This window comes from Brachyhypopomus gauderio, unplaced genomic scaffold (genome assembly GCF_052324685.1).
Source record: "Brachyhypopomus gauderio isolate BG-103 unplaced genomic scaffold, BGAUD_0.2 sc127, whole genome shotgun sequence".
In the NCBI taxonomy this organism is placed as follows: domain Eukaryota; kingdom Metazoa; phylum Chordata; class Actinopteri; order Gymnotiformes; family Hypopomidae; genus Brachyhypopomus; species Brachyhypopomus gauderio.
In genome coordinates this window covers 66791-127738 of record NW_027506948.1, presented here as the reverse complement: position 1 = coordinate 127738, position 60948 = coordinate 66791, and the positions used below count along the sequence as shown (strand labels likewise).

General features: G+C 45.8%; 3 protein-coding genes and 1 long non-coding RNA gene across 5 annotated transcripts; all 4 read right to left on the bottom strand.

Annotated features, from left to right (window-relative positions):
* Window positions 1–2623: 2623 nt before the first annotated feature.
* LOC143498955 (E3 ubiquitin-protein ligase TRIM39-like) lies at window positions 2624–10126 on the bottom strand. Of its 2 annotated transcripts, XM_076993864.1 has the most exons (7): window positions 9814–10126; window positions 9193–9684; window positions 8733–8828; window positions 8397–8627; window positions 7989–8011; window positions 7530–7648; window positions 2624–3739 (listed from the first exon to the last, which is right to left on the bottom strand). In XM_076993864.1, the coding sequence occupies exons 2-7, from the start codon at window positions 9595–9597 to the stop codon at window positions 3195–3197; spliced, it is 1419 nt and encodes a 472-aa protein (XP_076849979.1). In that variant the 5' UTR covers window positions 9598–9684; window positions 9814–10126; the 3' UTR covers window positions 2624–3194. The 2 variants fall into 2 exon arrangements, with proteins under 2 accessions (XP_076849979.1, XP_076849978.1); XM_076993863.1 differs by having other exon boundaries at window positions 9193–10126.
* A 3723-nt stretch (window positions 10127–13849) lies between these two features.
* On the bottom strand, window positions 13850–29251 carry LOC143498957 (zinc-binding protein A33-like). Its single transcript, XM_076993868.1, has 4 exons — window positions 29147–29251; window positions 28856–28878; window positions 17127–17245; window positions 13850–15449 (listed from the first exon to the last, which is right to left on the bottom strand). The coding sequence occupies exons 1-4, from the start codon at window positions 29249–29251 to the stop codon at window positions 14911–14913; spliced, it is 786 nt and encodes a 261-aa protein (XP_076849983.1). The 3' UTR covers window positions 13850–14910.
* Window positions 29252–29298: 47 nt separating this feature from the next.
* On the bottom strand, window positions 29299–30045 carry LOC143498958 (uncharacterized). The gene is made up of 3 exons (XR_013126024.1): window positions 29952–30045; window positions 29488–29583; window positions 29299–29377 (listed from the first exon to the last, which is right to left on the bottom strand). It is a non-coding gene; the product is annotated as an uncharacterized LOC143498958 (long non-coding RNA).
* Window positions 30046–41326: 11281 nt separating this feature from the next.
* Window positions 41327–59713, bottom strand: LOC143498960 (E3 ubiquitin-protein ligase TRIM35-like). Its single transcript, XM_076993870.1, has 7 exons — window positions 59651–59713; window positions 56448–56678; window positions 55257–55279; window positions 54487–54605; window positions 47389–47799; window positions 41406–41542; window positions 41327–41362 (listed from the first exon to the last, which is right to left on the bottom strand). The coding sequence occupies exons 1-7, from the start codon at window positions 59711–59713 to the stop codon at window positions 41327–41329; spliced, it is 1020 nt and encodes a 339-aa protein (XP_076849985.1).
* Window positions 59714–60948: the final 1235 nt, after the last annotated feature.

Here is a 60948-nt window from a genome sequence, read left to right as displayed (position 1 = left end):
CAACCAGTTAACAGAGTGCTCTTACCCTCTGCACTCTCCCTGACTTGGGTCACAGTATAGCACACATGCATAATATGAACTAAACACAAGTACATGATTACACTGAAACACACTTCATTATTGTCTAATCAAATGACATGTACTAAATCATAAAGTTCATAATGATCTCTTATAATAACTAAACATGATCTAATCAATAATTTCTGTCACACTGACATTACTTCTTGACAGAGCCCAAGAGGGGCCAATACTCAGGAACAGAAACACCAGATCTTAACACTAACACTAGTGCATGTTTGTTACAGCTCGACAGTGCAGTACTGAGAAGAGAGGAAGGATTTGAAAACACCAGGAGGTCCTTAGACTCCATTGAAATGATATTACACCATTTGCAAACAATGATAGCAGAGCTTTGCAGTGGAGAAGAATGGAACGGTCAAGTGAAGGAGCCCTCACTAAAAGAGTGATGGAGACGTCTGCACAGTGTCACACTGAGAGGAAGATACACTCCACAACAGAAAAAGAATGATCACTCTCACTTAGGAGAACAGAGGAAGAGAGAAAGGTGGACCTGACCTGGGAGAAGAATGAAATGGAACGAGATCTCCAGAAAATAAAGGACAGAGTGACCTATTTGGAGAGATTCATAATGCAAGAAAGAGAAGAGAAGAAAGAGATGGAGGATGTGATGACCAGAGAGATTACACTCAAGGAACACACTGAAGGAGATGTATAGACTGAGAGATGGAGAGAGAGAGATGTAGAGAGTGAGAGAGATGGAGGCATAGAGAGGATAAAACAGAACAAGAAAAAAAAATCTGAAGAAACACAAAGATGATTGGCATCAAATATATTTGGAGATGCGTGGTGAGAAAGAAAAAGAAACAATGATTGATAGATTGAAGGAAAATATTAAGGAAAAAGAGACTTTATGAATTATGAAAACTTTAAGATGATGTGTTCAGTAGAGAGAAAGCTACGTGTAAATCCATCCAAGGAAGGTCAGAAAACGAAAGAAAAGACCTGAATGTGAAAAGAAGCTACAGATGGAGAGGAGATGGACAGAAAGTGAGAGAAGGAGAGAAAGGAGAGAAAGTGAGAGAAGGAGAGAAGAGGGCCTGTATGGGAGCATGAATACAGAAAGGTGGAAGAGTTCAAGGAGGAACAACGTCAAATAAAAAGGGAGAAAAGGATGAAGACAAAAAAAGAAGAGACAGAAGGACGAAAAGCTGAAGGAATCAGAGAAAAATGTGCTGAGAAAAACAGTAATGTTCAGCTTGAGAGGAATGAGAAAGAAAGAAAAAGAAAGAAGAGAGGGAGCATAGAAAGAGGAGAAACAAAGTCCTCTGCCTGACGGACTGAGAGGAGTTAAAGTGTGCTGGACATGAGGACACACTGGGATCACACTGACCCCACTATAATGATATTCAGTTAATGATGTAATTTAATTGTAACACTAGATGTCACTAGTGAGATAATGATACTTAAGCAGAACATGAATAGAGGGAGTAGGAAGAACACACGTTGAGCGAGTGGGAAATAAAACAAGACAAGTTTCTTAAAGTGTCTATCTTTATAGTATTAAGAACGAATACAATAACGTTACATGGTACCAGGAGTAAATCATAAAGCCCTCTCAACGGGGACGCGACCAGTCTTTCTGGCAGCCCCCGTGGGGCGCGACGCAGGACGGCCCCTCGCCAAGGACCCCAGCATGGAACTCCACCTCCCCCTGGTGATCGCTCCCCTGATCTGGCCTCCTGAGTGGTGCTCTCTTCCTCCATTTCCTCTTCTTCACCGTCTGAACACCAGATCATTGTCTCCACCGGGGTTTCGCCACGGGACCAGTCCATAGTGCTCCCCTCAGAGGGATAGGGACAGACTTCCTCCTTGCACCCTCTCTTCCCCCTCACGGTTTCCCCGGAGAATTCAGAGGGGGGCGGACTCAAGTCCTCCTCCTCCGTTCACGGGTCACTGTCTTCTTCCTCTGTGTACGGCTCACCGTTCTCGTCCTCCGTGTACGGCTCACCATCCGAGTACTCGGACGGAGGAGGGCGTTCTTCTTCCTCCCCCTCACCATAATACTCGGTGGGGGACGAGTATACGGACGGAGGAGGGCTTTCCTCCTTTTCGGAGTACTCCTCGGACTCTACTCCCTCAAACTCGCTCTCGGGGGTCTTCTCTGCTGAGCAGAGCTCTAGGGAGCCAAGCGCCAGAGGCGAGCAGTCTCTAGTGGGAGAGCCGTGTCGCTCCTTCCACATCCTCACCCCGGCTTCACCATCGAAGCCACCTTGGTGTCCCGAGCCTGACGCAGCAGGTGCGCGCACAACGGGTCCTGCTGCATCTCCTCGCTGGTCACTGGGGCTTCGCGGTGCTGTGCAGGGGAAGAGGCATGGTGGTGCCTGCTGGGCCTCTTCCCCTTCTTGGCACGGGTCGTGTATCCTGGCGTTCGATTGGTCGGCTCGTCTTTCTGTGATGCTCGGTGGAGGGTGAAGGACGAGGCATAGAATCCTTGCTTGATGAACGCCACGTTTATTAACATATAAGTTTTAGCGCGGATAGCGCACACACAACTATGGACACATTATCGTGTATGACTTAGACAAAGACGAGCACGGGACACTGCGCGAACGCACATTAAATAGACAAACCACATAAGCCCAGAGTGATCACGAGACGAGCCACAGGTGAGACGAATTAACACATTCCGACACATCCACACCCACGAAGATCCACAGACGCAGACGACTAGACGTAGACGACATAAATACACGCCCAAAGGGGAGGGGTCAGGGGCTGTAACGTGACAGAGATCAGGAAAACACAGATCAAACACTTAATCAGGAACAATACAGCAGAATGATCATCACCCTTATACATTTGGACTGCTGAATATTATTTATTATGGCATCATTATGGTAAGAGATTCCAGTCAGGACATCAGATCCATATTTCTCACATGTAATACATTCACATTCAGTGGACTCAATCTTTCTGATGATTCAGGTTATAAAAATGTAATGACAAAGAGAAATTAAAAAATTATACTTTCTAAGTCAATAGTTAATAATCAAAGTCATGATTCTAATATTTTGAGGAAAAACATGTATTGAATTTTCTAAGATATAGTCAAAATATATATTTATAAATATAATGTTCATTATTACATGTATGCAGATTAATTCAAGGCAACGTTAACTTTGCTGTTCCACAGTTACTGATATCTTTGCTGGTAAGATCCTCATAGGAGAGGAACTGTAATTATAGAATAAAGGGAAAACAGTGTCAGTAAAAGTGTGTGTTATAGTGTGCAGGCGTGAACTGGTTAGAAGATCAGTGAATGTCACTTTCCCCCTGTCCCAGTCCAGCTGAACTCTGACCCTCTGCACTTTCTCTGTACGTGTGAAGTCGTGAGGTGTCTGTCCTGGGCAGCGTGTGCAGTATTTACCAGTGATTTTACTGTAGCCCAGACGCCACATTGAACCCCAGACCCTCCATCCCCTTCTCCTTTCAGACTCTCTAATTACACCCAGTGCCCAGTATTCACACTCTCCAACATCAACATCCCAGCAGTGTGTCCCTGAGTTAAAGCCCTCAGAGCCCAGGACACACTCACACACATCAAATCTCTCTGGATTATCAGGAAGCAGTGAGTCCTGTGGTCTCAGGTCTACAGTAGTGAGATCATCAGACAGGTGGAGGTTTGGATGTGCAGTGTTGGGGTCCAGAGTAACAGGGTCTGAGGAGAGAGAACAGAATGAATCATCATGTTCTTCATGTGTTTATGTGACGAGGTCACATCTACAGACTGCAGGCCCTTTACTCTGAGTGAAATGCTGCAGTAGGTTGATAAGAGGGAAGTGATGGTGATGTTGTGTGTTCACCACACACCCCTGCAGTACTTGTGTGCTTGTTGTTTTGACACTTGAAATTGTGTCTATTTTATTCATTAATATATTTCTACATATCTTGGATTCATTATTTGAGTATCACATGTGACACTTAACTAGTGCAGTGTTACTGTTACACTGAGTGTCACACTGCATGTGTGTATTATTAGTGTCTGTGTACTGAAGTGTGTGTGTGTCCTCATTAGTGGGTAGATACCGTTAGTTCCCCTACTAAAGGGCGCTACTCCCAGAGTGACTAACACCGGTGGTGTAGGAGACAAAACATAAGGACCTTCTTTGCATTGTATGTAAATGTATTTAGTTAATTTACTTTTTTATGAAGAGGTGCATATGTGTATATATTGCTGTTTAATATAGTATTAAGATGCCAGAGGTGATACTGGTACTGATTATGTAAATATAAATGTCTACAGGACCATTTGTTTATGTGAAGAAATTAGGTCATTGTCTCTTTAAGAGCTAAGTGGCGACGGGGCGTGAAGCTCATGTTGGTTTAGGGGGAGAAGCGAGTAGTTGAGAACAGTGTTGCCAACTTAGCGACTTTGTCGCTATATTTAGCGACTTTTCAGACTCTGTAGAGACTTTTTGTAGTAAAAAGCGACTAGTGACAAATCTAGCAACTTTTTGTGGTGTTATTGGAGACTTTTGGAGACTCTGAACACACACGCTCTTCAGTTGCTGTCCTCTGGGGCGGGTGCTGCCGTGAGCCCCGCCCACAACACTCAGTGCAGTCTCACACTCAGAGCAGACCCTCACCGCTCCACGTCCACACTGCACATGAACTGCGCATGCCCAAAACTGCCGCTGACGCCCGAAAGACAGAAACAAAGATGGTGGCAGGGACAGATACAAAGACTTCCTATAGACCCCTAGTATCTTCATTATTTACAGGATGGGGGAGCAGGTGGAGGTGTGGATGTCCCAGGGAGAGTGGGTGATGTGTAGAGGGGGAGAGTGGGTGGTGTAGAGGGGAGAGTGGGTGGTGTGTAGAGGTAGAGAGTGGGTGGTGTGTAGAGGTGGAGAGTGGGTGGTGTGTAGAGGTGGAGAGTGGGTGGTGTCTAGAGGTGGAGAGTGGGTGGTGTGTAGAGGTGGAGATTGGGTGGTGTGTAGAGGGGGAGAGTGGGTGGTGTGTAGAGGTGGAGAGTGGGTGGTGTGTAGAGGTGGAGAGTGGGTGGTGTGTAGAGGTGGAGAGTGGGTGGTGTAGAGGTGGAGAGTGGGTGGTGTGAAGAGGGGGAGAGTGGGTGGTGTGTAGAGGTGGAGAGTGGGTGATGTGTAGAGGTGGAGAGTGGGTGGTGTGTAGAGGTGGAGAGTGGGTGGTGTGTAGGAGGGGAGAGTGGGTGGTGTGTAGAGGTGGAGAGTGGGTGGTGTGTAGAGGGGAGAGTGGGTGGTGTTTAGAGGGGGAGAGTGGGTGGTGTGTAGAGGTGGAGAGTGGGTGGTGTGTAGAGGTGGAGAGTGGGTGGTGTGTAGAGGGGAGAGTGGGTGGTGTTTAGAGGGGGAGAGTGGGTGGTGTGTAGAGGTGGAGAGTGGGTGGTGTGTAGAGGGAGAGAGTGGGTGGTGTGTAGAGGGGAGAGTGGGTGGTGTGTAGAGGGAGAGAGTGGGTGGTGTGTAGAGGGTGAGAGTGGGTGGTGTGTAGAGGTGGAGAGTGGGTGGTGTGTAGAGGTGGAGAGTGGGTGGTGTGTAGAGGTGGAGAGTGGGTGGTGTGTAGAGGGGAGAGTGGGTGGTGTGTAGAGGTGGAGAGTGGGTGGTGCGTAGAGGTGGAGAGTGGGTGGTGTGTAGAGGTGGAGAGTGGGTGGTGTGTAGAGGTGGAGAGTGGGTGGTGCGTAGAGGTGGAGAGTGGGTGGTGTGTAGAGGTGGAGAGTGGGTGGTTTGTAGAGGTGGAGAGTGGGTGGTGTGTAGAGGGGAGAGTGGGTGGTGTAGAGGGGGAGAGTGGGTGGTGTGTAGAGGGGGGGAGTGGGTGGTGTGTAGAGGGGGAGAGTGGGTGGTGTGTAGAGGGGAGAGTGGGTGGTGTGTAGAGGTGGAGAGTGGGTGGTGTGTAGAGATGGAGAGTGGGTGGTGTGTAGAGGGGAGAGTGGGTGGTGTGTAGAGGTGGAGAGTGGGTGGTGTGTAGAGGGGAGAGTGAGTGGTGTAGAGGGGGAGAGTGGGTGGTGTGTAGAGGTGGAGAGTGGGTGGTGTAGAGGGGGAGAGTGGGTGGTGTGTAGAGGGAGAGAGTGGGTGGTGTGTAGAGGGGAGAGTGGGTGGTGTGTAGAGGTGGAGAGTGGGTGGTGTGTAGAGGGGAGAGTGAGTGGTGTAGAGGGGGAGAGTGGGTGGTGTGTAGAGGTGGAGAGTGGGTGGTGTGTAGAGGTGGAGAGTGGGTGGTTTGTAGAGGTGGAGAGTGGGTGGTGTGTAGAGGGGAGAGTGGGTGGTGTAGAGGGGGAGAGTGGGTGGTGTGTAGAGGGGGGGAGTGGGTGGTGTGTAGAGGGGGAGAGTGGGTGGTGTGTAGAGGGGAGAGTGGGTGGTGTGTAGAGGTGGAGAGTGGGTGGTGTGTAGAGATGGAGAGTGGGTGGTGTGTAGAGGGGAGAGTGGGTGGTGTGTAGAGGTGGAGAGTGGGTGGTGTGTAGAGGGGAGAGTGAGTGGTGTAGAGGGGGAGAGTGGGTGGTGTGTAGAGGTGGAGAGTGGGTGGTGTAGAGGGGGAGAGTGGGTGGTGTGTAGAGGGAGAGAGTGGGTGGTGTGTAGAGGGGAGAGTGGGTGGTGTGTAGAGGTGGAGAGTGGGTGGTGTGTAGAGGGGAGAGTGAGTGGTGTAGAGGGGGAGAGTGGGTGGTGTGTAGAGGTGGAGAGTGGGTGGTGTGTAGAGGTGGAGAGTGGGTGGTGTGTAGAGGGAGAGAGTGGGTGGTGTGTAGAGGGGGAGAGTGGGTGGTGTGTAGAGGTGGAGAGTGGGTGGTGTGTAGAGGTGGAGAGTGGGTGGTGTGTAGAGGTGGAGAGTGGGTGGTGTGTAGAGGGAGAGAGTGGGTGGTGTGTAGAGGGGGAGAGTGGGTGGTGTGTAGAGGTGGAGAGTGGGTGGTGTGTAGAGGTGGAGAGAGGGTGGTGTGGTGTAGAGGTGGAGAGTGGGTGGTGTGTAGAGGGGGGAGTGGGTGGTGTGTAGAGGGGGAGAGTGGGTGGTGTGGAGGTGGAGAGTGGGTGGTGTGTAGAGGTGGAGAGTGGGTGGTGTAGAGGTGGAGAGAGTGGGTGGTGTGTAGAGGTGGAGAGTGGGTGGTGTAGAGGTGGAGAGTGGGTGGTGTGTAGAGGTGGAGAGTGGGTGGTGTGTAGAGGTGGAGAGTGGGTGGTGTGGTGTAGAGGTGGAGAGTGGGTGGTGTGTAGAGGGGGGAGTGGGTGGTGTGTAGAGGGGGAGAGTGGGTGGTGTGGAGGTGGAGAGTGGGTGGTGTGTAGAGTGGGAGAGTGGGTGTAGATCTCCTCATGGACTGACTGTCTCTCCTCAGACCAGCAGTCAACTGGTCGTCCCCCTCACTGTTTATACTAATACAGCCTTTAATAATGGAATAGTTCATGTACCAAACACACAATGTTAATGTTTCTCTCTCTATAGAGTTCTAATTGTGAGGAGAACAGAATTACTCTAATTAATCAAAGAACACCAAAACTCACAGTACTGGAGAATCTTCTGCATTCTCTCCCAGACTCTGAACTTCAGGTTGGAAAGATGTTTTGCTACATTGATCAGAGCTCCTGACACCTTCTCATGTTCCTTTGGCGTGTGATGAACTCTGGAATAATATATTATTATATGTTGTATTCAAATTATTTAACATTTAAATTAACATGTGAAAAATATTTCACTGGAAATGTATAAAGCTGTTTTATTATCTTTCATTAAACATATCAGTGTATCTAACCACTTTTTGCACATCATCAGTATCAATGTATTTTTATTTTCTTAAATCATTTTAAGAAAATTTTCTTAAATTATTTTCTTAAACCATCTTCATATATCTTGTTTCTGAAATAACAGAGACCACATACTGAAGATCTGAATGTATCAGAATAATTTCACAAACACAATGTGTAACACAATATGGAGATCAAACAGAAATAATAATCACGTACTGTTTCAATGTGGACGACACATTCTGAGAAGGAAACAGAGGGACAAACACAAAAAATAAAATTAAATTTTAGTCATTTTGTTTATATGAGGGTCAAACATGCATCTTCCTTATATGATGATAACATCACACACACACACACGCGTACAAAAATAAATGTCAAAACATTTTACTTGTGCATTTGTGTGTGTGTGTGTGTGTGTGTGTGTGTGTGTGTGTGTGTGTATGTGTGTGTGTGTGTGTGTGTGTGTGTGAGGTAGATGGCTAGTGAGTGATTCTTTTTCTTCTACATTGGTGTATTTCACATGTTTTGAGCGTATGTCTAAGTGAGAGAGAGAGAGAGAGAGAGAGAGAGAGAGAGAGAGAGAGAGAGAGAGGGCGAGAGAGATACAGACTGAGTGATTCTTACTAGTAAGAACGGGATGTTCTCAGCTTCCATCTCCTTCTCTGTGTTTCTGATTTGATCTGAAAGAGATGCTATTTCTCCACTCATCTCCTCAATCTTCCTCCTCATCACGAGACTCTTCTGCTCCTCTTCCTCCTTCAGTGCAGCTATTCTTGCTGCTTCTTCATCTCTTAGAAACTGGTGGATCTTCTCAAACTCCTCCTTTATCTGCCTCTCTGTGTGCTGGGCCTGATACTGGAATGGGAGATGATGAGTGTACGTATGAGATGATGAGTGTTTCATTATGGTGTACGTGGACAGTGATCACAGCACCATTCAGAACTCAGAGTGACCTTTCACCTTAATGTGTGCTGCTGTTTTCTCACAGACTTCTTTATGTTCCTCTAAAAATTTCAGATGCTGCTGTAGAGACTCCAGTGAGGTCTTGAGTTTGTCCTGTAAAATATGGGTTTAGTAGAGGACAGTGTGAGTCTTACAGGACTCATCACTGTATCTGTATAGATGTGCTGGAGATTACAGAGATTATAACGACTAAACACAATGGCGTGATTACTATGATTCCTTTTCATCCTTTTACTATCAAATTGAGATGTATGATATATTGTAGCAGATTGTATATCAATAATTTTATTTATATTAAGTTTCACGGTGAATGAAGGTCAGATTTAGCTGTCTGAAATTTCATCATCTGATAAATTTATATCAGATGATGTTTATATATATATATCTCTAACATATATTTCAAGATAATTGTAAACTGGAAAACATTACAGTAAAAAAATTAGTATATATTTCATACCTTAAATTCACACACAGCTTCCTCTACTGGACAGCAGTCATGAGTTTTATGTGCCTTTGAAATCTGACACACCACACACACAGGCTGTTGGTCCTCCAGACAGAAGACTTTGAGTTTCTCATTGTGCAGACTGCAGAGAACCTCAGACCCTGCTGAAGATCTCTGACTCCTGCTCGCTAGAAAAGCCTCACACAAGTTCTTTAGGACAAGATTACAGGGAGGAACAGATTTAGAAGATCTTCTCCTACAAACTGGACATTCTTGAGATCCCTTGGTTTCCCAGAACTGCTGCAGACAGGTTTTACACACACTGTGGCTACATGACAGTACAACAGGATCCCTGAAGATGTCACAGCACACAGGACATGAAAACTCTTCTTCTGACAGAGTGTTTGTAGCAGCCATTTCCTCCAACAGCTGCTGTGCTGTTTCTCTGTAATGTCTCCTTCTGTACAAACTTCACTTTCACTTTTAGATCTTCTGTAATAATCACTGTAGCACAGGAGAGAATCAGTCACTGTAGTCCTTTATCCAGCTGAGGGAGTTTAGACTCCTTTCAGAAATAAGGCAGAAAGAAGTAAATACCAGATTTAAGAGGTTTTTATGATATTTATAACTCACTTTAACGTATAATTAACAAAGACCACTGTGGCGCTCCAAGATTTACTTCCTCAAACACGTAGCCGTGTACAGGGAGGAGGGGCTTCGGTATAAATGTTATACATGATTTCTCCACCAGATGGCGACAGAGCACTACAACTAAGTGAATCAGGCGACTCTCAGCTGACTGTCTTGGTCTCTGGTCTTGGCAGAGTGTAGAGTACTGCAGCTGTAGAACAGATCATTGTTAAGATGTGTTAAGTGGTCAAGTATGATTAAACTCAGTAGGTCAACAGATTAATCAGATCTAATTTCAAAATCTTAATATTTATAATTTGAAGATGTTAAATTACATTAAACGCATGTTATCATGAATATGTCATAAAAAGCTAAGACACCTGACACTGGGTCCTGGAGTAACTGTTCACAGAATGATCACAGTGTGTAAGAAGGGCAGAAACCAGGAGAGCAGAGAGTGGAGGAAGAGTTGCAATCACGGTAACCTCAGCCAAATTGATTATACTTTTAAACACCGGATAAGATGTTGAAATATCCTATGCCACTCCCATACCCCTCACAAGGCCCTACCGCCCATCTTCTCTCCAACAACCATAACAGTGCATGTTATTAACCAACCAACCACTATTAGAACACTGCAACATCTACAAACTGATACTGGCTCGGCAAGGATCCAGAAGCACAGCGTACTATGTTGGTCCATTGCCTCAACTGCCAAGTACTCAGATCACCACATCAACTTGGACTGACCTTCAAACAAAGCAACAACGACACATCCTAAACACACACCAGTTGCTTGAGCAGAACACAACAACAGCTACAATCTGATACTGGCTCGGCAAGGATCCAGAATCACAGCGTACTATGTTCATGGTCACTTGCCTCAACTGCCAAGTACTCAGACCACAACACAACCCTGGACAGACCTTCAAGCAAAGTAACAACGACGCCCACAACCACTTGCAAGCTCTTCACTGGGGTCATCAGGTGGGCACCTCCCTTCGTTGGTGTTTCATTGATTTGAGCCCACAACATCTCCAGGAGGCTCAACGGTGAGGGCTGGCGTCCCAGCCTCACCCCCCTCAAAGCTTGCTGTTCAACCACCTTTTATGTTACCCATTTCACCTTCCCAACGTCTCACTCATAAGACCGGTCAAGCCACCTTTATGGGACATGACCCCACGTAGTCTGTGCCCTCTTAATCCACAGCCATTGGCTAGCTCTTTCAGCTACCACCGACAGCTCCTTCACAGCTGATCTTAACTTTCTCCCTCTAAGGCAGAAATAAATAATAAAGTGGTAATTGAAGAATGAGTAAACTCAGTAGGTCAAAAGATGAATCAGATCTCATTTCAAAACGTTAATATTTTTTACATGAAATAAATGAAATGACATTAAACACACGTTGCCATGAATACATATATTGTTAAAAGCTAAGACTCCTGACACTGGACCAGCAAAATCAAAGTTGTTGATTTCAAAAAAGTGGCAGGCCGCCAAATGCATGCTGAATTATTGTGCAAATCTGTCTTTTGTCTTGTCACTAGTTCACAGGTCGGTGTAAGAGGCCTTGCCTAAGCCACGGGAACGTCTGCAACACAACCTGAAACCAGGGGACTGGGTTTTTTCAGAAACTCAGTAGCAGGTTTAATCACTTTATCTGCGTGACATCTATGTACATAGGCAAAGCATTTCTTCATTGCAAAGCATTCTGTCATTATCAACAGTATCATCATGTGTCGGCGAAATCATTTCTTCATTGAAAAGCATGGGAACAGTTTACCTTACCAGACCCTTCCCGATCGTCACCAGTCGAACCCCTCCGACCGTCAGTCCCCGCCTTGACTTTGCCGAACTTGCTTCATTGCAAAGCATTCTATCATTATCAACAGTATCAGCATGTGTTAGCAAAAGCATCTCTTCATTGCAAAGAATGGGAACTTTTCTGAAAATAGATGAGGACTCAGACGTGGTTAAAATGATTAATTTATTAAAATAAATAAATATATAAAATGAACAAAGACAAACACAAGACAGAGACAGACATGAGAGTCTCATTCAAGCATGACAACTCTGAGAACAAGGGGGCAGTCCCCCTGCTTATATACAATCTTAAACACAATTCAGCAGTTCTAACAGCAGGTTATCTTTAGCACAGCATGTTCCAAAACATAGGCGCCCAGCAGGCTACTTTGTCTCACGTGTGTATCTCCTAATATGGACTTCCCTAGAGTTAGCGGAAGAAACTGATGTATCAGTTGAACACAGAGAAAGCTAACTAATGACAACCAGAGTGCTCTTACCCTCTGCACTCTCCCTGACCTGGGTCACAGTATAGCACACATGCATAATATGAACTAAACACAAGTACATGATTACACTGAAACACACCATTATTGTCTAATCAATAATGACATGTACTAAATCATAAAGTTCATAATGATCTCTTATAATAACTAAACATGATCTAATCAATAATTTCTGTCACACTGACATTACTTCTTGACAGAACCCAAGAGGGGCCAATCCTCAGTAGATCAGGAACAGAAACACCAGATCTTAACACTAACACTAGTGCATGTTTGTTACAGCTCGACAGTGCAGTACTGAGAACAGAGGAAGAATTTGAAAACACCAGGAGGTCCTTAGACTCCATTGTAATGATATTACACCATTTGCAAACAATGATAGCAGAGAAGAGCAGTGGAGAAGAATGAAACGGTCAAGTGAAGGAGCCCTCACTAAAAAGAGTGATGGAGACGTCTGCAGTGTCACACTGAGAGGAAGATACACTCCACAACAGAAATAGAATGATCACTCTCACTTAGGAGAACAGAGGAAGAGAGAAAGGTGGACCTGACCTGGGAGAAGAATGAAATGAAGGAGATCTCCAGAAAATAAAGGACAGAGTGACCTATTTGGAGAGATTCATAATGCAAGAAAAAGAAGAGAAGAGAGAGAGATGGAGGATGTGATGACCAGAGAGATTACACTGAAGGAACACACTGAAGGAGATGTATAGACTGAGAGATGGAGAGAGAGAGAGATGTAGAGAGTGAGAGAGATGGAGGCATAGAGAGGATCAAACAATACAAACAAAAAAGAAAAAAAATCTGAAGAAACACGAAGATGATTGGCATCAAATATATTTGGAGATGCGTGGTGAGAAAGAAAAAGAAACAATGATTGATTGAAGGAAAATATTAAGGAAAAAGAGACAAATTATGAAAACTTCAGTAGAGAGAAGGCCACATGTAAATCCATCCAAGGAAGGTCAGAAAACGAAAGAAAAGACCTGAATGTGAAAAGAAGCTACAGATGGAGGAGATGGACAGAAAGTGAGAGAAGAAAAAAAGAGGAGTTAAAGTGTGCTGGACATGAGGACACACTGGGATCACACTGACCCCACTATAATGATATTCAGTTAATGATGTAATTTAATTGTAACACTAGATGTCACTAGTGAGATAACGATAGTTAAGCAGAACATGAATAGAGGGAGTAGGAAGAACACACGTTGAGCGAGTGGGAAATTAAACAAGACAAGTTTCTTAAAGTGTCTATCTTTATTGTATTAAGAACGAATACAATAACGTTACATGGTACCAGGAGTAAATCATAAAGCCCTCTCAACGGGGACGCGACCAGTCTTTCTGGCAGCCCCCGTGGGGCGCGACGCAGGACGGCCCCTCGCCAAGGACCCCAGCATGAAACTCCACCTCCCCCTGGTGATCGCTCCCCTGATCTGGCCTCCTGAGTGGTGCTCTCTTCCTCCATTTCCTCTTCTTCACCGCCTGAACACCAGATCATTGACTCCACCGGGGTTTCGCCACAGGACCAGTCCATAGTGCTCCCCTCAGAGGGATAGGGACAGACTTCCTCCTTGCACCCTCTCTTCCCCCTCACGGTTTCCCCGGAGAACTCCGAGGGGGGCGGACTCAAGTCCTCCTCCTCCGTTCACGGGTCACTGTCTTTCTCCTCCGTGTACGCTCACCGTCCGAGTACGCGGACGGAGGAGGGCTTTCCTCCTTTTCGGAGTACTCCTCCGACTCTACTCCCTCGAACTCGCTCTCGGGGGTCTTCTCTGCTGAGCAGAGCTCTAGGGAGCCAAGCGCCAGAGGCGAGCAGTCTCTAGTGGGAGAGCCGTGTCGCTCCTTCCACATCCTCACCGCGGCTTCGCCATCGAAGCCACCTTGGTGTCCCGAGCCTGACGCAGCAGGTGCGCGCACAACGGGTCCTGCTGCATCTCCTCGCTGGTCACTGGGGCTTCGCGGTGCTGTGCAGGGGAAGAGGCATGGTGGTGCCTGCTGGGCCTCTTCCCCTTCTTGGCACGGGTCGTGTATCCTGGCATTCGATTGGTCGGCTCGTCTTTCTGTGATGCTCGGTGGAGGGCGAAGGACGAGGCACAGAATCCTTGCTTGATGAACGCCACGTTTATTAACATAAAAGTTTTAGCGCGGATAGCGCACACACAACTATAGACACATTATCGTGTATGACTTAGACAAAGACGAGCACGGGACACTGCGCGAACGCACATTCAATAGACAAACCACATAAGCCCAGAGTGATCACGAGACGAGCCACAGTTGAGACGAATTAACACATTCCGACACATCCACACCCACGAAGATCCACAGACGCAGACGACTAGACGTAGACGACATAAATACACGCCCAAAGGGGAGGAGTCAGGGGCTGTAACGTGACAGAGATCAGGAAAACACAGATCAAACACTTAATCAGGGACAATACAGCAGAATGATCATCAACCTTATACACTTGGACTGCTGAACATTATTTATTATAGTATCATTATGGTAAGAGATTCCAGTCAGGACATCAGATCCATATTTCTCACATGTAATACATTCACATTCAGTGGACTCAAACTTTCTGATGATTCAGGTTATAAAAATGAAATGACAAAGAGAAATTAAAAAATTATATTTTCTAAGTCAATAGTTAATAATGAAAGTCATGATTCTAATATTTTGAGGAAAAACGTATTGAATTTTCTAAGATATAGTCAAAATATATAATTATAAATATAATGTTCATTATTACATGTATGCAGATTAATTCAAGGCAACATTAATTTTACTGTTCCACTGTTACTGATATATTTTCTGGTAAGATCGTCATAGGAGAGGAACTGTAATTCCAGAATAAAGGGAAAACAGTGTCAGTAAAAGTGTGTGTTATAGTGCACAGGTGTGAACTGGTTAGAAGATCAGTGAATGTCACTTTCCCCCTGTCCCAGTCCAGCTGAACTCTGACCCTCTGCACTTTCTCTCTAGATGTGATGTAGTAACCTTGTTGTCCTGGGCAGCGTGTCCAGTATTTACCAATGTATTTCCTGTAGTTCAGACTCCACATTGACTCCCAGACCTTCCGTCCCTTTCTACATTCAGACTCTCTAATTACACCCAGTTCCCATATTTCACTGTCTCCAACATCAACATCCCAGCAGTGTGTCCCTGAGTTAAAGCCCTCAGAGCCGAGGACACACGCACACTCATCAAATCTCTCTGGATTATCAGGAAGCAGTGATTTGTGTGGTCTGCGTTCTACAGTAGTGAGATCATCAGACAGGTGGAGGTGTGGATGTGCAGTGTTGGGGTCCAGAGTAACAGGGTCTGAGGAGAGAGAACAGAATGAATCATCATGTTCTTCATGTGTTTATGTGATGAGGTCACATCTACAGACTGCAGGCCCTTTACTCTGAGTGAAATGCTGCAGTAGGTTGATAAGAGGGAAGTGATGGTGATGTTGTGTGTTCACCACACACCCCTGCAGTACTTGTGTGCTTGTTGTTTTGACAATTGAAATTGTGTCTATTTTATTCATTAATATATTTCTACATATCTTAGATTCATTATTTGAGTATCACATGTGACACTTAACTAGTGCAGTGTTACTGTTACACTGAGTGTCACACTGTATGTGTGTACTGAAGTGTGTGTGTGTCCTCATTAGTGGGTGGATACTGTTACAGTCCCCCCACTAAAGGGCGCGACTCCCAGAGTGACTAACACCAGTGGACTGTCCCCAGACTGAAGGACGGGACCAGAGGACGAGGATCACAGTGTCCAGACCCCCCAGGAGCAGATCCTCCAGGGAGGAGTCCACCGACGTGCCACAACTACAACACCCTCACCAGGACAACAGGGGGCGACACACACAACAACAAGGACAGACACAGTGACAGACAGAAAGACAAACACAGTGATGTGGAGACAACAACACCAAGGAAAACTCAGGTACTGACACAAACATGGTGTCAGGGACACAGACAGGGACAGGGACAGACACTAAGATGGTGACAGGGATACACACCGACAGGGACAGACAAACAGACAAGGGAGGGTCCTGGCTGACATGAAGGGAACCTGTTGGTCCCTGGGGGGCGCCGACCCATAGAGGCTGGAGCAGGGGTGTCTGCTTGGGCTCAGCTGGACTCTGGGCTGTGGGGAGGTGGAGATGTGTCTGGGTGTTTGGAGCGGTGTGTCCTGTTCCTGGAACAGTGTGGATGTAGAACCTCCTCCACCTCCATCTGTCAGCACTGCTAGGATCTCCAACTTCACAACCACACTCCTCTGAGCACTACGACTCCTCTTAATAGGATGGAGGCTTGATGGAGGATTGTGGGAAGCCCCTTAGCCTGGAGTCTCAAGGACCCACGTCCCACTTCATACAGCCCTATAGGGTCAGACTCAGGGTGATGGGGTGTGGGTGGTGTGTAGAGGTGGAGAATGGATGGTGTAGAGGTGGAGAGTGGGTGGTGTGTAGAGGGGAGAGTGGGTGGTTCGTAGATGTGGACAGTGGGTGGTTCGTAGATGTGGACAGTGGGTGGTGTAGAGGTGGAGAGTGGGTGGTGTGTAGAGGTGGAGAGTGGGTGGTGTGTAGAGGTGGAGAGTGGGTGGTGTGTAGAAGGGAGAGTGGGTGGTGTGTAGAGGTGGAGAGTGGGTGGTGTGTAGAGGTGGGGAGTGGGTGGTGTGTAGAGGTGGAGAGTGGGTGGTGTAGAGGTGGAGAGCGGGTGATGTGTAGAGGTGGAGAGTGGGTGGTGTGTAGAGGGAAGAGTGGGTGGTGTGTAGAGGTTGAGAGTGGGTGGTGTAGATCTCCTCATGGACTGACTGTCTCTCCTCAGACCAGCAGTCAATTGGTCGTCCCCCTCACTGTTTATACTAATACAGCCTTTAATACTGGAATAGTTCATTTACCAAACACACAATGTTAATGTTTCTCTCTCTATAGAGTTCTAATTGTGAGGAGAACAGAATTACTCTAATTAATCAAAGAACACCAAAACTCACAGTACTGGAGAATCTTCTGCATTCTCTCCCAGACTCTGAACTTCAGGTTGGAAAGATGTTTTACAACATTGATCAGAGCTCCTGACACCATCTCATGTTCCTTTGGGGTGTGATGAACTCTGGAAGTGTATAAAGCTGTATTATCATAATATTTTATCATATATCATATTCAAATTATTTAACATTTAAATTAACACATGAAAAAAATTTCACTGGAAATGTATAAAGCTGTTTTATTATCTTTCATTAAACATATCAGTGTATCTAACCACTTTTTGCACATAATCAGTATCAATGTATTTTTATTTTTTTAAATACCGTCTTATATCATGTTTCTGAAATAACAGAGACCACATAGTGAAGATCTGAATGTATCAGAATAACAAACACAATGTGTAACACAATATGGAGATCAAACAGAAATTGTTCTGGACTGGGTTCATTGTAAAAGTATTCTATGTGTTATTTACCTTTCTTGCCACTAGGTGGCGTTTGTGATTTACAGTAAGCCTGTGACGTATATAGAATGTGACCGTTAGTTTTGTTTTGTTTGTCAGACCAGTTTTGAACACGGAAGATTTAACAGCTTAAGCCCGGTTCACACTACACGATTTTAGGCTGGTCTTTCAGTCGCCGACTGATCGCCGACAAAAACTGTGGTCGGAGGCTAATCGGCGATCACTCGTCGCTCGCTCAGTCGTGTAGTGTGAACTGCTGAAAGACGCTCGCCGAGCCGTCGCCGACTGGTCGCAGACGACTGGTCGCAGACGACTGGCAGATATCTAGCATGTTTAATATCTAGCAGTCGGCGACTGAAAGTCGGCAGCAGCGTCTAGCTACAGCCAATGGGAACGCGGAGAGAGAACCGCGGCACCGCTTTAGATATCTCTGAAGAATGTAAAAAACTTTCAAGAATGCTTTCAAAACAGTAACCCAGCAAACACACAAAATCCTCACCTTTCTTACAACTTTACTACAACACTGTGTTTAAGTTATTGTGACAGCACTGGAGAAATAGTGCGATTGATTATATGTTCACTGCAACGGAGAGATGAAATAATTCTGGCAACTTGGGACTATGGAGTGTATAAACGGTAAAAAAAAATAACAATAACGAAAATGTGGAGTACATGTACATTGTTTTTTTTCTTCTACGTGGTGTTGCTGGTTCTGGGAGAGTTTCGTTTTCGTGTTCTCGTGTTTTTGGACGGCAGCCAGATGAGTCGGCGATTACCCAGTCGTTCCGCAGTCGTGTAATTCGTGAGCCCGCGTCGCCGATTAGACATGTAGTGTGAACAACAACTGAAAGACTCGCGATTACAGCACGACCAGTCGTGTAGTGCGGACGGCACAAAAACCTGACGACTGAAAAGTCGTGTAGTGTGAACCAGGGGCGTCGCCTGGGGTGGGCTTCCGGGGCTTCAGCCCCGAATGATTATCCAGTAGCCCCGAACCTTTTCGCTCAGCTGTATTATTAATGAGGAGGCCAGTGCTGCTGTGAGAATAGGAAATCTCTTCACGCCAATCACAGTGCCGCTTCAAGGATAAAGTGCCGCCTTTCAGGAGAAACAGCCAATCAGCTTGCTGGTTTTGCGGGCGCGGAGGAGAGCCCACCCCCACCCCCGTGAGGGAGCGCGCATGCGCTCTAGCCATTTTTGGCAGCAGGTTGCAGGTTGCAGGTAGCTGACGGTGAATGAAAATGGATATACGGCGTTTTTTCAAGGAGAAAGGTAACGGTAGTGAACTATGTAAACTGTGATGACATTGTGGAGAAAGGTAACGGTAGTGAACTATGTAAACTGTGATGACATTGTGGAGAAAGGTAACGGTAGTGAACTATGTAAACTGTGATGACATTGTGGAGAAAGGTAACGGTAGTGAACTATGTAAACTGTGATGACATTGTTTGTGGAGCTATCTGATAGCTGGTTAAAAACACACGTCTCCGAATCAAAACACAGATCAAACCCACTGTGTGCTTAATAAAATGCAGCTTGTCACTAGTCAGCTTCGGAATTAGTTAGCTAACCTAGTTAGTTAACCGACATAGATAGTTAACCTAGGTAGCTTAGGTAGTGAAGGTTTGAGGAAAAAAAAAACTTATATAGCTAGTTATGTTATAGCTAGTTATAGTTATAGTTAGTATGTTCAACGTGCCCTGATGTACCTGATAAGCTAATAACTATTTCATTTTCAAACTGTGTTTAATAATTTAGGATTGTAGGACTGTAAGCTATAATGAATGAAATTCAATTTAGCTAACTAGTTAGCTAGAAGGTGGACGTTGTGGATAGCCAGAATTTAGTACAATACTTTATGATGGTAGTTTAAAGCAGTTTCTTAACCCTGGTCACTGCCCTAAAATTGTGTGTTTTTCACTGGAGCCAACTGATCAGCTAATAAACAATCCTTTATTGAGTTTACACAGCACAGCATATCACAAAAAATAATTTACTTTTAATAGTTGAGGGTTAGGGTTTGTTAGAGTTTGTTCAAATCTCAAGTATTGTGGTGTAATTTATTTCCTAATACCACAGACAAGAAAGGGAGTACAGAAGAGGGAGAAAAGCAAAGTGACTTAGAACAACCTGAGGAATTTGAAGTGTTAGAGAGGACTAGAGAGGAGAGCAGACAACAGGAGAGGAAAGAGGAGAGAACTGGAGAGGAGAGGAGAGGAGATGGGAGAAGACAATACAAGTGGTATGGTATGTCTAATAAACACATTATTAATAAAATACACATGTTTTTAGTATGAAGACTAGCAAAATAATGCCAGATGTAGTTTGTTTTAGCACAGTCTTTTGTATTTAAAATATTGTTTCCAGCTTTATTTTAAGCATACTTTCTTGAATTACTATTTAACAGGGTAGAAGAGAGGGTGGAGAGAGAGGAAATATGAAATGTGGAGAGACCTGAAATGAACTGAACTGATCAGGACTGGACTGATCTAAAGAAAGAACAGGTTAGGAGAAGAAAGACTGTGCAAAAACATACAGGATAGATAATAAGTAATTCTTAAAGAGTATTAATTGTGTAGACCCCTTAGCACTAATAATTATTAATATGTCTTTCAATAATTTGTTTGTGTGTCATAAAAGGTAAAAGAACAATTTAGAAACAAGTGAATTGTTTACATTATTACACAGTTGCATGAAATCCATTGTTGACATACTGATTTGCATACTTTATTGAGGAATGGATTTACTAATGGAATATACCTGGTCCATGTCCTTTAGTACAAGCTCACTATCTTTAGGTCACCAACAGTCATTCTGCAGATTTTGTGCACCCTTTGTTAAAAAAAAAAACCTCCATATTATAGTGTTAAACATTATATATCAGGGTACGTATTGTAATATATATATATATATAATACTATATATATATATATATATATATATATATATATATATATATATATATATATATATATATATATATATATATATATATATATATATATATAATTGGGCTGAGCCCCGGATCTTTACATACCCAGGCAACGCCCCTGGTGTGAACCAGGCTTTACATATTTGCGCTCATCGTCGTGTGAAATCACTTGTAGAAGCATCGTCTGTCAGTATTTTCATGGATATGTTTATGTATAAACATAAGATGTGTATATTTCTGCACAGTTTGTAATTTCATTGATGTAACCGTTGTTGATCATTTAGCATCTTGCTATTTCATATGTTAAGCTACTTAGTATCTTGCTAGGCTAGTTCTAGGCTTTATGCTTGAAGTAGATGTACTAGATATGGTAATAAGTACATATTTTTTGCTGATTGTGTGTCTTATTTTGCTTCTTTATTTTAGTTTACCCCTTTGCACTCTGTTGATTTGAATAAATTCTCCAAATCCAACTGGTGCGTTGTAGGAGTCATCTGTCTGTCTAATTAAGGAAGGGGAACTCTTTAATGAGGGCAGAACAGTAAAAGACGGACTCCTCTGTGATTTCTACAACAGTGAGTAAGATATCCTGCCTGTTCTACATCTACTAGTGTCAAGATGTCGGCAACAGGGGAAAAGAAGTATGAAACGAGATCAGTGTTCTCACTCATCAAATATAACAAAATCATCAAAGCACTCTGTAAGATCTGCAGCTAGCTTTGCTGCAATAGACGCACGAGCTAAAGCTGAAGCCGCACAGGCAAGGGCATTGCATGCGCAGAGGGAAATTGATATTAAATTAAAAAAGGCTCAACTGAAAGTAGAGGAGACGCGTCTCGATGCCACATTGGAGGCTATACAGCAAGAGAAGGAGGCTGATGCTGCTTGTGCCGAAGCTAATGTTTTTGAATCGGCAGTGGATTTGGCAGCTATGGGGGAGCTCACTAGGGTTTATAATCAGTCCCACCAGGATTTCGCGGGCCTTTTTTGTGATTGTTGCGGGCTAAAATGTTTGATGTTGCGGGTGTTTTTCAAAAAAATTGCGATAGAAGTTGCGGTGTGTTTTTGCTTTTTTGTGAGTACATTACAATAGGGAGTAAATGTTGTATGGTTTCCTCTATTTAGTAGTCCATTTTAATTATCTATTTACCTATTTATTCAGGGTTGCCAACTTTTCAAGATCGCTTGGAGTGAGATTTGAACCTGGAGGGGGTGGCGAACATTAATTGTTGACGGGGGAGGGCGGGGTTAGCGAACGTGAGCTGTTACCGGGCGGCCTGTAAAATGGACACAAATTAAGTATTATATCGAGATCGATCGCCAGTGGTTGGCGCCAGAGCGAACTAGTAACTCATAGATATGGATCAGAGATAAATAAACTTTATCTCTGACTTTAAACTTTATCTCAGACCCTCTCCGCTTGTGTGCGCTGCAGTGACTTCGCGGGCTACTGTTGCATTGTGGGGAATGTAGTGTTTGTGCGTGCAAAACACCATCGGGCGGCTGTGGCCTGCGGGCCGGTTCTAATAGTAATTAAATATCATCCAGGGGGGCATAGATAATCAATTCGCGGGTCGGATCTGGACAGTTTATCCCCGCTTTCATGTAGTGTACAGGGATACTGTTTTTCCCAATCTTTTTGCCGTTATTTTCGTCGCTCATGCTGCTTTCAGTCTGCTCCTCTTGAACGTATATACGGAAGTAAGGCGGGAGTTTGTCGACGTCACATCAAGACGACATCAGTGATTGGTCAAATTTGCGGGAAAGTGGCGGTGATTGGCTGAAGTTGCAACACCGCCCTGAATTCGCGGTGTTTGCTTGAAGTTGCGTTGAAGTTGCAAATTGCAACATCGTGACTTTCTGGAGGGTCTGTATAATGTCGACCAAGGGTCACTCTGTCATTCAGTTGAGAGAACAAAGAAATATGTTCAAGAACAGTGTGCTTATATTAAATCAGATGCGAGCACTGATGACCCAGAGCAGGATGTAAAGGCTGCCTTAACTTCCTCAGCAGCTGCTAACCTCAACTCTGGTGATGATTTCCAGAGACATCACAAGCTACTAAGCCTACGTGAGACACAACGTCTGTCCGTAAAAGCCACAATGCCAACGGTAACAGCTGCTCATTCAAGGCGGCCGCCAGTGCAATTTACACAGAGAAGTGAAGGAGGTCATGTTGCACCACACCCAGCATCTGAACCAAGGAACCGATGGACGCCCAGGCAAGATACAGGGGATTATAGTTATCCACGGAGAGGAGAACCCAGTGCTGATGCATCAGTGCTGGGAAGGTTCTTAGCTTGCCGTGAGCTACTCACAGCTGGACTCACAAAGTTCAATGACAAACCCGAAAATTACTAGGCTTGGAGGTCCAACTTCTCTAACGCCATTGACGATCTGGGTCTGAAACCTAGTGAGGAGCTTGACCTTCTGATTAAATGGCTTGGTCCAGAGTCGACGGATCATGCTAGGAGATTGAGGTCAGTTCGTATCAATGACCCAAGTCAGGCCCTCAGTATGGTCTGGCAGAGATTAGAGGAGGTTTATGGATCACCAGAGGCCATGAAGGCGGCTCTCTTCCACAAGCTTGAACAATTCCCTAAGTTCTCCAATAAAGAACCCAAGCAACTACGAGAGCTAGGCGACCTTCTCCTGGAGATACAGGCAGCCAAAGAGGATGGGTTCCTGCCTGCCTTAGCTTACCTGGACACTGCGCAAGGCATTAACCCTATCTTGGAAAAATTGCAGTTTAACCTGCAGGAGAAGTGGATGGTGCACGGTACTAAGTATAAAGAAAAACACCACGCCATCTTCCCACCCTTTTCTGTGTTTGCCGACTTCATTCGTTCAGAAGCAAGGATGAGGAACGATCCGAGCTTTGCTGCAGCAGTGCCCCACAATACGCCACCTAGAGGGGAGAAATACTCACCTAGGTCAGCTAAATCCGTAGCTGTGCATAAAATAGAGGTGGCCAATCACCCCAAGGAGAGCGAGACTAAGGGTTCAGGCAACTTTGATAAGGAGTGTCCCATACATAAAAAGCCCCACCCCCTATCTAAGTGTAGAGCCTTTAGAGCAAAACTGCTGGACGAGCGTAAGGCCTTCCTTAGAGAAAATAGTATTTGCTTCCGTTGTTGTTCTTCAACCTCTCATCAAGCTAAGGACTGCAAGGACATCATCCAGTGCTCTGAATGCAACAGCGACAAGCACATCGCAGCCCTTCATGCCGGTCCTGCACCATGGTCGACAAAGCCTGCTAGCGGCTCCTCAGAAGAGCATGGCGGGGAGGGAGAAGGACTTTCTTCCACTTCAGTCACTACCTCAATCTGCACAGAGGTCTGTGGAGACAGCGCAATTACTAAGTCATGCGCTAAAATTAGTCTGGTCTACGTATATCCTAAAGACCGACCTGAGGAGAAAAGGAGAGCATATGCCATCCTGGACGACCAGAGTAATAGGTCACTAGCCAGGTCATCATTCTTTGAGATGTTCAACATAGCCAACGACACTTCTCCTTACACACTCAAAACCTGTGCAGGTGTGTCAGAGGCTGCCGGCCGCAGAGCCAGGGGGTTCATCGTGGAGTCGGCTGATGAAAAAAACAGTCTAGCTCTACCTACACTCATTGAGTGTGATCAACTGCCTGACAATAGGGCAGAGATACCTACGCCAGCTGCTGTGATGCACCATTCACACCTGAAGTCCCTCACCTCAAAAATACCTCCTCTTGATCCGGAGGCCGAGATCTTACTCCTTTTAGGAAGAGACATGATCCAGGTGCACAAGGTTCTTGAACAGCGCAATGGCCCCCCACATGCTCCCTTTGCCCAGCGATTAGCCCTCGGCTGGGTGATAGTAGGGGATGTGTGTATTAATGGCGCGCACGCACCCTCGCCTGTGAATGTCTACAGAACTTATGTTCTTGAGAATGGGCGTCCCAGTGTCCTTTGTCCCTGCCCCAACAAGATCGAACTCAAGGAGAAGCTCAATCTCATTGGCCAGTTTCAGGATCCTTCATTCTCCAATCAACCATCCCTGCCAAATGACAAAACCCGACTCATGGGGAAGTTCATCTTCTGTAACACAAGAGATGATGAGAAGACGGCCCCATCTATGGAAGATATTGCCTTCCTGACAATTATGGAGAAGGAACTGAAACAGGGTGATGACAACAGCTGGGAGGCTCCTCTCCCCTTCCGGAGCCCACGCCAGCGTCTGCCAAACAACTGTGAGCAGGCAAGGACTCGTCTTGCTGCAGTTACCAGGACGCTAAGGAAACACTCAGAAAAGAGAGAGCATTTCATTGAGTTCATGAGCAAGCTCTTTGAGAATGGTCATGCTGAAGTAGCACCACCTTCCCCACCAGATGAGGAGTGCTGGTATCTACCGTTCTTTGGAGTATATCATCCTCAGAAGCCTGGGCAGGTGAGGGTGGTATTCGACTCCAGCGCGCAATACCAAGGGGTGTCCCTCAATGATGTCCTTCTTACGGGCCCAAACATGAACAACAGTTTGCTCGGGGTATTGCTGCGGTTTAGGAGGGAGCCAGTAGCAGTAACCACTGACATCCAGCAGATGTTCCATTGCTTTGTAGTACGTGAGGACCATCGGAATTTTCTGCGCTTCCTCTGGCATCGTAATAATGACCTGGATGATGATGTAATTGCGTACAGGATGCGTGTACATGTCTTTGGGAATAGCCCGTCACCGTCCGTAGCCGCATATGGGCTCCGAAGAGCTGCTGCAGAAGGAGAGAGGGAGTATGGAAAAGAGGCTAGGCTATTCGTTGAGAGGAATTTCTACATTGATGATGGCCTCCTGTCTGTCTCTTCAGAAGAGGAGGCCATCACTCTTCTTCACAATACTCAATCCATGTTGGCTATCTCCAACCTCCGGCTTCACAAGATCTTATCTAACAGGGTGGGTGTGATGAGAGCTTTCCCTTCTGACGACCTGGCTAAAGGGGTGAAAGACCTGGATCTTAGCATAGATCCCTTTCCCATGCAGAGAAGTTTAGGGGTGAGCTGGGATGTTTCAGATGATGTGTTCACCTTCCGCGTTGCTGATGGAGAAAAGCCATACACAAGACGTGGGGTCCTGTCGACAGTAAACAGTCTGTTCGACCCATTAGGTTTTGCTGCTCCTGTGAGCATTCGAGGAAGATCCATACTGAGAGGGCTTACCACCGAGTCATGCGACTGGGATGCCCCTCTTCCTGAGGAAAGGTACAGGGAATGGAAACTGTGGAGGGACTCTCTGAAGGAACTTGAACAGCTCAAGATCCCGCGTCAATACACCTCCATCTCTCTCCGCCAAGTAAGTAATAAGGCCCTGTGTGTATTCTGTGATGCTTCCACCACTGCTATAGCTGCTGTTGCTTATGTGAGGACAGCCAATACGAGTGGCGATGTGGAAGTTGGGTTCATGTTTGGCAAGGCCAAGCTCGCTCCACGTCCAGAAACCACAGTCCCAAGTCTCGAGCTGTGTGCTGCGGTCCTGGCTGTAGAGATTGCAGACACACTTGTAGATGAGATGGACACCATCTTCGATGCTGTGACCTTTTACACGGAAAGTAAAGTGGTCCTAGGCTACATCCACAATGAATCAAGACGATTCCATGTTTATGTGAGCAATAGGATGCAGCGAATTAGGAGGTCAACAAGCCCTAATCAATGGAAGTACGTGCCCTCCGGCCAAAACCCTGCTGACCACGGCTCACGAGCAGTCCCTGCAGGCAGTCTAACTCACACCACATGGCTACGCGGACCACCATTCCTGTTGACAGCTAATGAAGTTGAACCAACGTCTAGTTCCTTTGACTTGGTCGACCCTAACTCTGACTCTGACATCCGCCCGCAGATCACTTGTCATTTCAACAGGGTTACCACTAAGCAACTCGGCCCTACACATTTTGAGAGGTTCTCCAGCTGGCGGTCACTCAATCGAGCAGTTGCTAAACTCCTTCACACAGGGCAGCTGCAAGGGTTGGCACATGCATGAAGGGCCCAATCCTACAGAAGACTTGGAGGAAGCGAGAAACATCATAATACGGTCGGTCCAACAAGATGCCTTCGCGAAGACTTTGGAATGCATTAGGGGAGGAATAGACATTCCCAAGCAGAGCCCGCTCCTTAGCCTGTGTCCTTACCTTGACAGTGCAGGCATCCTCAGGGTTGGAGGGCGCTTGTCCAAGGCAAACATGGGTAGCAGAGAGGTTAGTCCTGTAATCTTACCTGGGCAGAGCCATGTCACAACCTTGCTAATCCGGCATTATCATGAGCAGGTCCAGCACCAAGGGCGGCACCTCACCGAGGGTGCGGTGCGAGCGGCAGGGCTGTGGATTATTAGTGGGAAACGTCGTATCTACAGCATCCTTCATCACTGTGTCACATGTAGAAGAAAGAAAGGAAGATGGAGACTCAAAAGATGGCCGACTTACCTGCCGACCGCCTAAGCACAGATCCTCCCTTCACATTTGTGGGTGTGGACGTCTTCGGACCAGGGGCGGATTGGCCAGCAGCAAAAGATGGGCTGCACTTTTTACGTGCATGAGCACCAGAGCCACACATATAGAAGTTCTGGAGTCAATGGACACTTCGAGTTTCATCAACGCTCTACAACGGTTCTTCTCACTAAGAGGGCCAGCGAAACAGATCAGGAGCGATTGTGGCACCAACTTCGTCGGCGCCTGTAAGGAGTTGCAGATGAACTCTGTGACCAGCGACAAGGAAGTGCAAGGATATCTCGGTGACAATGGGTGTAAGTGGATCTTCAACCCACCACACTCTTCGCACATGGGGGGCAGTTGGGAACGACTAATCCAGGGGTCACCAACGTGGTGCCCGCGGGCACCATGTCGCCCGCGAGGACGTCACGAGTCGCCTGCGGGCTTGTTTTAAAAATAGCTCACTATAGTGCCATGCACCAAAGCGCTGCATCGTTTATGTTTTTGCTACTATTATAGATTGGCCGCGGTTGCTAGCGGTCTTCCCGCTTAGCAATTGACACTCGCACTCGCACCCCCCCCCCCCCCGCTCAACAACTTTTCATTAGATTGATGCGAATTCATCTGGTAGCCCTCCGCAATAATTGTTCTCCAAGAAGTAGCTCCCAGTTTCAATAAGGTTGGTGACCCCTGGACTAATCGGACTGGCGAGGCGGATCCTAGACGCGATGCTGTTGAAGGCCGGCCCAGAAAGGCTCACGCACGAGGTCCTGACCACGCTCATGGCAGAGGTCTCAGCTATTCTAAACGCCCGCCCTCTGGTTCCTGTGTCGACAGACCCCAACTCACCATTCATCCTGACGCCTGCAACACTTCTCACGCAGAAGGTTGGTGCCCTCCCAAGGGTGAATTCGACAAGAAGGACCTCTACGGCAAGCAGTGGAGGCAGGTCCAAAGCCTCGCCACCACCTTTTGGCATCGATGGAAGGCTGAGTACCTCCCCACTCTGCAGAGACGCAGGAAGTGGAGAAAGGAGACATGCAATTTGAAAGAAGGGGATGTTATCCTCTTGAAAAATGACCAGTTGCAGAGGAACAACTGGCCCATGGGCATCATCATCGAGACTTTCCCCAGCACGGACGGGAGGGTAAGGAAGGTGGAGTTCAAGACTTTAAGGGACGGGTCAAGCCAGACTTTTCTGCGGCCAGTCTCTGAGGTCGTCCTACTTTCCCCAGAGACTGATTAGTGTTTATAGTACCTAAATTCACCTGGATAAAAGGTGGCATCTTTTTAGATACCAGGCGGGGAGTGTTCTGGACTGGGTTCATTGTAAAAGTATTCTATGTGTTATTTACCTTTCTTGCCACTAGGTGGCGTTTGAGATTTACGGTAAGCCTGTGACGTATATAGAATGTGACCGTTAGTTTTGTTTTGTTTGTCAGACCAGTTTTGAACACGGAAGATTTAACAGCTTACATATTTGCGCCCATCGTCGTGTGAAATCACTTGTAGAAGCATCGTCTGTCAGTATTTTCATGGATATGTTTATGTATAAACATAAGATGTGTATATTTCTGCAGTTTGTAATTTCATTGATGTAACCGTTGTTGATCATTTAGCATCTCGCTATTTCATATGTTAAGCTAGTTAGTATCTTGCTAGGCTAGTTCTAGGCTTTATGCTTGAAGTAGATGTACTAGATATGGTAATAAGTACATATTTTTTGCTGATTGTGTGTCTTATTTTGCTTCTTTATTTTAGTTTATCCCTTTGCACTCTGTTGATTTGAATAAATTCTCCAAATCCAACTGGTGCGTTGTAGGAGTCATCTGTCTGTCTAATTAAGGAAGGGGAACTCTTTAATGAGGGCAGAACAGAAATAATAATCACGTACTGTTTCAATGTGGACGACACGTTCTGAGAAGGAAACAGAGGGACAAACACAGAAAGTGAAATCAAATTTTAGTCATTTTGTTTATATGAGGGTCAAACATGCATCTTCCTTATATGATAATAACAATGTGTCTAAAGACCCTTACACACACACACACTCACACAAACTAAAACAATTGTCAAAACATTTTATTTATGCATTTGTGTGTGTGTGTGTGTGTGTGTGTGTGTGTGTGAGAGAGAGAGAGAGAGAGAGAGAGAGGGAGAAAGATACAGACTGAGTGATTCTTACTAGTAAGAACGGGATGTTCTCAGCTTCCATCTCCTTCTCTGTGTTTCTGATTTGATCTGAAAGAGATGCTATTTCTCCACTCATCTCCTCAATCTTCCTCCTCATCATGTGACTCTTCAGCTCCTCATCCTCCTTCAGTGCAGCTATTCTTGCTGCTTCTTCATCTCTTAGAAACTGGTGGATCTTCTCAAACTCCTCCTTTATCTGCCTCTCTGTGTGCTGGGCCTGATACTGGAATGGGAGATGATGAGGAAATATTAACTGTCCAAATGTGTGTGTTTCATTATGGTGTACGTGGACAGTGATCACAGCACCATTCAGAACTCAGAGTGACCTTTCACCTTAATGTGTGCTGCTGTTTTCTCACTGGCTTGTTTATGTTCCTCTAAGACCTTCAGATGCTGCTGTAGAGACTCCAGTGAGGTCTTGAGTTTGTTCTGTAAAAATGGCAGAGGACGGTACAAGTCTTACAGGATTTAATCTCAGTGTCTGTATCTGTGCTGGAGATTACAAAGATTACAAAATAATGTCAAGAATGAAAAGAATACCACATTTACTCTTTGACCAAGTTTCGTTTACTGTAAAATAGTAATACTATATATTTACAGTATGTGTCTAAAAATGTTATTTATATTTTAATTTTGAATAAATAAACTTTAAATATAATAACTGTGAAGGTTTGATTTAATTTCAAATCCCATCCCCTGACAGGTTTAATCTAGCCTATTTAATATTCATTTCAAAATAATCTAAACCATGGAAGAAAACAGATATTACAGTTAAATATATATAGTATGTTTCATACCTTAAAGTCACAAACAGCTTCATCTACTGGACAGCAGTCGTGAGTTTTATGTGCCTTTGAAATCTGACACACCACACACACAGGCTGTTGGTCCTCCAGACAGAAAACTTTGAGTTTCTCATTGTGCAGACTGCAAATCACCTCAGACCCTGCTGAAGATCTCTGACTCCTGCTCGCTAGAAAAGACTCACACAGGTTCTTTAGTGCAAGATTAAGAGGAGGGTTGGAATTAAAGGATCTTCTTCTACAAACTGGACATTCTTGAGATCTCTTGGTTTGCCAGAACTGCTGCAGACAGGTTTTACACACACTGTGGGTACATGGCAGTAAAACAGGTTCCCTGAAGATGTCACAGCACACAGGACATGAAAACTCTTCTTCTGACAGAGTGTTTGTAGCAGCCATTTCCTCCAACATCTGCTGTAATAGATCGTTCTGCCTAAACGTCAATTCCGTAGGCTAAGTGTAGTTCTTCATCCAGGTTAGCGAGTTTAAGGAGTTGATGCCAGAGTATAGAGATCATCAAAACATTTATGCCCGACGTGAGTCAAGACAGGTGTGGCATTCAAAGATTTACTCACTTAAATGGGCAGCTGTGTACAGGGAGGAGGGGACTGTTTAAATAAGTCAAAAAGATGAAAACCTTTATGATCTTTCCACCAGATGACGCCAATTCACTATTGATTCACCTGATTGAATCGGAGAACGTCAGCTAACACTGCCTTAGTTTTTACAGTTTAGTTACAGTCTGTAATGTCTCCTTTTGCCCAAACATCACTTTCACATTTAGGTCTTCTGTCATAAACACTGTAGCACAGGAGAGAATCAGTCACTGTAGTCCTTTATCCAGCTGAGGAAGTTTAGTCTCCTTTCATAAATAAGGCAGAAATAAGTGAATACCAGATTTAAGAGGTTCTCATTATATTAATTACTCACCTGAACACAGAATTAATAAAGACTAGTGTGGTGTTATATGGTTAACTTCCTTGTACATCTGTGTATGGAGGGGTGGAGCTGTTTGTGAAGGAGATAACAAATAAGGTTTGTAGTTGGTAGTTTGTCCTCACTAGGGAGTAGTAGTCCACTAACAATTAATAATTACTGATCACGAAAACCTCAACTCAGTCTGTGTGTATTTATAATTATATAATAATAATAATAACCTTTATTTGTGAAGCACCTTTCATACATACATGCAACTCAAAGTGCTTTACAGAATAAATAAAAAAGAAACATTAAAAGGAAGCAAAAATAAGAAGACAAAAGGAAAAGAGAAATTAAAGATAAAAAGGAAACAAACACAATCAGGGTATCTGCACATTTTTAAATCTCAAATTCAGTGACTTTTAAGACCTTTTTAATACCACTCACAAGAAAAAATAATACCAGGGTTGCCAACTTTTCAAGATCGCTTGAGGGTGTGGCGAGTGTAAGTTGTTGACGGGGGGGGGGGGGGGGGGGGGGGGGGGGGCGACAGCACACGGGGACCTCGCGCAGGGGCGGAGCCACCGTGATTACGTCATTGTCGGCACTCGGAACCTCGCGCCGGTCGCGATGCCTAGAAATACTCCCATGGACTCCTATGGTAATTCAGGAATGCGGAAGTAAACGTGCCATGGGGAGACCAATAGTTCCAAACATGCTATAGTTCCAGCATTGAACTGCGTATATTTGAAGCATTTCTGCGGCTGTTTTTTTGGTAAGTTAATGAATTATTCATCGTTTCCTATATAATCCTCCATAAATGTGATTAGTATTACTGTTATAGTTAAGTGGTCACTTGTTAGTTTATTTCTGCATTTTAGATACCTTTAGTAAATAATTTTAGTAAAATACTGTGCTCTTCTTCAGGGCTCTCGTTACTGTGCTTAATTGCAATTTGACATTCATTACAAATTTTGGAATATTTGATTACTTGATTCACAATGTAGCCTGTCAGATGATAGAGAGCACAGGTCTCCATTTTTGTGTAGTCAGGTGAGGGTGTAGTCACAGGGTTGTGCTCCAACAGGTCATCCACTCTGATGCCAGGACTGGGAAATTCCTCTTTAGCATCCAGGAAGTCTGCCAATAGGCTACTGTCATCCTCCTGATAGCTTCCTGATTTTAGTGTAATAAGAAACTGTCCAACTGATATTGATCTTAGTGCCTGGTGAAACTCTACAGGAGTTGGGACTGGATTCCTCTGTCTTATGCAGCTAAACAGGTTTTCAAGACAGTCTTGTTTAAACCTGCTTGTCAACACAAAAAAGTGTCCCTGGGCCAGCATGTCTTCTTGGATTGACAATATTGTGGATGCCCATGTCAGTGGTGATATTAATAACATGTAGGCCTATGGAGTCTGCTCTGTGAATAATGTCTAAAATGAGTGGTTTATAAACTGCCCCATCAGTGGAGTTACCACTGTAGTGGTAAGCCACTACTTGTTTCCAGCGTGTTGTGCTCCCTGTCAACATAAAAACACATGCATGCGTTGCTTCTCCTGTGTGGCCAGGTAAAAGTCACATCCCCATAAAGCTTTCCTGTTCCCAGGTGCAGTTCCACGCTTGGTGTGATTGACATCTCATCAAGAGTCAGCACACATTCCTTCTCCACCACATTTAGGCTATCTACCTTCAGCTTAAGCATGTCAAACACTTCCCCCAATATTCCTGGTTCCATCTTTATAAACTGTAGTCTTCTTTGCAGGGTACTAATGTCAGGGAGAGGAATCTTCATGTCCTGCAGGAGCTTGTAGCCTGTTGCGCCTGTAGCAAAATGGAGTTTTATGGCCTTTTTAATGATGTCATTTCCCCATCTGATGCCCCTCTTGCTCTTCATTCCAATTGCATTCATCTGAGTTTTAGAAAAAACTGCTCCACATTTCTTTTCCCTAACTAAATTTTTTCTCCGTAGGACTGCATTTATTCTTTTTTGTCGTTTAAGGGCTGCTTCTAAACTTTTTATTTGTGTTTTGAGGTTCTCCCTCAGGTCTTTCTCACTTGCCCCTGGCTCACTTGGATGCTGCACACTCGTACTTGGCTCACTGCTTTCTGGTATACCTCTCTCAGTCTCCTCACAGCCTCCACCTTCCCTTATTTCACTTCCCTCACTTTCCCTTCTCTGTCTTTCCTCATTTCCTTCAGTAATATCTGAAATTATTGCATGGCATTGTTAGGTTTAAAAAACGGGGTTAGCAATTGAAATACAAATTAACTTTATTCATTATAATTATATGAATTATTATTTAAAATCATTCATACCAAATTTTATTTTAGGACAATATGTGTGGTCACTCGTCACTGCAAGAGAAATGACAGGAGATTTTGGGGTTCTCAGAGCAGGGGCCTTCCTTTTCTTAGGCTCAGGACGATGGATAAATATGGTTGGAACAGCATCAGCTTTCAATTTCACTTGGCCTGTTTTGGTTGTCGTGAATTGTTCTCCCTCAAAGTGTGCCTGCAGAATGAGTTTAAATTCCTCACAGAATCTCAGACCACATATCATATCTTTATTTGAAGTCAGGTACGCAATGCAACACAAAAATGAAACAATAAATCATGATCTGCACATATGGTCTATGAACAGAACTTACTGCACATAGTTTTCTGCTTCTACTGATTTGGGCCAACCACTTTTTTCTTCTGTAGGTATCTTTTGGAAACCCATACATCCGGATCCCTTTCTCGGACCCATTGGTACATCCAAATGCTGCACAGCCAACCATGTTCAATAAGAAATCAATCTGTAGAAGTTTGATGGGAAACGAAAATGTTTAATTAATTTATGTATTTAATGATGTTATTTTAGTGTTGTAATGTGGCTAATGAATTAATTTATGTATTTAATGATGTTATTTTAGTGTTGTAGTGTAGACTACAGAATAAATCTATGTTAAATGTGTTTTTAGTGTTGTTTTGTGGACTAAATAAATCTATGCCTGAACCTTTAATAGTGCAGGCTGCTTCAACAGGCTATTTGTAACTCTAGTTTTGTTCAAAGATACTATAAAAAATTATATCAATAAATATTTTTATCATCAAGTTGTTAGTATGTGGAAAATGATAATTAATGCATATTATGTTGTAATATTTACCAGAAATACAGTATCCGCTGATGTCTTTCCCGCTTAAAACCATTCAGTGCTCGTGTTTGATTGGAACTGTACGGGGCTCCATGAACCACGTGACCTCTAAGCGGCGAGATCACAGAGTGTCGCAACTCTCTCTTTCTACGGCTCTGCCTCTCTCACAATCCCCCGCCTACTGATTATCACACACACCTGTCTCTAATTCCCTCTCACTCCTTACAAGTCCACAGGTCCTGCAGGTCGGTGCGGTGCAATCCCACGACACCATCCTCGTTGTCTGCTGCTTCTGTCACCCAGTTACATTTCCCTGATGAGTAAGCTGCACAGAAGGAGCTGCACTGAAGGAGGAAGAGGAGCAGAAGAGTCACATGATGAGGAGGAAGATTGAGGAGATGAGTGGAGAAATAGCATCTCTTTCAGATCTAATCAGAAACACAGAGAAGGAGATGGAAGCTGAGAACATCCCGTTCTTACTAGTAAGAATCACAACTGCCGCTCTGGATGGAGGCGACCAGTAGGGGGCCCGCCGTACCGTGACACGGGGACAATACAGCAGAGGAGGAGGTCAGGAAATCACTTACAGATCAAACACTTAATCAGGATCAATACAGCAGAGGAGGAGATCAGGAAATCACTTACAGATCAAACACTTAATCAGGGACAATACAGCAGAATGATCATCACTCTTATACACTTGGTCTGGTGAACATTATTTATTATGGTATCATTATGGTAAGAGATTCCAGTCAGGACATCAGTTTCATATTTCTCACATGTAATACATTCACATTCAGTGGACTCAAACTTTCTGATGATTCAGATTATAAAAATTTAATGACAAAGAAATTTTAAAATAATATTTTCTAAGTTATTAGTCAATAATCAAGGTCATGATTCTAATATTTTGAGGAAAAACGTATTGAATTTTCTAAGATAGTCAAAATATATATTTATAAATATAATGTTCGTTATTACATGTATTCAGATTAATTCAAGGCAACATTAACTTTGCTGTTCCACTGTTACTGATATCTTTACTGGTAAGATCCTCATAGGAGAGGAACTGTAATTACAGAATAAAGGGAAAACAGTGTCAGTAAAAGTGTGTGTTATAGTGCACAGGTGTGAACTGGTTAGAAGATCAGTGAATGTCACTTTCCCTCTGTCCCAGTCCAGCTGAACTCTGACCCTCTGCACTTTCTCTGTAGGTGTGAAGTCGTGACGTGTCTGTCCTGGGCAGCGTGTCCAGTATTTACCAGTGATTTTATAGTAGCCCAGACTCAACACTGAACCCCAGACCCTCTCTCCCTTTCTCCTTTCAGACTCTCTAATTACACCCAGTTTCCAGTCATCACTGTCTCCAACATCAACATCCCAGCAGTGTGTCCCTGAGTTAAAGCCCTCAGATCCCAGGACACACGCACACTCATCAAATCTCTCTGGATTATCAGGAAGCAGTGAGTTCTGTGGTCTGTATTCTACAGTAGTGAGATCATCAGACAGGTGGAGGCGTGGATGTGCAGTGTTGGGGTCCAGAGTAACAGGGTCTGAGGAGAGAGAACAGAATGAATCATCATGTTCTTCATGTGTTTATGTGATGAGGTCACATCTACAGACTGCAGGCCCTTTACTCTGAGTGAAATTCTGCAGTAGGTTGATAAAAGGGAAGTGATGGTGTTCCAGGGTTGCCAACTCTCACGCATTGAGCGTGAGACACACGCATTTGACCGTCTTCACACGCTCTCACGCCACACTTCCGAGTTCTCACGCCGAAAAAAAAATCTAGTTTATTTACCTCTGATCCACATCTATGATTCAATGAGTTACTAGTTCGCTCTGGCGCCAACCACTGGCGATCGATCGCGATATAATACTTAATTTGTGTCCATTTTACACCCCGCCCGGTAACAATTTACGTTCGCCACCCCCACCCCCCACCGTTAACAACTTGTATTCAATTCACCCCCCCTCCCCCCATGGACAATTTACATTCGCCACCACCTCCAGGTTCAAATCTCACTCCAAGTGATCTTGAAAAGTTGGCAACCCTGGTGATGTTGTGTGTTCACCACACACCCCTGCAGTACTTGTGTGCTTGTTTTTCATTAATATATTAATTAGTGGTGGAACTTTAACGCGTTAATTTCGATTAATTAATTACAGGAAAATTAACGCACTAAAAAAATTAACGCATTTTAACGCATTTAACGCATGATACACTTTTGCACCGTGGAACGTTTCTCAGTGCACGAGTTCCAGACATACAGATTATATGGACGCACAATAAGATGAGCATGATGGAGATGACTGAAGAGGCTACGCTGGTGGATGGGAAATTTAAATATAAGAAACTTCCAGATGGAAGTGCAAACACAAATAGTGTTATTTACACTTTATGTAGGAAGGAGTTCGCTTATCACAGGAGCACTTCCACCCTTCATTACCACCTCAACGCAAAACATGTTGGTACTAATGCGCAGGTCAGTAATGATAATTTAGCTGCTAAATGTATAGGGTGACCAAACGTCTGTATTTCCCGGGACATGTCCGTATTTCACATCCTGTCCCGGTCGTCCCGGGTTTCTATATGTGAGGAAATGTCCTGGTTTTTAAATTACCTTCATTGGACCATTAATGTTACTCGCTGGTTAAATGTGTTTGGACTGTGTGCTTTTGAACTCGGCATGAGCTCAGTGTGTGTGTGTGTGTGTGTGTGTGTGTGTGTGTGTGTGTGTGTGTGTGTGTGTGTGTGTGTGTGTGTGTGTGTGTGTGTGTGTGTGAAAGCACCAGAACACGCTTCTTGGACCCACCCATCAGTGAGCAGCAGGTCAGTGCTGTGATGTGTGGGGAAAAGAAATCCATCCAGAGTCTGATTACTCCCTGATAATCTCACCCAGAGTCCGATTACTCTCTGATAATCTCCTCTCACACCTGGACATGGCCTGAAGACGGACAGTGTGAGCACATAAGAGAGATGCTGTACATGGAGGTGTTTCTCAAGTTAATTTTCTGCCTCATTTGTGCCTGTTGGGAGCTGTTTTGTTTTCTTGCCGTAATGTTTTATGTTTGCTGTAATGGACATTAAACCCTTTGCTGCTCCAGCCTTCTGCTGTTTCCTCACCGTCACACACTAATATACCACACAAACTGGTTTGACTTTGACCTGAAAATAAATAAATAGTGTAATGCAGATGTGAAGACTGTATTCATACATTTGTTATAGAGACTAAAGTGTTTGGGCTGTGACAGAGTCTTGGGTCTGTGAGAAGAACATTTAACATGTTTGATTTTGGTTCTTTCTCTGTGTCTCTTCCTTCAGTTTAGTGTCTAAAGTGACTGTGGTGATATTGAGAGGACGTGTAAGCAGGAGCATCTGTGAGGAAAACACAGGTGGTTTAACATGTTAACATATTTCATACCCCAATCAGACCTGACATCCAGTGTACAATGTGTGAGGAGACCAGTGTGTGAGGGGACCAGTGTGTGAGGGGACCAGTATCTTGCTCCCTGAGTAAACGTTCCTTCTTCTCCATTACATCTTCTCGACTGGTTTGGAGATACTTTACCCTTCAATAATGGCTAATAACCATGTTTGAACTTGAACATGTATTTCATTGTTTTTCTACTTCACATTAAAAAAATATACTGCATTGTTTCACATTTTTCAAAATGATGATAAACATGAGTCTAAGCATTTCTTTATAGAATGTCTTTATAAACAACAAAGTAAAGATTGTGTATGTAAAATAATCATGGTGTTTACTGCCATGTTTTTTCAATAACTAATAATTTACATTTATAATATAAAGTGTCTCATTTGTGTACAGATTAAACAAATTATAAATAAAAGCAAATGAAACTGAACAAGCAAAGTCCCACATCACGTCATGATAAAAGATGCTTGTAAAATGAGGCATTTATGGTGTGATGCTGGAAGGAGGAGGCACCACGAGCGTCAAATGGTGCAACATAAAACGTTTAATGTGAACACAAACACGTAAGCTCCGTGCGGAGGGCAAGCACATACAAACAATTCTCACTCAGGCACGAAACTTTAGACTAAGACGAGCACGAGACATTGCGTGAATGCATATTAAATAGGTGATGAACACATACCCTCGTGATCTCAAGACAAGGCACAGGTGCGACTACGAACACACTCACAGGGAAGGGTCCGGAGCTGTGACCGTGGGAGATCCAAAGACATTATACTGATATGAAAACAAGTGCAGATATCCAGAACAGGCAAAACCAGTACAAATGGGATAAGTAAAGAATCAAGAAACCAGTCCAAAGCCTCAATAAACCAGGAGCAGTGTGAACAGAACCAACCAGAGAGGAGCAGAACAGATCAGTAACTGGAAATAATCAATGGACATGATCAGTATGCATGAAGGAGACATGACAGTCATTCATAATGATGACACTTTGTGAACAGGACTGGAGAGTGAATGGTCCACTGTGGTGCTCCTGTGTTGCTGGTCACTGTATCAGAGGAGCTGTCCCTGATCCTGACATGTTGTGGTCTCCCCATAAGGTAGTCAGTAATCCAGGTGACCAGGTGCATGTCCACCTCCATCTCCATCAGCTTGTCCCTCAGCAGTAGGGGCTGGATGGTGTTGAAGGTGCTGGAGAAGTCAAAGAACATGACCCTCACAGCACCGCTCCCCTTGTCCAGGTGAGAGTGAGCTCTGTGCAGGAGATGGAGGATGGCGTCCTCCACCCCCACCTTCTCCCTGTAAGCAAACTGCAGTGGGTCCTCAGCCTGGTGGACCTGAGGTCTGAGGTGACACAGCAGCAGTCGCTCCATGGTCTTCATCACGTGGGATGTCAGAGCAACTGGCCTGTAGTCATTCAGCTCCTTCAGGTGTGGCTTCTTGGGAACTGGAATGAGGCAAGTTATCTTCCACGTGTCAGGAACCTTCCTTAAGCGTAGACTCAGGTTGAAGACATGTTGGAGCAGCAAACCCAGTTGGACAGCACACGCCGTGAGCAGGACAGTCAAACCTGTTGTAGAAGTAGTTAAACTGGTTTTCTCTGTCCACACCTCCATCCACTGAGCTGCTCTTGTTCTTGCACCCTGTGATGGTTTTCATCGCACCCCAGACCTCCTTCATGTTGTTGTCCTGCAGCTTTCTCTCCACCTTTATCCTGTAGGACTCTTTGGCCTCTTTTAGACGAACCTTGAGTTTCCCCAGTACACGCTTCAGCTCCACCAAGTTTCCATCTTTGAACGTCCTCTTCTTCTGATTGAGGAGGTCCTTGATGTTGCTGGTGATCCAGGGTTTATTATTAGGGAAGCAGCGTACAGTCCTTGTGGGAACAGCTACATCCATACAGAAGTTCAAGTAGTCTGTAACGCAGTGTCACTCCCTCAATGTCCTCACCGTGTGGGTGCAGCAGCACGATCCAATCAGTGGTCTTGAAGCAGTCCATGAGGGCTTCTTCTGCTTCAGGAGACCAAACTCTTAATGAGCGAGAGGTAGAGGGCTGTCTCAGTACCAGTGGTTTGTACTGAGGCTGTAGGAAAACCATCAGATTGTGATCTGATTTCCCCTGTGGTGGTAGTGGCGTGGCCCTGTATGCGTCAATAGTCCTGTTTTTCCTGGTGGGACAGTCCACAAAATGGAAAAAGGCAGGCAGGGTGTGAGTCCAGTGTGACGTGATTAAAGTCACCAGCAATCAGAAGGAAGGTGTCTATAGTGCTGTGTCTGTAGTGCTGTGTCTGTAGTGCTGTGTCTGTAGTGCTATGTTTGTAGCGCTGCGACAGTGTAGTGGATGACATCACACGCTGCCTGCGCGTCCGCCCGGGGTGGAATGTAAACACACGAAGATGGCGTGTGAGAGCTCCCGCGGCATGTAATATGGTCGGAGGCTCACCGCTAACAGTTCGATGTCCCGACAGCAGATAACCTCCTTCACGCTTACATGGCCAGGGTTGCACCACCTGGTGTTGATGAAGAGAGCGAGCCCCCCACCTTTGCGCTTCCCGCTGAGCTTCGGGTCCTTGTCCTGTGAAACAGCACACTGCACTCCCTGTAGACCTTCTGGTTCTTCACCAGACTAGCCAGCTCGTCGGTTTTGTTAGTTAGCGAGCCCCGATACTTCCGCCTCAGCAACGCCGGGATTGTACAATGCCCCCGCGTCTCCCATGAGACAGACGCTCAGCAATTGTTCCCGGGAATAGACTCGATATTCCTCGCTGCAATCCATACTACGATTAAATATATTCTAATATCCTTAGGATATAAATAAAATGCACACTGGGCGTGCGTAAAAGCCTAGTGTCACGTTGAGGACCCCGGCCCCTCCCTTTTGGGCGTGTGTCAACGTTGTCTACGTGCTTTGTCTGCGTCAGTGGATATCCGTGGTTAGGGTTTTGTCGTGTGATTAATAAGTCTCACCTGTGAATCGTCTCGTGATCACGTGGGGATAATGTGGTTTATCTATTTAATGTGCGCTCGCTCAGTGTCCTGTGCTCGTCGTTGTCTAAGTCTACACGTTGTGTGTGTGTCTGAGGAGTGTTACTCGTGCGCTATTGCGCAATACACGTTAAAGATTAAAAGTGACGTCAGTCGAAAATAAGGATTCTGTGTCTCGTCCTTCGCCGACCCACGAACGTCACAGAACGACGAGCCGTTTGAGACACCAACATGCCGGGCTACAAGACCAAGCCGAAGAAGGGCAAGAAGCCCTGCAAGCGGCATCGCCGCGCATCGCCCTCCTCCACGCCGACTCTGGCGCAACTGAAGGCTGACCCCGATTGCGCCTACATGTTGTGCGCGGCGCAGGAGACCGCAATTCTCGAGTTGGCGGCGGAGTACCGCAAGGAAGCGGTACGGGTATGGAGAGAAAAGCACCCCACGCCTTCCCGGGGACTCTCGCCCATACGGGTAAGCGTCCCTGAGTTCTACGAGCCAGGGACGCCCCCAGAGGGTGGGCTTGCGGGGAGGGAGGACTCACCCCTGCACGGCGACGTCATGCCGACGTCGGAACAGCTGGAACGGGATCCGCTGTGTGCCGACCTGCTGAGGTTGGCTCGAGAAACCTCCAGTCCCGAATGGGCGGTGGTCTTCCGCCAGGAGGCAGTGAAGGGCTGGCTAGCCAGACACCCGTCTCCTTCCCGCGCCCTCTCGCCTCTGAGGGTGGGCTCCTGCGTTATCGGTGCTACTGAGTCCACCCCAGAGAGCGAGTTCGTGGCGGAGGATTACGAGGAGGAGGAGCTGGAGGAATACGACAAGTAGGGTTATCCCCCCTCAATATGCGACGCGTCTACCGTAGACTACGGTGAGGAGGAGCAAGACGATTACCCTCCGTCCGAGTGCGAAGCGTCTACCGTCGACTACGGGGAAGAGGAGGAGGAGGAGTCGGAGGAAGAAGACTACCTCCCTCCGCCTGTAGGTCCCACTCCCTCCGTAGAGGAAGGCGGAGAGGAGGAGGAGCGAGAGGGCTATCCTCTGTCCGTGGGCTCGGGAGTGTCCGAGTTCGCGGACAGCGACCTCTACACTGAGGAAGAAGGCTCCTACACGGAGGACAAAGAAGAGAGCCTTCCCTCCTCCGTGGGAACCGTGAAGGGGAGGTGGACCACGTCCTCCGATCGCTCTGGAGGAGAGAGGATGGACTGCTCCCGGGGTGGCAGCCCGGAGCAGCCCATGAGTTGGAGCCGGGGCAGCGAGGCGACCGAGATGGAGGTGGACGCGCCCGCTGTCAACTCCAGAGGGCGGTCACGGAGCGATGTGGGCGTGTCAGATGGTCAGCAGGGGGGAGAGTCCAGCCGCGCTGCACCGAGCGCTTCCACCAGCCGCGCTGCACCGGGCACGTCCGCCCGCCGCGCTGCACCGGGCACGTCTGCCCGCCGAGCTGCACCGGGCACGTCCGCCTGCCGCGCTGCACCGGGCACGTCCTCCAGCCGCGTTGCACCCGGCGGAGGGTTCGCAGCGAAGGCAGGAGGGGGATTGCCCAACGCAGCGCCAGCAGCTCCGGACCTCTCTCCCCTACTCGCTCTCCTTCTGGCGCGAAGCCTGGCGCCTATGTCATGTGTGTGTGTTCCAGTGTTTGTCAGTCTTCCCGTGTGTGTGCCTAACCCATTTTTCCCTCTTGTGCCACTATGTGTAAGCGTGCCTGTGTGTGTGTTTGTGAATGTTCCGTTTGGTGTGTCTTTTCCCCCGTCTTCCCAGGGAGGGTGTGCTAGGCGATTCGTAGCGGACGCTTCGCCAAGGGCAGTCACCTCCCAGACGCAGGACTGAGCGCGTCGGATACGCCCATCGTTGTGGGTTCGGGGCACTCGGTCCTGTTGGCACCCCGGGACGGGTAGTGCCCTTGGAGGGGGCGTCTGTCACGTTGAGGACCCCGGCCCCTCCCTTTTGGGCGTGTGTCAACGTTGTCTACGTGCTTTGTCTGCGTCAGTGGATATCCGTGGTTAGGGTTTTGTCGTGTGATTAATAGTCTCACCTGTGAATCGTCTCGTGATCACGTGGGGATAATGTGGTTTGTCTATTTAATGTGCGCTTGCTTAGTGTCCTGTGCTCGTCGTTGTCTAAGTCTACACGTTGTGTGTGTGTCTGAGGAGTGTTACTCGTGCGCTATTGCGCAATACACGTTAAAGATTAAAAGTGACGTCAGTCGAAAATAAGGATTCTGTGTCTCGTCCTTCGCTGACCCACGAACGTCACACCTAGAGACAATAAATAAAGTTTAAAGAAACTCGAGAAAAAACACAAAGACGGAGCTAATGGAAAAAGCAGGGAAACATCCGCTTATATGGTATTTATTCATTAAATAGGAGCACAGCGAAACATTTTAAAGTAGATATTTACATAATTATGAGAACATGATTTTAATTTTCACGGAGGTCTGTGAGGCCCTCCAAAGAAATGCCTCGCCACACTATTACTGACCCACTGCCAATCCGGTCATGCTGGAGGGTGTTGCAGACAGCAACGCATTCTCCACGGTGTCTCCAGACTCTGTCATGTGCTCTGTGTGAAGCTGCTCTCATCTGTGAAGAGCACAGGGTACCAATGGTGAATCTGCCAATCTTGGTGTTCTCTGGCAAATGACAATCACTCTGCACGGTGTTGGGCTGTAAGCACAAGCCCCACATGTGGACGTCAGGCCCTCATACCACCCTCATGGAGTCTGTTTCAGACAGTTTGAGCAGAAACATGGATATTGGTGGCCTGCTGGAGGTCATTTTGCAGGGCTCTGGCAGTGCTCCTCCTGTTCCTCCTTACACAAAGGAGGAGGTAGTGATCCTGCTGCTGGGTTGTTGCCCTCCTACGGCCCCCTCCATGTCTCCTGGTATCTGCTCCATACTCTAGACACTGTGCTGACAGACACAGCAAACCTTCTTGCCACAACTCGTATTGATGTGCCATCCTGGATGAGCTGCACTACCTGGGCAACTTCTGTGGGTTGTAGACACCGCATCATGATACCTCTATGGTGAGAGAACTGACAAAATACCAAAGTGACCAAAACATACCACAGAGAAAAGGTCTGTGGTCACCACCTGAAGAACCACTGCTATATAGGGGGGGTCTTGCTAATTATCATTTCTACCTGTTGTCTGTTCCATTTGCACAACAGCAGGTGAAATTGATTCACAATCATTGTTGCATTCTAACTGAACAGGATTGAGATTCCCGTAATGTTCTTAAAGTACTTTGTAACCTCGTACTTACGAACATTCTTAAATTTACACTGGTTTCCCAAAAGCCTTCGTAACCCACGTCATACTTAAACTTGTAGGTTCACAAACAAGTGGTCTGGCCCTGTTGTAACTCGTTAAGTTGTTCTTAGCGAGTGCAGTTCTGTCTGAAAAACGAAAGAGGCTGCTAATTATCCCTTTATAAATGCTCCGAACTGCACACACGTGTGTACAAACACGAATCCATTAAGTTAAATGTACTTTTGAAAATGTAATTGCATCCAATAAATTAGACCCAAGGTCTTTAGTTCAATACTGCGCATAAATATACATACTAAATTGAAATTGTTTTCATGAAACAAACTATTGAAATTGGTTAAAGTACAACATAGTATTTATTAATATATGCAATTTTCCAGTAGAACAGTTGTAGAATTCAAATAATATATTGTTCCCCAAGCAATGGTTACAAATTGGCCTACTAAGCTTGTTAACTCTTAACCAAATCAAATTCATTCATTAATTACTTACACATAAGTAACCAAGAGGAATGCTGATAATGGTGGTTATGTGGTGAACATGACAGCTATACAAAGAATATTGGTTCTCAACTAAAGACATCGTTAAAGAAGACGCTGTAATCATCATTAACAGGCAGCTCATCTTAACTCAGTTCTGCGTCTAAGGGTGGGTCAACTTGATCTTCGTGATGATGTACTGTGTGACAGATACCACCTGCCTAGGGAGGAGATCATGGCTCTCTTTGGTCTCATACAGGAGGAGTTAACAAGAGGCACCAGAAGAAATGTTGCTTCAATCCCACCATTCAGCTACTGACAGCACTTTGTTTTTATACCAGTGGTGGATGGCAGCACTCTTGGTGATGTCTACAGTCTAATCAAAGCTGCTGTGTGTAAATGTGTGTGTGCTGTGACTAAAGCTCTTCTGTGACCTGCACCAACATACATCACATTTCCACAAACAAGGGATGCATTGCAAGAAACCAAAATATGTTTTCATGCCATTGCAACAATTCCTGGAATTGTTGGTGTAGTGGATGGCACATTCATCCCCACACACACTCATCCCCACACACACTCATTCCCACATACACTCATCCCCATACACACACTCATCCCCACACACACTCATCCCCACACACACCCATCCCCATACACACACTCATCCCCATACACACACTCATTCCCACACACATTCATCCCCACACACACTCATCCCCACACACATTCATCCCCACACACACTCATCCCCAGCCTCTTGAGCCCTAACTATTGGTGGTGGTGATGGTGGTGTTGGTGCTGCTGGTGGTTGTGATGGTGGTGATGGTGTCAAGTGGCCTGAAGTGACTCTTTCATTTGGACAAATTCAGTAGTGTGTCAGATGGCAACTGAGGGTGCGTTTGCTGGTGGACATGTGCTGGGTGACAGTGGTTATCCACTCCACTCACATTTACTAACTCCTGTCTTGAACCCCCAGACAGAGACTGAAGAGAACTACAACATGGCACACTGGAGAACACACAGTGTTGTGGAGCGAGCGTTGGGTATTTGGAAAATGTGTTTTCTTTTTTTGTACCCATATGTTTATTAGTTTTCAGGGTTATAACACAACACAGATATACAAAACCGCAGAACACCTGGCAAAAAATAAAGATTGGTATTTACAGAAGATAAATGACAAAAACTGTTTAACCCTTAAGAGAACCTACCCCAGAATCAAACAACCCCCCCTCCCGTCCCCACCAAGCAAAAAAGACAACAGCAACAGAAAAGTAATACAATAAAATAAATAAATGAATAAGCAAAAAAAAAAAAAATAAAAAAAAATAATAATAATAATAATAATAATTAAAATAAAAATAAAAAAATAAAAAAATACAAAAGGTAGAATTCCAGTTACATGTCTATACTGCAGGTCATTGGACAAGCAGATACAACACAAATCTCATATTCCCCTCCATGGGGAGAATAGCTAAGAATATCTGGAACGTCATACCGGGAGGAAGTTCTGGTCATAAAGAACCGATAAAAAAGGGTCCCCATGTCTCCTGAAAAGATTGAAGAACCCCAGATTTAAAAGAGCGCATTTTCTCAAGGTAAATGTATCGAATCACCTCATGGAGCCACTGGTTGTGAGTAGGTGGAGAAGATTGCTTCCATTTGAAGAGAATAGTACGTCTGGCAAGCAGTGTGGTAAAAGCCAGGACGCGTCTTTCAGAGACGAGCATATTAGAGGTTTGCGGAATTCCAAATACAGCTGTCAATGGGTTCGGGGGCAGAGGGGTGTTAAAAACTTGGCCTAGTGTATCAAATACTTCCGTCCAAAACAATCCAAGCTGAGGGCAAGACCAAAACATATGGGGATGGTCAGGAAAATGGGTTTTCTGTGCCTTCACAAGTCATCAGGGGGGCTTCTGTATTCACCAGCACGGAGCTGTGCCATAATAGTGTATGGGCTATGGGCTATGCTTCATAACATTACAGTGCAGGCTGGCATACACGTTCCTGGTGAGGACATTGAGGAAGATGATGATGAGTGAGGAGAAGTTCACATTCCTGCAATCTTACCAGGAATGGGGAGAGAAGGACATTATCAGGCTGGCTTGGAAACACGAATGCAAATGATTAGGGCTGTTTTACTGAAAATAAAATACGGGATACAGTTTTTGGGATATGGGTTTTGTGACCCATGTTTGTGTGTGTTGTTTCTTAGGAAATGAACAGACTCCAAGGAATTAATTGGGTACAAGTTATGCTTTTCAATGTGTTTAATTTGACTCCACTAATTAAATGCTACAATAATTAGGGAGGGAGGAATAAGGAAGGAGGATTTAAATAAATGAATGAGTTTGATTAGCTTTTTCTTTATACATCAGAGATCAGTAACTTCCATTTACATTCACTATGGTTACATGGCAAAGTATGTTACCTTGTTCAGTGGGTAACATGATTGGCACAGAAATTGAGGGTCTGGATAACTGAAACTCAGCCATTGAGAGTTGTTGAGCAGGTGGAGGTGGGGTAGGTTGCACAGGGGATACAGGTGGAGGTGGGGTAGGTTAAACAGGGGATACAGGTGGAGGTGGGGTAGTCGGGGTCAATCAGTGGTGTAGTCCTAAAAAAATAATTGAGGGGTCGCGGCGAGTGTAAGTTGTTGAGCGTGAGGGGGGTTAGGGGTAAGTTGTTGACGGGGCGAATGCCCCCCCCCCCCCCCCACTACACCCCTGGGTTCAATTTGAGATGATGGAGATTTGCGTTTTAGCCAGCGCTCCATGTTTGCGTGACTGTGTATCAGTATCAGTGACTCTGTTGGTTCTGATGTGACTGGGAGAAATGCCTGTAAAGCAGAAGGTTCTCGTAGCTCTGTAGAGAGAGGAAGAGTGAGCGCACCGAGTGCAGCGCCCAGTACGGAAGTCGGTCTGTCCGACTATCTGTCCGTCTCACAATACTAGATTATTCTTTTAGATAGTACTTAAAAACTTAATTATATTTATAAAGTCAAAAAATCATTTTTTACAGTGTATAATCTAATGTTCATTATAACATGTATGCAGAATAATTCAAGGCAACATTAACTTTGCTGTTCCATTGTTACTGATATCTTTGCTGGTAAGATCCTCACAGGAGAGGAACTGTTATTATAGAATAAAGGGAAAACAGTGTCAGTAAAAGTGTGTGTTATAGTGTACAGGTGTGAACTGCTTAGAAGATCAGTGAATGTCACTTTCCCCCTGTCCCAGTCCAGCTGAACTCTGACCCTCTGCACTTTATCTCTAGGTGTGAGGATGTGACGTGTCTGTCCTGGGCACTGTGTACGATAAGTGCCCATTAGGTTCACCAGACCCCACACTGAACCCCGGACCCTCTGTCCCTTTCTCCATTCAGACTCTCTAATTACACCCAGTGCCCAGTATTCACTGTCTCCAACATCAACATCCCAGCAGTGTGTCCCTGAGTTAAAGCCCTCAGAGCCCAGGACACACGCACACACATCAAATCTCTCTGGATTATCAGGAAGCAGTGATTTCTGTGGTCTGCGTTCTACAGTAGTGAGATCATCAGACAGGTGGAGGTGTGGATATGCAGTGTTGGGGTCCAGAGTAACAGGGTCTGAGGAGAGAGAACAGAATGAATCATCATGTTCTTCATGTGTTTATGTGATGAGGTCACATCTACAGACTGCAGGCCCTTTACTCTGAGTGAAATGCTGCAGTAGGTTGATATGAGGGAAGTGATGGTGATGTTGTGTGTTCACCACACACCCCTGCAGTACTTGTGTGCTTGTTGTCTTGACGCTTGAAATTGTGTCTGTTTTATTCATTAATATATTTCTATATATCTTGGATTCATTATTTACATGTGACACTTAACTAGTGCAGTGTTACTGTTACACTGAGTGTCACACTGCATGTGTGTATTATTAGTGTCTGTGTACTGAAGTGTGTGTGTGTCCTCATTAGTGGGTGGATACTGTTACAGTTCCGCCACTAAAGGGCGCTACTCCCAGAGTGACTAACACCAGTGGACTGTCCCCAGACTGAAGGACGGGACCAGAGGACGAGGACCACAGTGTCCAGACCCCCCAGGAGCAGATCCTCCAGGGAGGAGTCCACCGACGTGCAGGCATGAAAATGGGTCAGGGGTTAAAAAGGTGAGAAGACCGCGGGATGTCACCTTACGGGCTCCGTAAAATATAGTAAAATCCATTAAAAAAATGTTTTGACTGTCTTGTCAGTGGATTCAATATACGAGCCAGATCCGTAAATGCGAGAAGCTGTTTTCGCCATTCCGGATGGCTTAGTCAAAACCATTACGTCTTAATGAACCAATAAATACGGCGAAAATGAGTGTAAAAATACCACGGTTCACGTGTTTTTATTTTCTAACATGGGCTAAAGCACAGGGTAGACTCAAACGACAAGCGTTTACAACTTCATCTTCAACCTTTTCAGCCCTGGCGCGAATGTTATCCTCACACGTCCCTGGATTCACCAGTTACAACTACAGACACACTAGAAAAAAAATCTTGTTTCTCATTTTATGTCGCCGTTAACTACACGGGGTTGACGCGAACTTAGTATGCCCATCTACCTATTTATCACAAGAGCTTGTGGCTTTTTCTGACAGTGTTCAACGCTGTAGCGAACGGCAGTAACTTTGTTTTACCGCAAAATATGCAAACGATTGAAACCATTAATAACCCAATTAAATCCACTGGGAAATGTACAATCTGGTAAATGTAGTGGTAAATGTACGCTCTTCTGACTTGTCCGCGGTGTAGCACTAGGTCCTACTTCTCGTCCTGCTTAGCAGTAAATGAATAACATGAACGTTCGTATGATTGAACGCTATTTGGCCTCCATGAAGGTTCTGGGCGGAAACTGCTGGAATTGCCGATTTCGGAAGTGCTCTGTTTGCTTATTAAGTCAATATGATAATTAAAATATATACATATAAACTCCCGACCCCCGACCCCCCCCCCCCCCCCCCCCCCCCCCCCAAAAAAAACTCCTCGGATCTACACGATTCACGTAGGTCACCCTTTTCGACTTCAAAACAGCGAATTTCGCCGAAAGGTGACAGATTTTCATGCCTGGACGTGGCACAACTACAACACCCTCACCAGGACAACAGGGGGCGACACACACAACAACAAGGACAGAAACAGTGACACAGAAAGACAGACAAAGACAGACACCGTGATGTGGAGACAACAACACCAAGGAAAACTCAGGTACTGACACAAACATGGTGTCAGGGACACAGACAGGGACATGGACAGACACTAAGATGGTGACAGGGACACACACCGACAGGGACAGACAAACAGACAAGGGAGGGTCCTGGCTGACATGCAGGGAACCTGCTGGTCCCTGGGGGGGCACCGACCCATAGAGGCTGGAGCAGGGGTGTCTGCTTGGGCTCAGCTGGACTCTGGGCTGTGGGGAGGTGGAGATGTGTCTGGGTGTTTGGAGTGGTGTGTCCTGTTCCTGGAACAGTGTGGGTGTAGAACCTTCTCCACCTCCATCTGTCAGCACTGCTAGGATCTCCACCTTCACAACCACACTCCTCTGAACACTACGACTCCTCTTAATAGGATGGAGGCTTGGGTGGTGTAGAGGTGGAGAGTGGGTGGTGTAGAGGTGGATTGTGGGTGGTGTAGAGGTGGAGAGTGGGTGGTGTGTAGAGGGGAGAGTGGGTGGTGTGTAGAGGGGAGAGTGGGTGGTGTGTAGAGGGGGAGAATGAGTGGTGTAGAGGTGGAGAGTGGGTGGTGTGTAGAGGTGGAGAGTGGGTGGTGTGTAGAGGTGGAGAGTGGGTGGTGTGTAGAGGTGGAGAGTGGGTGGTGTGTAGAGGGGAGAGTGGGTGGTGTGTAGAGGGGAGAGTGGGTGGTGTGTAGAGGTGGAGAGTGGGTGGTGTGTAGAGGTGGAGAGTGGGTGGTGTGTAGAGGTGGAGAGTGGGTGGTGTGTAGAGGTGGAGAGTGGGTGGTGTGTAGAGGGGGAGAGTGGGTGGTGTGTAGAGGGGGAGAGTGGGTGGTGTGTAGAGGGGGAGAGTGGGTGGTGTGTAGAGGTGGAGAGAGTGGGTGGTGTGTAGAGGTGGAGAGAGGGTGGTGTGTAGAGGTGGAGAGTGGGTGGTGTGTAGAGGTGAAGAGTGGGTGGTGTGTAGAGGTGGAGAGTGGGTGGTGTGTAGAAGGGGAGAGTGGGTGGTGTGTAGAGGTGGAAAGTGGGTGGTGTGTAGAGGGGGAGAGTGGGTGGTGTGTAGAGGTGGAGAGAGTGGGTGGTGTGTAGAGGTGGAGAGTGGGTGGTATGTAGAGGGGAGAGTGGGTGGTGTGTAGAGGTGGAGAGAGTGGGTGGTGTGTAGAGGGGAGAGTGGGTGGTGTGTAGAGGTGGAGAGAGTGGGTGGTGTGTAGAGGTGGAGAGTGGGTGGTGTGTAGAGGGGAGAGTGGGTGGTGTGTAGAGGTGGAGAGTGGGTGGTGTGTAGAGGTGGAGAGTGGGTGGTGTGTAGAGGTGATGAGTGGGTGGTGTGTAGAGGTGATGAGTGGGTGGTGTGTAGAGGTGATGAGTGGGTGGTGTGTAGAGGGGAGAGTGGGTGGTGTGTAGAGGGGAGAGTGGGTGGTGTGTAGAGGGGAGAGTGGGTGGTGTGTAGAGGTGGAGAGTGGGTGGTGTGTAGAGGTGGAGAGTGGGTGGTGTGTAGAGGGGAGAGTGGGTGGTGTGTAGAGGGGAGAGTGGGTGGTGTGTAGAGGTGGAGAGTGGGTGGTGTGTAGAGGGGAGAGTGGGTGGTGTGTAGAGGTGGAGAGTGGGTGGTGTGTAGAGGGGGAGAGTGGGTGGTGTGTAGAGGGGGAGAGTGGGTGGTGTGTAGAGGGGAGAGTGGGTGGTGTAGAGGTGGAGAGTGGGTGGTGTGTAGAGGTGGAGAGTGGGTGGTGTAGAGGTGGAGAGTGGGTGGTGTAGAGGTGGAGAGTGGGTGGTGTAGAGGTGGAGAGTGGGTGGTGTGTAGAGGTGGAGAGTGGGTGGTGTACAGGTGGAGAGTGGGTGGTGTGTAGAAGGGGAGAGTGGGTGGTGTGTAGAGGTGGAGAGTGGGTGGTGTGTAGAGGGGGAGAGTGGGTGGTGTGTAGAGGGGGAGAGTGGGTGGTGTGTAGAGGTGGAGAGAGTGGGTGGTGTGTAGAGGTGGAGAGTGGGTGGTGTGTAGAGGGGAGAGTGGGTGGTGTGTAGAGGTGGAGAGAGTGGGTGGTGTGTAGAGGGGAGAGTGGGTGGTGTGTAGAGGTGGAGAGAGTGGGTGGTGTGTAGAGGTGGAGAGTGGGTGGGGTGTAGAGGGGAGAGTGGGTGGTGTGTAGAGGTGGAGAGTGGGTGGTGTGTGAGGTGATGAGTGGGTGGTGTGTAGAGGTGATGAGTGGGTGGTGTGTAGAGGGGAGAGTGGGTGGTGTGTAGAGGTGGAGAGAGGGTGGTGTGTAGAGGTGGAGAGTGGGTGGTGTGTAGAGGTGGAGAGTGGGTGGTGTGTAGAGGTGGAGAGAGGGTGGTGTGTAGAGGTGGAGAGTGGGTGGTGTGTAGAGGTGGAGAGTGGGTGGTGTACAGGTGGAGAGTGGGTGGTGTGTAGAAGGGGAGAGTGGGTGGTGTGTAGAGGTGGAGAGTGGGTGGTGTGTAGAGGTGGAGAGTGGGTGGTGTGTAGAGGGGAGAGTGGGTGGTGTGTAGAGGGGGAGTGTGGAGGTGGGGTGGGTGGTGTAGAGGTGGAGAGTGGGTGGTGTTGTAGAGGGGGAGAGTGGGTGGTGTGTAGAGGGGAGAGTGGGTGGGTGTAGAGGTGGAGAGTGGGTGGTGTGTAGAGGTGGAGAGTGGGTGGGTGTAGAGGTGGAGAGTGGGGTGGTGTGTAGAGGTGGAGGGGTGGGTGAGTGGGTGGTGGAGAGGTGGGTGGGGTGAGTGTAGGGGAGAGTGGGTGGTGTGTAAGAGGTGGAGAGTGGGTGGTGTGTAGAGGTGGAGAGTGGGTGGTGTGTAGAGGGGGAGAGTGGGTGGTGTGTAGAGGGGGAGAGTGGGTGGTGTGTAGAGGTGGAGAGTGGGTGGTGTGTAGAGGGGAGAGTGGGTGGTGTGTAGGGAGGGGGGGTGTGTGGGTGGTGGGTGGTGTAGAGGTGGAGAGTGGGTGGTGTGTAGAGGTGGAGAGTGGGGTGGTGTGTAGAGGTGGAGAGTGGGTGGTGTGTAGAGGTGGAGAGTGGGTGGTGTGTAGAGGGTGTGTGAGGGGTGGTGTGTAGAGGTGATGAGTGGGTGGTGTGTAGAGGTGGATTGTGGGTGGTCGTGTAGAGGTGGAGAGTGGGTGGTGTGTAGAGGTGGAGAGTGGGTGGTGTGTAGAGGGGGAGAGGGGTGGTGTGTAGAGGTGGAGAGTGGGTGGTGTGTGGGTGGGAGTGGTGTGGTGGGTGGGTGGAGTGGAGGGGTGGTGGGGTGGAGGTGGAGTGTGGGTGGTGTGTAGAGGGGGAGAGTGGGTGGTGTGTAGAGGGGGAGTGGGGTGGTGTGTCGAGGGTGAGAGTGGGTGGTGTGTGTGTGGAGAGTGGGTGGTGTGAGGTGGAGTGGGTGGTGTAGAGGTGGAGAGTGGGTGGTGTGTAGAGGTGGAGAGAGTGGGTGGTGTGTAGAGGTGGAGTGGGGTGGTGTGTAGAGGTGGTGAGTGGGTGGTGTGTAGAGGGGGAGAGTGGTGGTGTGTAGAAGGGGAGAGTGGGGTGGTGTGAGAGGTGGAGAGTGGGTGGTGTGTAGAGGTGGAGAGTGAGGGGGGTGTAGCGGGGGAGTGTGGGTGGTGGTGTAGAGGTGGAGAGAGTGGGTGGTGTAGAGGTGGAGAGTGGGTGGTGTGTAGAGGGGCGAGTGGGTGGTGTGTAGAGGTGGAGAGTGGGTGGTGTGTAGAGGTGAGAGAGTGGGGGTGTGTAGAGGTGGAGAGTGGGTGGTGTGTAGAGGTGGAGAGTGGGTGGTGTGTAGAGGTGATGAGTGGGTGGTGTGTACAGGTGAGAGTGGGTGGTGTGTAGAGGGGAGAGTGGGTGGTGTGTAGAGGTGGAGAGTGGGTGGTGTGTAGAGTTGGAGAGTGGGTGGTGTGTAGAGGTGGAGAGAGGGTGGTGTGTAGAGGTGGAGAGTGGGTGGTGTGTAGAGGTGGAGAGTGGGTGGTGTGTAGAAGGGAGAGTGGGTGGTGTGTAGAGGTGGAGTGGGTGGTGTGTAGAGGGGAGAGGGGGTGGTGTGTAGAGGTGGAGAGAGTGGGTGGTGTGTAGAGGTGGAGAGTGGGTGGTGTGTAGAGGGGGAGAGTGGGTGGTGTGTAGAGGGGGAGAGTGGGTGGTGTGTAGAGGTGAAGAGTGGGTGGTGTGTAGAGGTGGAGAGAGTGGGTGGTGTGTAGAGGGAGAGTGGGTGGTGTGTAGAGGTGGAGAGAGTGGGTGGTGTGTAGAGGTGGAGAGTGGGTGGTGTGTAGAGGGGAGAGTGGGTGGTGTGTAGAGGTGGAGAGTGGGTGGTGTGTAGAGGTGATGAGTGGGTGGTGTGTAGAGGTGATGAGTGGGTGGTGTGTAGAGGGGAGAGTGGGTGGTGTGTAGGGGAGAGAGTGGGTGGGTGTAGAGGTGGAGAGTGGGTGGTGGTGTAGAGGGGAGAGTGGGTGGTGTAGAGGTGGAGGAGTGGGTGGTGTGTAGAGGTGGAGAGTGGGTGGTGTAGAGGTGGAGAGTGGGTGGTGTGTAGAGGTGGAGAGTGGGTGGTGTGTAGAGGTGGAGAGAGTGGGTGGTGTGTAGAGGTGGAGAGAGGGTGGTGTGTAGAGGTGGAGAGTGGGTGGTGTGTAGAGGTGGAGAGTGGGTGGTGTACAGGTGGAGAGTGGGTGGTGTGTAGAAGGGGAGAGTGGGTGGTGTGTAGAAGGGGAGAGTGGGTGGTGTGTAGAGGTGGAGAGTGGGTGGTGTGTAGAGGTGGAGAGTGGGTGGTGTGTAGAGGGGGAGAGTGGGTGGTGTGTAGAGGTGGAGAGTGGGTGTGTGTAGAGGGTGAGAGTGGGTGGTGTGTAGAGGTGGAGAGTGGGTGGTGTGTAGAGGTGGAGAGTGGGTGGTGTAGAGGGGAGAGTGGGTGGTGTGTAGAGGTGGAGAGTGGGTGGTGTGTAGAGGTGGAGAGTGGTGGTGTAGATCTCCTCATGGACTGACTGTCTCTCCTCAGACCAGCAGTCAACTGGTCGTCCCCCTCACTGTTTATACTAATACAGCCTTTAATACTGGAATAGTTCATGTACCAAACACACAATGTTAATGTTTCTCTCTCTATAGGGTTCTAATTGTGAGGAGAACAGAATTACTCTAATTAATCAAAGAACACCAAAACTCACAGTACTGGAGAATCTTCTGCATTCTCTTCCAGACTCTGAACTTCAGATTGGAAAGATGTTTTGCTACATTGATCAGAGCTCCTGACACCTTCTCATGTTCCTTTGGGGTGTGATGAACACTGGAAATGTATAAAGCTGTATTATCATAATATTTTATCATATATCATATTCAAATTATTTAACATTTAAATTAACACGTGAAAAATATTTCACTGGAAATGTATAAAGTGTCACGTTGAGGACCCAGGCCCCTCCCTTTTGGACGTGTGTTAACGTTGTCCACGTGCCCCGTCTGCGTCTGTGGAACTACGTGGTGATGGTTATGTCGTGTGAATATCCGTCTCACCTGTGACTCGTCTCGTAATCACATGGGGCTAATATGGTTTGTCTATTTAATGTGCGCTCACGCAGTGTTCTGTGCTCGTCGTTGTCTATAGTCTACACGTTTCAGTATGAAGGTTTAAGTGTTCCTCGTGCACTATTGCGCAATCTATGTTTGTAATTAAAGGGACTTTCTGTGAAGCAAGGATTCCAGTGTCTCATCCTACATAAAGCTGTTTTATTATCTTTCATTAAACATATCAGTGTATCTAACCACTTATTTACATAATCAGTATCAATGTATTTTTATTTTCTTAAATACCGTCTTCATATATCATGTTTCTGAAATAACGGAGACCACATAGTGAAGATCTGAATGTATCAGAATAATTTCACAAACACAATGTGTAACACAATATGGAGATCAAACAGAAATAATAATCACTTACTGTTTCAATGTGGACGACACGTTCTGAGAAGGAAACAGAGGGACAAACACAGAAAGTGAAATCAAATTTTTGTCATTTTGTTTATATGAGAGTCAAACATGCATCTTCCTTATATGATAATAACTAGTGGTGGGCCTTTAACGGCGTTAACGGCGTTCGTTAATTTGATAATCTTATCGGGCGATATAAAAATCATCGCCGTTAATCTATTCTTAAAGTTGGGTTGGAACTGGGTCAAAATGGGTAAGCAAACTATGATGACTTTCAACTTGATAGTTTAGCTCGGCTGTATTCCTAACCAGATTGCACAGTAGGGGCGAGAACGAGTTTTCAAACCTGTGAATTACAAATCGTACGTGTGCTTACATGGATGCAGCCATGAAGTTGCCAGGTTTGCTTCATGGAAAATTCATTTTTAGGAACGTAAAGTGTTACCGGAGCGGAGCTCGGAGCGGTCGTTTTCTGCATGGTCCTAGCGCTAGATTCGTCGCTATTTGGACCAAAACCGGCTTTTGAAAAAGTCCCCCCCAAATTACGTCCATGAGGTTAAATGTACTAAATGTTGGCTTACATTTCAAATATCATGTTTAGCTGAATAAACATGTTATCAACCCCTTTTAATGTACAGTATGTAGGCTTACAAATTCATGTTTAACTGAATAAACCGTTGAACACGAGTAGCCTACATTTTATTGAACATGTTTTTCTTCAAATATCAAAGTAGAACAGCTTCCTCAAGCAGTGATGCATTTTGGAAACAGGAAATGAGCCCCTGGTCTAATGCACCCCCTGTATTAAGAAACCCTATCTCAAAAACTGACTTTTAGTCATTACTTGGGTAGCACGCATATGAGCCATTTTAATATAGACTAATCTAGATTAATTTCAAGATTTCAGTGAGATTAATCTAGATTAAAAAAATTAATCTATGCCCACCCCTAATAATAACATCAATGTGTCTAAAGACCCTTACACACACACACACACACACACACACACACACACACACACACACACAAATGCATAAGTAATGTTTTGACAATTGTTTTAGTGTGTGTGTGTGTGTGTGTGTGTGTGTGTGTGTGTGTGTGTGTGTGAGAGAGAGAGAGAGAGAGAGAGAGAGAGAGAGAGAGAGAGAGAGAGAGAGAGAGAGAGAGAGGGGGAGAAAAATACAGACTGAGTGATTCTTACTAGTAAGAACGGGATGTTCTCAGCTTCCATCTCCTTCTCTGTGTTTCTGATTTGATCTGAAAGAGATGCTATTTCTCCACTCATCTCCTCAATCTTCCTCCTCATCATGTGACTCTTCTGCTCCTCTTCCTCCTTCAGTGCAGCTATTCTTGCTGCTTCTTCATATCTTAGAAACTGGTGGATCTTCTCAAACTCCTCCTTTATCTGCCTCTCTGTGTGCTGGGCCTGATACTGGAATGGGAGATGATGAGGAAATATAAACTGTCCAAATGTGTGTGTTTCATTATGGTGTACGTGGACAGTGATCACAGCACCATTCAGAACTCAGTGTGACCTTTCACCTTAATGTGTGCTGCTGTTTTCTCACAGTCTTGTTTATCTTCCTCTAAGACCTTCAGATGCTGCTGTAGAGACTCCAGTGAGGTCTTGAGTTTGTCCTGTAAAATACGAGTTTAGTAGAGGACAGTGTGAGTCTTACAGGACTCATCACTGTATCTGTATAGATGTGCTGGAGATTACAGAGATTATAATGACTGAACACAATGGCATGATTACTATGATTCCTTTTCATCCTTTTACTATCAAGTGGAGATGTTTGATATATTGTAGCAGGTCGTAAATCAATGTTATATATATATATAATTATAATAATTATATTCTTTTTCACTGTAAATGAAGGTCTGATTTAGTTGTCTGAAATGTCATCATCTGACAAATTTAATTTAGACTGTCTAACATATATTTCAAGATAATTGTAAAAATTGGAAAAACATTACAGTTAAAACATTATTGTACATTTCATACCTTAAAGTCACACACAGCTTCCTCTACTGGACAGCAGTTGTGAGTTTTATGTGCCTTTGAAATCTGACACAGCAGTTGTGAGTTTTATGTGCCTTTGAAATCTGACACACCACACACACAGGCTGTTCATCCTCCAGACAGAAGACTTTGAGTTTCTCATTGTGCAGACTGCAGAGAACCTCAGACCCAGCTGAAGATCTCTGACTCTTGCTCACTAGAAAAGACTCACACAGGTTCTTTAGTGCACGATTAAGGGGAGGATCAGATTTAGAAGATCTTCTCCTACAAACTGGACATTCTTGAGATCCCTTGGTTTCCCAGAACTGCTGCAGACAGGTTTTACACACACTGTGGGTACATGACAGTATGACAGGATCCCTGAAGATGTCACAGCACACAGGACATGAAAACTCTTCTTCTGACAGAGGGATTGTAGCAGCCATTTCCTCCAACAGCTGCTGTGCTGTTTCTCTGTAATGTCTCCTTCTGTACAAACTTCACTTTCACTTTTAGATCTTCTGTAATAAACACAGTAGCACAGAAGAGAATCAGTCACTGTAGTCCTTTATCCAGCTGAGGGAGTTTAGACTCCTTTCAGAAATAAGGCAGAAAGAAGTAAATACCAGATTTAAGAGGTTCTCATAATATTTATAACTCACCTGAACGCAGAATTAATAAAGACTAGTGTGTTATTCCCAGATTTACTTCCTCAAACAGGCAGGTGTTTACAAGGAGGAGGAGCTTTTGTAAAAGTTAATAAGATTAAAAACATGTGATTTCTCCACCAGATGGCGACAGTTCATTACTACTAAGTGAATCAAGCGACCCTCAGCTGACTCTGTCTTGTCAGAGTGTAGAGAACTGCAGCTGTAGAACAGATCACTGTTAGGATGTGTTCAATGGTCATACAAGAACGACTAAACTCGGTAGATCAAAATATTAATCAGATCTCATTTCAGCATATTTTAAATATGAAAATATTAAATTACATTAAACACATGTTGTCATGTCATTAAAATCTAAACTCCTGATACTGGACCAGCACTGGAGTAACATCACAGATTGATCACACTGTGTTATAAGGGCAGAAACCAATAGAGCAGAGAGTGGAGGAACAGCTCCATACAGAGAGAGATGGAGAGAGAGAGATGGATATGAAAAAGAGACCTGAAGAGAGAGAGAGTGGAGACAGGAGGACATTATGTGTGAGAGTGAGACAGGAGACAGTGAGACTCCTGCAGCTGGAGGAGCAGAGAGGAAAAATAGATCAAACATGAAGATAATGTGAGTCACATGACCAGATCCCTCTACTCTGTTACTATGATTGGTGGATAAAGTTCAGAAAGGCCAAAGTCATCAAATCACTGAGAGTTATCATGTCAAAGTTTTTGTAAACTGACATTAATTCAATATCTGTTCCTTGGCTCTCATCCTCTGTGTTTATAGGTGATGATGTTACATGTTTTAATTGTGTATTTTAGAAGGTGTTGAGGCAGGAGTGTGTAAGAGAGTGGCAGACACAGTCTGAACAGTCAGCAGCGTAGGACAGAACCCAAGAGGGGCCAATCCTCAGTAGATCAGGAACAGAAACACCAGATCTTAACACTAACACTAGTGCATGTTTGTTACAGCTTGACAGTGCAGTACTGAGAAGAGAGGAAGGATTTGAAAACACCAGGAGGTCCTTAGACACCATTGAAATGAAATGACACTATTTGCAAACAATGATGATGGAGAGGTCTGCAGTGTCACACTGAGAGGAAGATACACTCCACAACAGAAAGAGAATGATCACTCTCACTTAGGAGAACAGAGGAAGAGAGAAAGGTGGACCTGACCTGGGAGAAGAATGAAAGAGAAAGGTTGCAGTACGAACTTGAGAGGAGCAGAGAGATGGACTGAGATGGAACAAAAAATTAGAGAATTGGATAGAACGATGGCAAAGGAAAGATAAGAAGCTGTAAGAAAAGAGGTGGAGTGGAAAAGGACAGAAAGTGAGAGAAAGTGAGAGAAGAAGAAAAGAGAAAGTGAGAGAGGAGAAAAGGACCTGTGTGGGAGCATGAATACAGAACTGGTGGAAGAGTTCAAGGAGGAACAATGAAATAAAAAGGGAGAAAAGCATGAAGACAAAGAAGAGACAGAAGGACGAAAAGCTGAAGGAATCAGAGAAAAGGTGCTGAGAAAAACAGTAATGTTCAGCTTGAGAGGAATGGGAGAAAGAAAGAAAGAAAGAAAGAAAGAAAGAAAGAAGAGGGAGCATAGAAAGAGAAGAACCAAAGTCCTCCACTGCCTGACAGACTGAGTGGAAAGTGTGCTGGACATGAGGACACACTGGGATCACACTGACCCCACTGGTCATCTTTGATGACCTCCTGTCCTGAGAGCTCCGGCTATCTGACTTCGCTGACCAGCTGTGTGAGGATGGACGTGGAGGTCATGGGTGAACTGTGACGCTCTTCCATTTCCTGGTTTCTGAAGAACTTCTTTGGTGTTTTGTTTATGAATTTATGAATGAATGAATGAATGAATGTTCAACTTATATATAAGTTATCTTCCATATATATACGTTTATCCTTCATTTCATTTGTCTGCCTGGTTTCCAACCTCTGCTGTGTTTATGTGCTGTGATTACCAGTCTTGCGAATAACGCCGTTAAAAATAACGGCGTTAGGTAACGGCGTCATTTTGTCAGTAACGGGATAATATAATTAATTACTTTTCCTGTCGTTACAACGCCGTTGACGTTACTGGTCATTAAAAGTGGTGCGTTACTATATATTGATATACTAACAGTAATGCGAGCGGACCGCTGTCCAGGCTAGTGAGGAGAAACAGATCTCGACAGATCACGGTTCTCGGTGTAACACCTGTTTAACTTAACAAGTCAGTAAGCGATTGGCTAAGGCAGCGTTATGATAGCCAATCAGAGCCAGTGTTTTTACATGCACGCCGAAGCACACGACACAAACGGAGAAGAGGCAGAAATGGCGAGTCAGGAGCAAGCCGAAGAAAAATTATCATTTTCCAGGTGGCGATATAAACATTATTTTAGAAAATACTTGAAGTTCCTGAATGTCTACCAGACTGGGTATTTGATTTATTTAAATAAGTATAGAGGTTTAATTGTTAAGTTTACTTCTTTTGTGAACAAACCAGTTGTCTCAGGTTGAGAGAATTTAATTTAATTTGATAGATGTAAATGCACTGTACTGTATATAGTGTAACTGTTTACTTTTGCTTCTTTTTTTTCCCAAAGATTTGGGATTTTAAAGGATTTTATCCTGCACTGGTCTGTTGATGTGCAATAAATATCAAAAGTTAAACACCTTTCTGATCTACTCATTTCAACTGACTGTGAAAACTGCTTTTTCAAAAAATCCTTATTCATTGGCATATAACTTTTTTTTTTACTGTAATGCAAATAGTTACTTTCCCTGGTAACGAGTTACTTTTATTATAGAGTAATTCAGTTACTAACTCAGTTACTTTTTTGAACAAGTAGTGAGTAACTATAACTAATTACTTTTTTAAAGTAACGTTCCCAACACTGGTGATTACTGGACCTCCCTGATTAAACGTTCCTTCTCCTCCATTACATCTTCTCAACTGGTTTGGAGATACTTTACCCTTCTTCAATATTGACTAATAACCATGTTTGAACTCAAACATGTATTTCATTGTTTTTGTACTTCACATT

Bases quoted from the DNA above. Each gene is read 5' to 3' on its own strand.
- LOC143498960 (XM_076993870.1), bottom strand. From the start codon at position 59,713: ATGGAAGAGCGTCACAGTTCACCCATGACCTCCACGTCCATCCTCACA. The intron at 47,800-54,486 runs GTGAGTTTTGGT...CTCTCTCCTCAG, and splicing joins GCAGAAGATTCTCCAGTACT to ACCCTGTTACTCTGGACCCC. The intron at 41,363-41,405 runs GTAGTCTTCTTC...TCTTCCCCGTAG, and splicing joins GGACCTACAGGCGGAGGGAG to TCGACGGTAGACGCTTCGCA.
- LOC143498957 (XM_076993868.1), bottom strand. From the start codon at position 29,251: ATGAGGAGGAAGATTGAGGAGATGAGTGGAGAAATAGCATCTCTTTCA. The intron at 28,879-29,146 runs GTAAGAATCACT...TTTCCTTCTCAG, and splicing joins AGAACATCCCGTTCTTACTA to AACGTGTCGTCCACATTGAA. The intron at 17,246-28,855 runs GTACGTGATTAT...ATACACTTCCAG, and splicing joins GTGTCGTCCACATTGAAACA to AGTTCATCACACCCCAAAGG.
- LOC143498955 (XM_076993863.1), bottom strand. From the start codon at position 9,597: ATGGCTGCTACAAACACTCTGTCAGAAGAAGAGTTTTCATGTCCTGTG. The intron at 8,829-9,192 runs GTATGAAATATA...CATATTTTACAG, and splicing joins AAGCTGTGTGTGAATTTAAG to GACAAACTCAAGACCTCACT. The intron at 7,649-7,988 runs GTACGTGATTAT...ATATTATTCCAG, and splicing joins GTGTCGTCCACATTGAAACA to AGTTCATCACACGCCAAAGG.